The 68,259-nt window shown below is 47.6% G+C and overlaps 1 long non-coding RNA gene across 2 annotated transcripts; it reads left to right on the forward strand.

The window, feature by feature from the left end:
- The first annotated feature begins 4,968 nt into the window (after positions 1-4,968).
- LOC140652328 (uncharacterized) lies at positions 4,969-36,277 on the forward strand. 2 transcript variants are annotated; one of them, XR_012042735.1, is made up of 6 exons: positions 16,257-16,447; positions 17,020-17,080; positions 22,393-22,553; positions 33,522-33,609; positions 34,400-34,600; positions 36,198-36,277. It is a non-coding gene; the product is annotated as an uncharacterized lncRNA (long non-coding RNA). The 2 variants fall into 2 exon arrangements; XR_012042736.1 differs by lacking the exons at positions 16,257-16,447; positions 17,020-17,080 and adding an exon at positions 4,969-5,182.
- Positions 36,278-68,259: the final 31,982 nt, after the last annotated feature.

A 68,259-nucleotide genomic window follows, 5' to 3' on the forward strand; every position in this document is an offset into this window, starting at 1 on the left:
AACCCAGTTAAGGAAAGACCCTGTGTGCACCATAACGACCTGGACGCTTTCTTGCCCTGTAATGGTTCAGTTCTTCTGCAGAGATGCTCGGGCTTGCTTACAGAGAGAGACAGCAGGGAGGTGCTACGCCCCTAGGATGCCAGTCTTCCTGCATGCTTGGGACTGGCTGGCCTCGCCCCTCCAGAACAGCCCCCCCAGAAACCACGCAGAGCTGTTGCTAGCTGGAGCTGGAGCAAGCAAAGTCAGAAACAGGTCCCTTGGTTCCTTTATCCCGGCTTTACCGAGATATTTCAGGCATGCATGATATAATGACAGTATGCTGCAGCCCAAAGGTGTGGTGGAAAATCTGGTTAAGCATGCTGGCTGAGCTGCTCCGTGGATCCTCAGCTGGGACATGCTGTAAGGCACAGCTCAGCACTGTTAGCACAAGAAAGACAAGAGCTGCTTCTCTCTCACTTCAGCCTGAAGAAACCGCATTTTTCCATTTTTATTTTTTCCATCAGTTCCTCACATAAGTGTTTGTGTGTGTGTTTGTATTTCTAGCTATTAGGTGCTATCTTATATTTTTATTATGATAATCTCTTGAAGCCCCATTTGGGATCGTTATCCTCTCTCGGCTGCACGGTCTCTCTAGCATGTATTCACAGTCCTGCTCCAGGGTCTCTGGCAAATTGGAGCCCTGTGGTACTGTGAAAGCTCAGAGGGTCCGTCTGCAGGGAAATTATTGTAGGGTCAGATGTCGTGCCTGGGGTGTAACGTGAGCTGGAGACTCAGAAAACAGAGAGATGATCAAAACGATGCTAGAAAGATATGCTCTGCAGCTGTACGCTCCAAGGACTCTGCAGGCCAACTGCCTTAACATCGGAGGTCAGGATAAACAGGGATGTCCGGCTCCTTAAGGGAAAAAAAAGGTGCAGCAATTTTTGTCAACACCTGTATCAGTCCAGCCCTGTTCAGGCTTCCAGAGACTTAACACGCCATCCCGAGTTGGAGCAAACTGATGCGGCTGTCCTGGTCCGCTTGGGCTTGTGTGGAGACGTGACTTGGGAAGGATGCTTCGATAAGCAAGTCTTTCTCCCCCAAAAAATAATTGCACCATTCTTGTCCCAAATCAAGTCCAACAGCTGCTATTTATTTATTTAACATAATTTTCCAACAAACTGTAGCATGAGAAGTATGTGGGGATCCGACTCGGACTACTCCGTCTCGCTTACACCAACCTGAAATACTTCAGTGCACGTCAGATCAATATTAAGCCAGATTTTCCCACAGCAGCACATTGCTTTATGAGTGTTGCTTGCCTCCTTGTTATCCTCTCTGCACCAAGCCACATGACCACATCAGTCAAAGTACCCAAAATCATGTGTTCCCATGCTGTACCTCGCAGAGGGAGTCGGCAGTGCTCAGTGGGGGACGTTGCCCTCAAGGGTGTATTACGGCTGATGGAGTTCAAAGAGGCGGGTGAGGACGTGATCTGTTACTCAAGTAAAACAGAGTCCAGCAGGGAAATCCAGTGGCGTATTTTGCTCTGTTGGTTGAAACTTCAGAAGGGAAAAAAATCTGTTTGCTTTTCCTGGACTAATCGGCTCGTGTTTTCCTTTGAAAAATGGAAACTTGGGAATCTGCAGAAACTGCATTTGCAATAGCGACTGCAAGAAGTTCAGGATTTGAAATGTGTAAGTGCTAAGAATTTTTGAACAAAGGGTGATAAGGGAAACGGAGAGAAGCCGAACTTTACAGACCTCTTACCTTGGTGTCAGTGTGCAGTCTGACCTAGTGACGCTAATGTTTCAGTCATTTGTAATGACTGCAAGTCCAGCGGGGTTTGGTATTTGATTTGGGCTCTCCCCATTTGTTCAGAAGCAGGGAGCGAGGCCAGCTGCGCCGAGGCCGCCGTGGCAGGGCGCGATACACGCCTGCCCGTTTTCCTGCTCCTTGCCCTCCGCTGGCTGGCAGACGGGGGCTCACCCGCATAGGACGTGGCGGAGGCGCACAGCGTCCCCGCAGACAGGGCTGTCTTGGCCCTGCAGCTGCGCGAGGAGATCAGAGGGACTCGGATAAAGATCACAGATGTAGCTGGCTTCATTAACTTCGTTAGGCTTCTTCCAAAGACTGCCGGGTCTCTTTGGCTGTGTGTCTTTAGGCTGCACCATCGTCTGGGAGTGAAAAATCCAAGCATCCTCTCTCCTGGGACTTGGGAGGAGTGCTTCTTGTTCGTGCTCGTGATTTTCTGTGCACAAAACTCTTCTGGAGGAGAGGAGAGGAAATGAGACTGCCAAGCCCAGTGGCTGGCACAGGGATTGTTACTCAGGGCAGCAGGTTTCCTTTCAGCTTCCTTGTCTGCTGCCTCAATTTCCCCATCTGTAAAATAAGATTAATAATCTTTGTCCTGTAAGCTCCTTCCTGGAAGAGGAAGAGGATGAGAGTGAAGAGAGGCGTAGGTGTTGGAGCAACACGCCTGGTGTTCCTAATGCCTGTGTGCCAAGGAGGCTGTTACTCACAGAGGCTGTACTGAGAAATAGGAGCAGATCACCTGTGCTTCCAAGTGTTGGTTTCTGATCCGTAGCTGCATTTCTTACCCTTAGAGCTGCCCTTTTTGCTCTCTTGCACTGGAAAGACTGTCTTCCCCTCTGTAAACACGTGTAAGTCCTTGCACAGAGGCAGACGGTCCACATCAGCATTCCTCACTTCGTGCTCTTTCTTTTGCTAAACCTTAATATTTCTTTACCTTCATCCTCTCGAGCACTCAGGACTTTTCCCATCTGGGCACTGTGAGCTGTTGATGTAAACAGTCCCTTTATTCTGGCATGCCTTTGCTTAAGCCATCAGAATAAAAGCTTACATGGGTGACATGAAAAGAGGAATGCAACACCTAGGCCAACAAAGGAGGCTTGGAGGAGGACAAATGGCCCGGCTTGCTTTAATTCTGAATGCACACAGGCTGATCTGTGTTAGGGCAGCGTTACTTGGTACTGGGAATCGAATTTTGTTTGCATTCTCTTTGGCAGGTGGAGGACATGCACACCTAAGGCAAGCCTCGGGAAGCCGTATTTTAATCAAAGGGCTTTGGCTCAGGCCTGATTGCAGCATGTGGCAGGGGCTTAGAGCAGGAAAGGCCAAGGCCAACTGCACTGTGCACAGCCCCAAGATTTGCCTGTACTTGTACCTGGGCAGAAGTTCCTGCTAGCGTGAGCAGCAGGGAGGTGATTAGCGATACCAGCCTTTGTGGCTAGAGTTGAGTAGAACAAAAACCCAGGGTCTTCATGTGGAATATATGCAGAAGGGGACATTTTCCTTAGTTCAGGAGCTTGGAGCTAGGAATGCGCTTTTAAATCAACCTCTTGATAAATGGACCGTTCAGCAACTTCAGCTGTAGAAGCTTGGTCCACAACTCTGAAACCGTGGCAAAAATCTTAGAAATTTGCTTGTGTAATGATTAAAGGAATGGACAGACTGATGGCCATCTGCTCATGCGTATTCCCTTCTTGAAGTCACGATTCTCTGTTCGTGACAACCATTTCCATAGCAATGCATAAGTGAGAGTTAATAGATTCACGTTAAAAGGGAAGAGTATGAACACGCAGGGTTTCTTTAAAAACAAATCCTGGGAAACAAGCCCTCTGAGCAACCACCAGTAGAAAAGAAATGCAGAAGGGTGGTTTCCCATTCAGGAGGTGGAATCATAGCTTAGGAGCAAACTTTTTCAGATATATTCAGGCTTTCGTGGGTCTGCCGAGCCAGATCATTAAAGTTACTCCCTACCAAGATACTTGTTTTGCAGTGCTCATGATGTAGATGTTTCCTGCACGTGAGTTGGGCAAATTTTGAGAAAAAAATCTCATTTTGGGTGGGTTTTTTTTTAGTTGGAGTTTCACTGACGGAACAATTTCTGGGTGAGACTGCCATGGGACTCCTCCTCACTTAGCTGTTCATACGGTGCCTAGGTATGAGACAAGGGAAGACCCACTTGCTGCTTGTGACAAGAGTTTCATTGTGTTATTTACTGATGGCCAGACACAGGAACTCTTCTGTTGTTTAATTCTAAAACTTGTGTCACTGTTTCCTCTTTGTCCATAATCTCCTTTATCAGCCTTCACAATGCAGGTATTAACAGATCCTGTATCACTAAGAGGAATAGTTATTAAAATCAATCATGGAATTATTATAGCCCCAACAACATGAATTATACTTGTGCATGGAACACCAATGTAATATTTGCATACAAATGAATTTGCGTTGTTTATATTGTGTTGCTATTTACTGTGAGCGATGATAATTGCTGGGCTGGGCAGAAGCTGTATGGGTCATTTTCAGCTTAGATTCTGGAGGAGGTGAGCCTGCACGAGTACATTATCTGTCTCATCATTTGTCAGTCTCCTCTTAATAACTTTTGAAGGCATTGACTAATTTCATCTACATTTGATGCAGGGGTAGCGGGTTTTGTGGTGGGGAGATTAAGGGACAAAGGACAGAGGTACCCAGTGAACTAGGACTCATTAATTCCACTGCTCAAAGAACAGCTTGTTTGGAATTAACCTCAGGAAATGCTCTTTCAATGGGCCCAAACCTTCCTGCAATTATGTGGTGATTGTGACAATGTTTTACTTAAATCATGGGAATCATTCTGTTTCAGCTTGCTGGTCAGGGATGTTTGCATTTACCTTCCAAAACAGGTTTTCACTTACATGCTTGTTAAGTTTTGAAGAGCCAAATCTGATCAAAATTCCTGAGCTGATTCAGAGGGGAGGCACTTTCTTGTAAGTGTTATGTTCAGAGGGATTAGAGGGGGGAGATCAGGAAGAACTACTAGCCTGTTCTTTAGAATAGTGCAGCCATACATGAACATGATTTGGTCTTTAGAAACTGCTGATCCAAAGTGCTGTTAGTAGTTAGACAGAACTTGTATAGGCCCCGTCCCTCAAGATTAAATCAGATATTCCTCTTTTTCAGTTTGGAAGATGCCGGTATTCACAAAGCCATGCTGCAAACCTGTTGCCTGAAATGGCTGTCACGACTGAGAAAGAGGGGACGGAGCGGTTGAGTTACGGGATGGTGACCTTCACAATCTGCCTTCCCAGCTGAGGAGACTGCGCGTAACCATGCCTTTAGTAAGGTCCACGCCTGCGTAGAGTAGCTGTGACCACTGCATGGACAGACCAGCTGAAGTGAGATGCCTTTGAATGTGAGTAGAATAGCCAGGATATTGCGTTTCACGTAGAATAAGAGACTATTGTTATCGGGTAAGGCTTGCCGGTAGTTTGCAGCTTGTCCAAGGAGGTTCAGATCACGTTGCAGAGCAGTTTCTCATCTCAAGACGATGAAGTCGTTCATGACTGTTACCATGACAGTAGGCCATCAGGTCTCTAGGCTTTTTCCCTTTCTGCAACACTACAGATTGCCAAATAAATATGCAATACAGTTACAGTCATGAAGTGGAAACTAAAGAGAAGTAATGTGAAGTACTTGCTTTTGAATGCCAGCGTCACATGTTTGGAGTAATTTCATGAAGTTTTTATGTGAAGCCCAATTACTTGTTGTCATTGCACAAACATCAGGTCTGTATCAGCAGAGATGGCAGGAGCAGTCCACTCTGGAAAGAGCGCTGCTCGCAAAGTGACAAAAGGTTGCCGCATCCTCCCATAAGAACAACAGACTCATTTATACTCAGATGCTGCTTGTGCACAACCACTCCTCTGCCCTATCTCAAGGCCAGAGTGAAGTAAAACTTTACTTGTGATCCCAGTGTGGATGAGGAGGATCTAGGTGGTCATAGCTTGCAAGCTTGTAGCCTTTTATTTCTCACGTAAGTCAGCGTAGTCTCTTTTCCTCCTATTAGATATGGAAACTATCGTTCTACTGTAGGATCCTTTCTTTATCTCTCTGTGTCTGTGGATAAGGCAGATAAATGAGATATAGTTTTGTCCACAATAACTTTAGTAAAAAAGATAACACCTGTAACAAAAAAATACTTTTTTCAAGAAAACTTCTAGGCGTACACCTGACATAGGGCTGAATGAGTTTGTTAGAAGACTCATTGTAGTTCCACTGAATAGTTCAAAGTTGCTTTTGTGCTTTCAGATTCAAAACATAAACTCACTTGACACTTCTTCTGGATTGCTGAATGTCTTTGTCTGAATTTCCAGTATAACCAGAAGTGTTCCTAGATGGAAATAGTAGGACACCAGCAAAGATTAAAAACAAGGCCAAATTACATTAGGAGAAGAAAGCAAAAGAGGGGAAAACAATAATTGAAAAAAAAAGTGATTTTCTTTACATAAAAATATTTCAATTAAGGGCTTTTCCCCAGCACTTAGAAGATGTGAGGCAGAAAGAGGGAAGATGCATTTTAAAGGTAGAAATCATGTAAAACAGCTATTATTTATTATCTTGCTGCTGCTGCTGCTATTTTTGTAGGTTTCTCAAAGATGAGATTTGAATGAGGAAATGTAACAAAATTAAACGCTCCCAGAACTGAGCCTTTGCCTTGTACTTCTCGCTGAATATCATCAGCCTAATTCCAAGCAGCGTGAAGTCTGTTATTTGACTTCACCTTGAAGGCAAATTTTTATGCCAAATTTGAAATAAAAGGCTGCCATTTATATTTCCTACTTTTCATCAGAAACAGGGAATTTGCAAATTAAACAGAACTTCCTGTTTCCAACCTTTCAGCAAGTGCATGTTTCGGTTTGTGTTCCTCTGCCATTACAGAAGGGGGGGGGGGGGGGGGAAGAAGATGCACTTGAAAAAGGATGGATGCTTGCCTTCATATTATGTCTGCAAGAATAAGTATCAAACATGTCTGGACACGACATGATCTTAGTAAGGGCTTTGATTCACAAGTGGGAACACTTTGTATTGAGACAGCTGTTGTTATTCCTGCCCGAGCTCTCTGCTCCAGCCCTCAGAGGATACCGCCTCCGCTGCAGGGGTGTCTCGGTTGGTCATGAAGCAGCTGAACTGCCACAGTTTATAACCAAACAAGTTAAAGTAAAGCCACGCTGGTTTCACCTACCTTACAATGTGACCAGATGCACAAGAACTTCATTAGTGTCAGATCTTCAGCTCATGAATATCCCCCTAAGACATCAAATAGACACAGCTATTCCAGTTATACCAGGTGAGTATCTGGCTTGTGCTGGGTGGCCCACCTGTGAGAAGCAGCTTTAGGAACCGTGCGGAAATTAGTTGGTGTAACTCGTAATAGAAGATGAGATTGCAAAAGAGTCACTGTTCTCGGTTCTCTGCTCCTTCTCCACTCTTGAAGGGACACCATTGTGCTAGGCCTTTATTTTAGAGATGGGTTACCAGCTGAAGTTCTCTTGGGAAAAGGCAAAGTGCTTGGACACTCAAGATTTAAGCCTAGCTGCCTGGTTTTTGGAGTGCACAGAGACAGAAATATGAAACATATAATGGAGGGGACAAGTCTTGCAGCAGAAAAGCAGCACCAAACACGACCAGGCCTTGCGTTCATCACAGCTACTGGAAGTGGTGGGGGTCGGTCTACAGAGAGTGTCTTGCAGCAGCTAGGGATCAGCAGTGGCGCTTGGTGCTTGTCTTTCCGGAGGAGCCATAGGTGACATGCTGCCTCTTGGTTATATCTACTGTTGTCGTCATCTTTTGACACAATCCTAAACTGCAGAATTTCTGAGGTGAAGTGGCCAAGCTCTCTGGTGTACCTGCCTAGCACTAGCCTTTGTGGCACGTGAAGTATCGCCACATGGTGGATCATGCCACAGCACGTCCCGTGGCGCTCCCGTCCTCCGCATAGCACTAGAGCAGGCACGGCAGAGGCCGCCAGGCCTAGGACGCCCGCCGCTGCTCCGTGCCCTTTCCAAACTGCGCTGTAGTGCCTGCGCTGCCCAGCCAGCGCCGGGAGAGAACTTCCCTGTCAGGCTGTGCGTTTTGGTGCAGCGATCAGCAGTAATATGGCTAATAGGCTGGTGTTTTAATGGCTGTAATTAGGCTTCAAAGTAACCATTATGATGAAAGGGGGAAATCTCACATTCCTCTCCACACTATCATTTCAAGGTGTCTGGCAGCATCCCAGAAAGACAAAACTGCATCCCTTGATACCAGCAGAGCTACCTGTTTGCAAGGAATGTCTCACCTTTGGTTTATAAAGACCTTTTTTTCCAGGGAAAAAAAGGATCCATGCACTTTTGAATTAAGTATTCTGTTCTCTCCATTCCTGTGGGTTGTTATCTACCCAGCATGTAAGCATTTTGCAAATATTTGACTGGAAATGACAAGAGATAAGGACAGGTGATAATCTGCTAGTGCTGCAGCAGGCATGCCCCTACCAAGCTGCACGGTAACTGCAAGGATATTTTTCAGCTTATCATATCCTAGAATGAGTATGGTCTTTACTGAGAGCCTGCCTCTTGTATTTACTCATTTATCCACTGCAAATTTCATTTGAATATCTGAAATGCTGACATTTATTTATTGCACTAGTCCTCTTTGTCCCCCACTCCGTGTTTCAGACAAACTGGGTTGCGTAGCAAGGAGGAATGATAAGGGTGATGCTGCTACTGTTAAATGCTGGTACTGGCTTAGCACTGGCTTATTCTGGAAAAGGACCTCTTTCTGAGCCTCTCCCGTTTGGGAGGAGAGCAGGCCGGGGAATCTCCTCTCAAGTGCAGTCCTCTGTGCTGTGCTGTTTGTTCCAACTCTGTTTTGAAGGATATTAGCAGTTTCCATCCTCCTCCTAATTCCACTGCCATAAAACATCCTTCTTACTCATGAAGCAGAATACCTAGATCCACCTTCTTGCCTCCTGGCTAATTACTGTCATTATCTGGCTAGACAAACTTGTCATGAGATTAGAATCTCCTCACAAAACAGGGTCATCTCAGGAAGTTCTTGCTATCCGGTTTTGTGTAAATCAGTCACCTCTGTAGCTAAAAGGCAGCTCAGATTCTTGAGAATTCACACGCTCCCAGGAGGGGAGCAGAAGAGCATTTCCACATCGGAGCTGCTTCTAAAGGCACTGGGCGTTCCCACTGACATCAGTGGGGCAAAGACTACGCCCACTCGCTTGCACCTGCTCAAGGAGTTGTCCTTTACAGATACTGAAAAGTACTAACCGCTTGCATCAATTTCATTGCCTGGATGTATCACTAGTGCAATAAAGTCGTTATATTCTTCTTACTGTATCCTTCACCCCTGTGCTTTTGCAGTTTACCTCAGCGTAACTCTGCGGCAAGCTTAGACGTGCAGGGAGTAAAGGCAGAAGCCACTACCCAGGCTGGTCATTTTTTTGTGTTTTTTAAGGCTTCAGGTAATTCCAGCTTAAGATCCCGAACTAAAAAAAAAATTCAAAACCCCATTTAAAACAGAAGCTTAGCTTTGTGCTTTTGCGCTGTAGGCACTGGGTGGTTCGCCCTTAGCTCTACGGGGCTTTTACACAGTCTCTCTTGGGGCTGGTTGTTTCACTGTGTTGAGAATGTAGGTCTCCTCGTGCTTAGGCAACTGAAGAGTCAAGCACCTCTTACCTAATTCCCTTCCTAAGTAGGTGAGCAGAAGGAATCCTTCCTCCCATAAACCTTTGGTGACACTTCACTTTGCACACTAGCCCACATACAGCCTGCCATGCCAAACAGCAGTATGTCGCTAATGCACTAAATAACTGTATTGCGTTTTAACAGGCCTGTGGCATCAAGGAAATTTATATTACCCTACGAATGCTCCAAAAGAGAAGTGCGTGCAGTTGAAGGCTACTGTAACCATAGCTACAGCTAAACAGAACACTCCCTCAGCTATTGTAGCGACCTAACTTATGGATGGTTCTGGCTGTCCTGTACATCTGCGATGCTTCAGTGACTCTGCTTGGGCTCAGAGACCTGCCTTAAAAAGATGAGTGTCTTCCCAGCTGTCTGCTCAACGTTGTCTCTGTGCAAGAGTGGATCATCCAGAACACAAATTCTGGAGGCAGAAAGTTTCCTCATTAGTTTACCTGGGAACAGACAGCCACAGAGAAATGGGCTCTCCTGGAGAAGCCTGGTGAGGTTGAACAGAGACAAAAGTGACTGGGAACAAGAGATCTGAAAGAGAGCATGGTAATAGTGACTGCGGGGTGAAAGAGCGAAGGAAAGATGTGCTGTGAGAGCTGGAAACCCTGCAGCCAGGCTTGAGAGAAGGGGGCATCAGTCCCCAGGGTCTGGAGTATAATGAGACCATCCAGACCTATTGGATGCCAATTTTGCATTTTGTTAATTGACTTTCACCTCCCTATGACCTAGTTTCCAGATCAGTAAAGCGAGGATAACAGGCATCTCCTTTGCAGAGTGCGTTGAGATCTCCTGATGGAAAAACGCTAGATTAAAACATGGGTGGTTTTTATACACCCCTGTGCCAGATCCTGGAAGCAGCTTCTCATTCTCTAAGGAGAGAGACACAACTGTAGTGGAAGAAGGGTGCTATGAGCCAGCATTTGGTGTAAGTTCTCTCATTTTGCATGTGAGCGTATCTCTAGGCCCTGCCGCAATCCACTATTCAAATTGTACCTTGCAGACCAGACCAATTACATTCTCCTTGAGCTTTTCTATGCCCTTCATCCCTCTGATACCTATGTATTTCGCAAGTCTCTTGTTGAAAAACCCAGAGACGTTGGACCCCGTTGTACAGACTGAACTGAGGCTGGTAAACACTAAGCTTAAAGAAAGCAAGTTCTTTCCTTTCGGTGACAGAGTTTCCTGCATTTCTGCAGGACCAGTGCAAGGCAATGCAGATGAGCATTCAGCAAAGGGGTGCGTGCACACATACTTAGTGAGCAACCCTGAAAAATTCCGGTTCGTTACTTTGCTCAGCAGGGGCAGGATAGTTGCCAAGTCCTCAGGGCAGCAATTGGCTGCCCTGATCCTTTCTCTTCCTACAGTTCCCTGCTTCACTTACACATTATTGTCCAAATTCAGCAGATGTTGAAGTTGGGATGCTACAGACAATAGTCTTCTCCTCTGATTCATCCTTAGAGCAGGCCCTGTCCTGTGTAGGAAAGGAGGCAAAACTAAAATATTACCTGTGTGTGTAATGAGGCTGTTCATAATGCATACACACAAGACAGCCAAATGAGGGTTGTACAGACATGCTATTTCCAAAGGTACCCAAATAAATGAAGCTTCCTACTTCCTTTATAATGGCCCTATTTGGACAGATTTGTGACCTAACCAGCTCTGGGGTGAATCCTACTGCTTGGCAGTCTGTACAGCTCGGGAGTGAGTATGGTGGATGAGGGTGATTGTCTCGGACCGCTGAGCCATTCCTCAAGTAGTCACACTTCAGCACCTTTGTATAGCGGTGCTGTGACTTGTCCCAGAGGGAAAGGAGAGGGTCAGAACTGAAAAAGCCGTGGACACGAGTCAAAAGGTCTGTCAGCTCAGCTTGGCTGATCGTGGCAGAGGCTTCTTCCAAACCACTGGTTCTTAAATCTAGTTTGTGTAGCAGTAAATCATAGCAGCTGTAGCAGAGGATCTTCCTCTGGGTTCTGCGCTACAACTGAGCCCGCTTTGCTGTACAGTGCAGGCTGCTCCTAGAGTTCAGTCTTGGACCTCAGCATCCCAAACAATTGAAAGACCGCTGGCCCACTTCGATGCTACAAAGGTAGATGTGCTTTGCCTTTGGAGCGTGAGGAGTTAGGCCAAAACAGGAGAGCTACAAGAGAACATGAAAAAAATGCAGTTACCCCACGTGTATGTTCCTGTGATAACTAAGGTTGTCAGGGACGTAGGAGATGCAGGTTCCGTCTATCTAAAGACCTTTGCAACCAGTAGTATTGGTGGCTTACACTTCTGCCAGTGTGCTGCTTCTGATGCCTCCAAAGCAGTTAATCTCACTTTTTTCATTCTATTGTAACTGGTCTCCATTGCACTAGCGAGTAAGTATGCTGGTACAGCCGAGAGGGAGCGGCATACTCTAGGGAACAGCTGGTAGCTGCAAGGATTGCCGGGCAGCCTTCAAGAAAATGTTCTTAGTGATGTGCAGACTAAGGCTTGAACTAGCTCTCATTCGCGCTGAGAACATGTTTATCAGCAGGCTGTTAACCCAGAGGGAGCCACTTCTTATTCTCCAGTTGAAGTGCTTCTACTTTGGTTTCATCAGCTCTTTGTAAGATCTGAGAGATGCTCAGGGTCACTCCCTAGGGTAATAGCTGCGCCATGTTCCCTCAAACCAGGGCCACACACATCTGAATTCTTACCCTCAGCTCAACTTCTTGATATTAGTGGAGAGGAACAGTTAGACCAGAAGATGCTACTCTGAGAGTGCCACATTTCTAAAAGGAGCAGGTTGTTCCTGTCTTCTAGTGAGCAAGGACTGTGCTGGCTGTGACGGCAGTCTGGCTCCTGACAGCTCTGTCGGACTGTGGAGTCAGAAAGGTAAATAGACCACTAAACACCTAATGGTGAAGGGCACCTCCATCAGAAAAGTCTGAGGGAGAGAGAAAAAGCCCCAATTTACAGCCCATTGGTCTAGGTGCCAGACTGAGATAAAGCACTGCTTCAAGTCCTGTTCTGCTCGTTTTGGATCTCAAGTGATTCATTTCTCCCAGAGCCATCTCTCAGAGTGATGGAGCTGCTGACCTCCCAGGTCGTGGTCCCCCTTCCTCCATATCACCTCCAGCTCTTCTGTTTGGTGCAACAATACCATCAGGGGAGCGAGGGCTTCAGTGCTGGCTTCTGAGACATGTTGCAACTCTCAGCACTTGTAGGGTGTTGAGGCAGCAAGAGCAGGTATTTCTCTTTGTCCTGACAGGGAGGGAGAGGCCCTCGAACAGTGCGCTGAGAGGGGTAATTGCTGCAGCGTGTTTTCACCTGGGGAATGATTAAGCAAAGATTTGTAATCTTTGCTTAGTCATGAGGGGAGACAGAACCTAGAACTTTAGTCTCCCATCCTCCTTTAGACTTCTGCTAGCAACATCTCTTTTGTCTCCGTTGTAGCTGAAGAGGGTGAGAGAGGTAGGATAAGCGCCTGGTGCATTGGTCAGGCTGTTGGGCCGAAAAGAATGCAGAAAAGCAGGCCAGCTGCCTGCAGAGCAGCATCAGCCTTGCTACCTCCTGCAAGCCACACAAGCCCCCTACTACTAGAGCTTATTCCTCTGGATGGGATAGGAAGAAGGATTTCTTGGTTGCTACTTCTCTTGACTCAGGTACAGCTCTGTGTGAGTTGGTCTTACAAGCTGGAAAAATGGGACAAGGCTAGCTGAAATTTGCTCTTGCAGTCTTTACCCTACAGGCATTCCTCAAGGGCCGGTTTCTCTCTATTGCTTCTGAAGTGCTTTAACGTCCACAAGTTGAAGGGATTTCGCTGTTTGAAACCATTTTAATATGAACCGTTTGTTGTTCAAATGTGCTCCAAGCCAGGATTTCACAAGTTCCAGCCAATGACCCTGTGCAATTATTTGTTAACCATCCATTTGTACCAGAGTGTTGCCCAGAAATCTTTTCTGATGAAGAGCAGGAAGATAAGGCCTGGACCTCGATGCCAGGAAATTGTCTCAAGCCCCAAACCGTTTAGAAACTCTGAGTGAGTTTGTTGCTGCTAATCCAACTTTAACTTTTACTTCAGTCATTTCAAAGCACACATTCCACCATCATGTTCCACAGAAAGTAAGTCTTGGCTGTGTTACAAGTCAGGGAAAGTGGCTCTTTCTCACCAGGGAGCAATTGCTGTGCAGCGTGGCAGGGCTCTGAAACTCTTACGTTTGGGCTGGTGGAAAGCGTCAGAGGGCTGTGTTGAGTTTTGTTCTTACACAGACACACCATCCTGCCACCTGGCGCAAAGGGATCTCGCATCTCTGTCAGTGAGACAGAGCAAGTTAAATTTTGAGCTCTGTCTCAGGACTCTCGAGTCAAACAAGATGCTTCAGAGCTACCTTCTGTATCAGCAACCTCTAACTTGTTCAGCAGTCTCCATATTCTCTGTATTGTATTACTGGCGATGCACAGAGCTCCGTAACCATTTGGGAAGTCTGGCAGAGCATAAACAAAATACATTGACACACATAGCAACCCAAAACCAAGTTACCTGCCAGCTCAACGTGTAGGTTTCGCATTGAAGATGCAGAATAAATTAGACATCAAGCCACTGGTGGTGGACGCACAGCACCCAGATTATCTGTGAAACTTCCTAGATATCCACCATGATCTCATCTGTGACTTGGAAATGAAGAGAACATGAGATCAGTTTGTATTCTGGCATTACTTAGCGTATGCTTGTTTGTGGAAAATTGTCTATGGCCTTCTGATGAAAACGAAGTGGTTTCTTGCGTCTGCAGACCTGAGCGCTCACATTCTGTGGAGAAATGAATAATTTTAGGGTTTGCTGGTTTGTTTGATTGTTCATTAAATGCAAAGTAAAAGCTCTCTCTAATCCCCTCCCATCATTCTGGCTAAACAGGCTCACCCTCAGTTCAGAGGCATGAGGTCTTGACAGGAAGGTTGCACCCCTCGGCTGGCTTTCCTTCTCCATTGACTGTTGCGGAGGGATCGCCACCTTTTGCGAGGACCATTTGGATTTATGCTGGGAAGCAGCGCCCCAGCACAGACAGTCTGGTACTGCATCCCCTTCTTTTCCTCCTTCTGGCTTGTGTTAAGGCACCTGCCTCCCAGGAAAAAAACGTATCTGAACGTTTTCTCTTCAGACTGTAGGACCTCCTTGCCACAGTAGAAAACTGTGCTTAGTGCTGCAGGGCTGCAGTCACCCTCAGTTACCCTTAAGGCCACAGCAGAAACCTCTTGCACATGCTCTGAATGTAGACTTGTCTTTCAGCGTCTGAGTGAAACTGCATCGAGTGCATTCTCTCACTGATGAGGCTTGTCCGCTACATCGAGCTATTCAGGCAGAACAGGCAAGTATATTATTAAGGCATTGCAACCGGTCCTTCACAAATCACCTGCATATGATTTGTGGCAGAGAGCTCTTCCCCTCACCCCAATTTCTCTTTCTGCTATGGAAAAGAACAGCATTATTTTCCAACAGTGCCTCGGACAAAACACTTGAGGGTCTTACAAGGTTTTCTTGTTTTCTGGCATGCTACTTCCTTCTCCTGCCTGGAGGATTTAGAGTTTTGCTCTGGGGCAGCCGACCTCCCCGTGCCCTCTCCTCACTCTCTTGTCACTTACTAAAGCCAGTCCCATCTTGGCAAACCCATGGGACAGTGATGGGGAGCGAGGGATAGAGAAGAGTTAATGTCACTGATGTAAAACCGCAGTGTATTTGAGTGTTTGTTGAGCACTTCATAAACTATAAACCACTCTGGGGGGGGTGCTGGAAATAGAGATAAATGAATCTGAGTAACTTCACAGACCAGCATTGTTGGTTTTGGTGGGTCTATGGAAGTCCTCTTCCCCACTGGAAGCCATGTCACCACACAGTAGATACCAGCTCTCCCCTGGGCTGGACACTAGTGTCTTGTGTCCTGGACCATTTTTGGTAATGACCACGTCAGTGCAGAGGCGATGGCCAAATGTTTATTAGTTTATGAGTCCAGGACCAAATGTGTTACGGTGACGTGGTCACATGCCTTCCTAGCGATCAGCAATACTTGAAATCCAAGTTACGGTGACGCACTAAGTTGGAAAATAAGGAAGGATCCACTGAACGAAAACTTGCAACACTCAGGAAACACTTCTGGGGCTGAGCCCATCTTTTGGGGACAATACATTCCCTCTACTTGCTGACAGTGCACGGTTCTGCCAAACTTTCTGGTACCTTGAAATCTACTTTCTGCAGAAAGACATCTCATCACATCCTAACACCTCATTGTTGGCTCTTAACTATTGTGAAACGTAATTGCGCCCTGTGGCTGAAAGGCAAACAAAAGAAACCATCTCTTCAAGCCCAGAAGTAATACTGAAAACTTACGTGTCACAGCAAATGGGATATACGTTGAAGAAAGGGAAAGGGGAAGTCAGGAAAAGAATGAGGAAAAAAAGAAAATAGGAACAATAACATAACATTTGCACCATTATATTCACTAGATTTTGATGATCCCTCTTTGAATTCTTTTAGGTAATTGTTGAACCAGTTTATACTTTTGACTTTCACTTCAGGCTGTGGCAAGGAGTTCCACAGGTAAATGGTGCACAAAAAAAGTGAAGAAGAATGATGGCCCCAGTGAGCCCATTCAGGCAGCAGCCTTGGAGCAAATCGCTGTGTGGAAAAGCTCTTCTATTTCAGAACTGCAATCTAATAACACAATTATTTTTGCCTACTTCTTGTGTTACAGGAAGAAGTGAAAAATCATTCCCTGATCACATTCTCTGCATCACTCTGGAGCTCCAGCATGTTGCCCTTCAGCCGCCTTCTTTTCAAGCAAGAGAGGCCTAATCTGTTTCTTCTCTCCTGCTGCTGAAGCCATTTTATGTCCCTCATCAACAGGGTCACCTTAGACTTTTCTGAAGAAAAAAGAGGGCATGGCAACGTGATGACTAAGACTGCGAGTGGATTCAAGGTGTTACTGCATTATTAAAGTATACCATGGCACAACTGTATTTTCTTAACACCTTCTAACATCCTCTGGGCTTTTTTGGCTCCTGCAGGGCACTGTGTAGGAGGAGGAAGACTCGTGCTGCATCCAGGCTGGACAATTTTAGGAAGGTCTTTGAGTTTTACTGGCACAGTCTGATGAGACTGTAAAGAAAGAATAGGCAAAGCTTTTGGCAGCTTGGAGGACAGCGATGTCTAGGGGTGGAGAGGATTCTGCTCTAGGAAGACATCTGAGTGAAGTTCACGAAGGGAAGGAGGAAAAAACTAAACAAAGCCTCTTTGGTTTGGGCTAAGGTAGTGCTGAACCCAAGAGCTAGAATATTAATTAAAAGCTTGAGTCTACCTCAGGCTCCTCTGGAGGCCTTAAGTAAAGCTGCCATCCCGAATTGTCCTGTCTAGACTACTACTGCCAGAGCACGGCTTGGGCCAAAGAGCACTGTGGGATCTGGGACTGCCGGCACATCTCTGCTTGTTGGATCCGCACTATGGCATGTCCTGGAGGGACCTGACACATACATGTTGTCTCCTTTCCTGCAGCTTTAGGAACATGGGGAAGACGATCCATCTCACACCACTTGATGCGGCTCCCTGCAGGGAGGTCAGTGCAAACATTTTTTCCAAACACTTAAAATACATGAAGCCTGATATTTCTGTTGCTAGAGGATTAGATAAGCTTAAGTAAATTGTCATGACCACCTTTTCTCCCCAGGCCTGCAGTGTCTTTGAGATGCTCTTTTCAGAGCGGTGATGTCCTCTGAAATGGGCAGCCTGAGCAGAGTAGCTGCTGCTGTGCTGCTTTCACTACAAGAGTTGTCATTGCTTCGAATGTGCTGAATTCCTTTTGGCCTAAATCCTGGAGAGCTAAGAGAAAAAGGAGTGGCTCCCTTCCTGTTAAGAGCTTCTTTTCCTTCCCCCACAAAGTTTCTATTGAACTGCCCTCGTGCAAATGCCTCCTGAAAGTCAGTAATTAAAGTCCGTGGTGTTGCATGGGGATAAGGGAAGGCAGTTTCTGATTAGTCTGCATTACAGAATGCACAAAGGGCACAGACACGGTCGAGAGTCTCAAATCGCAAGTTACATTTGCATTTCTCTGTTTGTAAATTAAGTATATTTGATACAGAATTGCTAGGACAACGAGCATGGCACTCTTGCCTGCTGTTATCCAGCACAGTGTAACTAAACCCTTCATACTCAGAAATCACAAAAAACCTTCAAACAAGGAGCCCTCAAAAAACTTTTAAGGTTGGTGTAAACTTGATGAGACACGGTCTTTTAGCCTACATATTTTGAATTGCATTTGCTAATCATCTTTCAGAATTCAGGGGTCAAGCATTTTAGTATCTTTCTGTAACCATGTGGGCTGGAAAGGTAGTTCTTTTTCCTTTCTTTCTTTAAAATCAAAGGTGGGAATCTTGTGTAATTGCAGGAGTGGCAGCTGTAGAAGGGAAGGATTGCTCTGAGATGAGGAGCGCTGTCACCATAGCTGGTGATACTACAGATTATTTTCTGGGAAGTGCTGGTCCAGGCCCCTCCTCAGCCTTCTGGGAAACCCAAATTGTTGATTCCTCTTTCCAGTTTAGTTTCACGCAACTTCTCTTTTCTGGTTGAAGCCTGGGTTTGCCACCCCTGAAACGGATGACAATGTCAACCTGAGATCAGGGGGAGCAGCAATAGGCTGGTAAGCTGGTAAGCAGACATGCCATTATACAGTGCCTCAATCTGCATTCATTAGCTCTGGCTGTCCTCTCTGTCAGCAACGATGTATTTTTTCCTGAGGACCCGGCGTCCCTTTAAGCTGCAACACTTGACATACTTTAAACAAGTGTCATTGCTGTCATTTTGATATGACCCTTCAGCCAAATACCCAGGGCAACCATCACTCTGTCGAGGGCTCCTGCTCTGGAATAAATGAAGCTGTGGCTCCATCTCCATCCCAGGACTTCACCCTCTGGGAAGGACAGCTAAAACTTTCCTAGTCATTCAGATAGCTTTCCTCCTACTCCTTACCCCTCCCCAGCTCCACAATATGAAGAGCCCGTTTTCAGTTCCTCTCTGCAGCAGCTGGATTTATTATAAGCTCAGGGTGGAATGAATTCTGTTGTTATCACACCTGCTCAACACACTCTACGAACGGGCAGACTGAGAAACTCAGAACAAAAAAAAGAGCCTGAGCTAGTTTCTGTTCAGACAGACGGCCAGACCTGCAGTCTTGCAGAACAAAACCTTCTTCCCCGTCCTCTCAGTCAAACCCAAGCTTCCTCACTCAGCTCAAACCTTTTCTTTTGTACAGTCAGAGTGACCTCTCACCTGGGGCTTGCCTGCCCAATTTGTAAGCCCTTTAATAATGATAATCCACTATCCTACTTTACACATCAAAACGCACACAAGCTCCTCCCAAGCAAGAGAACTTGGCAGATGAGCCGTGGGTAAAAAGCACAATCGTTTATACAAATGATGCTGTTCAAGGGTATCATTTGTCTTTCTCCTCAGCAGAAGGAAAAGATTTCTTCCCCTCCAAATCTTACATAAGTAATGTTTATAATTAATCACTGCAGTATTAGGTGTATCCAGCACAAGATCACTCTGCTGTGGATGTACCATGTACTAAGGATGCAGCTGGCAAAGCCTTATCACATCCCAGTGTCTCTCCAAGACCACTTCAGAGACAGCCTGGAGAGAGGGACTAGATCAGGCTTTCCCTTGCTGCAACATTGCGTCTGGGTCTCTGCGCTCTGTCGTAGCCCTTTATAACTGTCCTAGTTTTTGTCCGTCTCTAAAGGTAGCTCGTGCTTTATGTGATTGGGGAGCATCTAACACAAGAAGTCTCTAATATGAGCTGAGCATTAGCTAAGTGTCTGTGGCAAATTCTTTGTGGAGGAAACAAAATAATCACAATGTGTTCCAGCTTCTCTTAGAGACGACAGCTTCTGGTATCATTTTGGAGTGGCCGGTAGGAAATGACAGTGAATCTGTACACACCACAGTCCCTCATAAGCCACAAATAATGTATATTAGAGCTCCTTCGCGTCCTGGGACTGGAAGAGGGGGGTCCGCCCTGATGCAGACAGCGCATGCAGCGGACATGCCATACTCTGCCAAGGGGTGGAAAGGATTGTCACTGCAAATATGTGGGCCGTTCTGCATGGTCCTTCTGCATTACATCGTGCCACTTCAGTTGACACAGCTCGTCATACTTGCCATAGCGAACCTGTTAGCATCTTTTAGATCTATGTAAATTCTGGTGTTGATGAATTCAGCAGCTTCCTCTTGAAAACCTTTATTGGGTGACTTTCACACTGCCCCCACAGAGCCCCGTTCCTTGAAGTCAATGGGAGATATGGGTGTGGTGAAAAGTCAAGATCAGACCTGTAAATCAGATGATAAAGAGAAGTGAAGCAGTAGGAAATGCTCTTGGGGAACAACATATTCCTCTCTCATCAATTAAAAGCACAGGGAATGGCTCAGGAATAGCTTCCCTCCGACACGTAAGATACTGTATTTGAACAGCATAACGCTCTAATAGAGCTTTCTGATAGGCTGAGGACATAAAAGCATGCTTGTGCTAAATAAATTGTTCGGGCCATCTAATAAAATCAATTTCTGAAGAAGGATATGCAAATTTGTGTGGTTGCTCTAAGGAAGTTTTCAGACCTCTTGTATAGTATTAGCATATCCTGTGGCAGAGCCCAGTCCCCAGCAAATTGACATGCTGTGTGCTATGCCCCAAAAATGTTTGATGTGGCTATTCAGGCTTCAGGTGCACAGCCCTAGGGAACATACTCTGCTGTGTCCAGATCTCTTACGTTCTCTGAAAGCCTCCCTTATTCACTGGCTCCTCCCGAAATACCCGTGGCAGGTCACTGTGGAAATTGCGTGCCACTTCTGTCCTTTTGTTTGCTGAGTTTATTTAATTAATGTTATTCCAGCTTTCTTCCTGACTTTCTTCTCTCTTCGTTGTTTCAAAAGCCAGTGGTACTTAGCTTGCTGTGGGTCATAAGTCATCAAAAGGTTGCCCGTGACATCACTGCAAATAAAATAAAAATGCATAAAAACATGCCCATGCATGCAGAGAACCAAAGCGGAGAGACGGAAATAGCAAATGAATGTGCAAGTTTTCACTGACAGCAGTCGCAACGTTCCTGGTACTGTTTGCTCATGTGAGCTGCGCTGGCACAGGTCGATTCTTGGACTTTGTCCCCAGAAGATGAGGTGGCCTTCCATTAAAAGACAGATTGAGAAACGCCGTTGCCAGCGCTGGATGTCACCGCTCACATTGCCTGTGCTTGTAGCGTTTCCCATGCTCCTCCCTTGCCCTGTTACCACGGCTCTGCTTCTGCCACCACCCCATCTTGGGACTTTCTGTATTGCTTATGGGGCAGTGTTTGTGGAGCCGAGTGCCTTTTCATGAGCTGTTTCATCATGTTGCTTGAATCATGAACAACAGCAGGGCTAATAAAAGAACCTTTGAATGCTCTGCAGATGGAAGATGTCATACTGGGAAAATCAATCCACAGATCTGCTCTTTGATGGAATCTAGCTGCAGGCAGATGCTTTCATGTACGGCAGCATCTTCCCAGACAGATTATTTCCTTGCTCACATTGTGTACAGTCGTGCAAGTCCTGGGATAAGCAGCTTCGCACTGCAGCACTTTTATAAACACAGCTAGAGTTCCTTTCTCATCAAGGCTGCTTCCCTTTGGCGGTGTTTTGGTATGGATGAGAGAGAAAACTGACTGGCAGTGACCATCTGACTCGGTAAATCTAGTCCGAGGGTTAACAAGTAGTGATTCAACAGGGGATTGCAGGAGCGACCCATTCAGTGCGTGTGAGCTGCAGTCGCGTCTCCACGCAGCCCCCAGCACAATACACGCTGAGGTAAATGAGACACACAGCCCCCAGCACAATACACGCTGAGGTAAATGAGATGATAGAGCAAATATCTAGCATGTCCAGTTGCTCAGAAGAAAAGGCAGGAAGTTGTTTTGTCAGCATTTCCATCTAGTTTCCTCAACATTTTTAAAGCTAAAAAAAAAAAAAAGTACAGCCATCTCCATTGCTAGGAGTGAAACGATAAGGATCAGGTAGGAGCTCTGTTCAGACAGCTGTGCAGAAATGGTCTGGAGTTCTCATCAGAAGACGAGACACATTGAAACATGTTGTGATACTTTCTTCTATTACTCATTATCACATTTGCACCTAGAAACAGCATGAAACTTCCAACAGGCCAAGTGTTACACATGCCAACCTCCAAAGAACCTCCATAAACGGAGAAAAGGGCATCCCTTGGCACATGCAGATCTCATATCGCACACTGAAACAATAATAAACCCAACCTGTGAGCTTGTTACATTTTATGAGCCTACATCTTGGGTAGGAGTTTCTTTTTAGTGAGATTTTGCTTGGTATCCATTGCCAACAGCTAAAACTAAAAATAGTAAATTACCACCTAATCTAATCTAGCCTGACTCAGCTACTTTCTTCCAGGTTTATTTGGTTTTATCTCAATGTCAGCTATTGAATATTAACAGCCTTCCACAAGAGAACTTCTAGACAGTGCCAGTCCAGGGGAAACACGGGAAAATACAGTGTAGTGTGAGGGTTTGTGAGCTTTGTTAATGAGGACTGAGTCTTGCAGCGGAGTTGCCTCCCAGAGCACCTTCCCACCCCTTTGCCTTTGTAACCCCCTCCCTTCCACCCGTAGTTGTCCTGAACACACCTTGTGGCAACATGAAAAGGTATTTATTTACACGAAAAAGCAACATTGGGATAGTGCCGGTGTGCTCTGTCTTTGGTATGAAAAGCAAGCGGGTTTTGTCCTTTAAAAAAAAAAGTTGTTTCCTTTGTTTTTAGCTTTTCTTTCTTACTGTACTTCTCATCATATGTTTTTTCTCCCTGTTTTGCTGCCCACAGCCCTGGAAGCTGGTTTCCACCAGGAGGTGCCACTGTGCATTACCCGTAGACGGAGCGGTTGGCTCTGCGCCACATCACGCATGAGAGGGACTGTTACAGAAGAACGGGCAGAGTGAAATTCCACCCAAGGCATTTTCCTTCAGCCATCCCCAAATTCTGACGTAAGTATTGCTAAAATTTAAACCGGGTATTACTATTTGGCAACTCCAGCTGTGGGGCACAGCGCTATATAAATATAATAGTCTGTCCATCTTTCCTACACAGCACTTCAGTGACTTCCTGGTAACAGTTTGGTCTCTTTATTGTTTTGCTGTTTGTTCTTCCAAAGTGCAGAAAGGTTATTTCACTTCAGATCTCAGAGTTAATGGCAGGCAAAAGGAAGTGGGTGTGAAGTAGCTTGTATGCGCACTGTGAAAACCCGGTGCCCTTTCTATTTATAGCTCTACTTGAACTTTCATTCATTGAGTTGCTATTTTGGTATGGCAAACGTTCCATCTCCCAGGGAAAGTATGTTAGCAGTGCAGGTGAGCAGGAGGGAGAACACATCGGTCATGCAGATAAATATTTAATGGCCTAGAAACCATTGCCGTTCCCAGAAAGCATATGTAACCAAAGCGATACTAAAGTGAAGGTTCCCTTGCACAGTCATTCAGCTAATAAGCAGAGCAATGTTTTGAGGTAAACCCAAACCTTTTTACTGACTTCTTATCTTTTATTAAATTTTAAATCAAAGGAATTTTTAATATTTCTCTTGTCAGTGGAATAGGTTTGTCTGATAAAATGAATACCCTTGGTCACTTGTCCCATGCTCTGCCTTCTGGGCAGAGAGCTGGCTAACAAGCATTAAAAAGCTACAGGTGGGCTTTTTAGTCCTGGCCAAGGGGATTTCCTTAGCTGTTCAGTGTCTCACATCTTTCTGTTATAGTGCAGCCAGGGTCAGCCCAGAGTCCACATCACTGGGCAAGTCCATGGTGATCAGGCAGGAAGGAGGCCTGCAGGTTGGGGTCGGCACCCAGGCCAGTGAAGATTGTTACTTTACTTCTAACATGGCTAAACTGAGGTGGAACAAGTTTAATTCCCATGGGTAGCACGAAGCAGAAACGCATGGGTTTCCAGGGGCCCATAGCCTCCTCCCAAGAGAGAGACCTGAACAGCTTCATGCCTGGATGGTCTTACCAGATTGGGCCAGGAGCACACACGAGCATGAGCTGGCTATCTCCAAGTGCCCCTGAGTGCTCAGCCCAAATGACCAGGCAGCCATCTGCATCTGTTTGAAATAAGAGTAGTGTTTGTCTTGAAACAAACCTCTGAGTCATTGTTACCCAGACCTACGCTCTAGTAGCCTCTGTGACACTTCTAAAAGTGAGGGCTTGTCCCAGTACTGCTTGCTGGCAATGGTGGGACTCCGAAAGAAGGGGATGTTTGGAAGCGGGTACTCCAGAGATAAGCTGTCAGCTGTAACTAGATGTCAACTGCATTGCCATCATGTGTGTTGCAGAAGATGTGAGAAACTCTGTGAACCCCCTTTGCCAGCAGGTGTGAAATGATCTGAGTTAGAAGCGCTGGTAAAAGGGGTTCAGTCTGTGTGAGCTAGGCAAGGCAGGTGTCACTCTGGCACAAGCTAGAGCCGTAGCCATACTGCATATGGCAGGGTGGTTGCGATGTAAAAGGGAAGGTCAGCATTTCGCAGCAGATGGGCTGGTATGAGTCTGTTCTCAGCCCAGTATCCTGTGGGCTACTTCATTAACCGGTGGAAATCCGTCTCTGCGCGCCTATGATTTTCTCTGGCCAGAGCTCTAGCATCTTTCAGAGGCTAAAATCTGTTGAAGTCCGGCTCATTTCTTCAAAGAGAAGACAGATAATTTCAGGTGAAGGCCAAGTCCTGCCTTTGCACTTTTGCTGTGTACAGTGATTAATGATGATGCTGTCCCTGGAGTAGGTGGAGACTTTGCTTGCTGGATCCACTATGCTTAAGGATCTGTCTGACTACGTTGGGACTCCCTGGCCGTACTACAGCCATACTTGCAATTAACACCTTTCTCCACATTGTCATTATTTAGCCATCATAATCATAATGTCTTAGATCATTCCTTTACTCACTCACCAGCTTGGCTAATTGATAGATGATATTTGAAAGGAACCCCAACTGTTTGTTCCCACCTCCTTTTCCCTTTTTTATCCAGTAATAGTTGTACCCACCAATGCAGACCTTGCATACTCAGATGCCCTCTCACTGAAAACCTTTGTGGACTTCACCAATGTTTACTGGCTGAACAGGCAGGGCTCCCTTCAGAGAAAGTCTGGGCCATTGGCTTCAATCGAAGCGAATTCATGAAAGAAAATTCTGGACGTGGTCTGGTGTAGCCCATACTTCAAGGCTTTATGTGAAGCACATACGTGATCAGGCAGAATGAAGGTTCATTATGAATTTTGAGCGCTTGGCTTGACAAACTCAATAATACTGCAGAGCAAGCTGGAAGAGGGAACTGCACACGTGTCATCTTACTGGGGCTTGAGGCAAGTGTTCCCAGAGAACCGTTTGCTAGTCTATACCGGGCCAGTCTGAACCCCCACTGAATTTAGTGAGAAACCAAGAGACTTGGCATGTGTCACTTACTGCAAGACAAGTTACAGATATCTTTAGGATGAGGACATTAGACAGCCAGGTCCAGATACTCAAAGATCCTTTTCTTCCAGCAAGAATTAAGGTCTTACTATCTTTGAGGATCTGGCCCTTCTCCCACAGTTTGGAGGCACCCAGGCGTGTTCTAATATAACCTCACGTCGCAAGACGCAGGAGGCTCCCATGTATTTTTTGCATGTCAGTTATTATGGAGCTGTTAGAAAGGCTAAAAAGAAAAGAAAAGAAAAGAAAAGAAAAGAAAAGAAAAGAAAAGAAAAGGAAAGAAAAGAAAAGAAAAGAAAAGAAAAAAAAGGAAAGAGGAGTAGAGGACTGCTTTCCTAATTCATCACCTTTACTGTCTCTCCCATGGAGCTCAGAGAAGTCAGTAGAAAAACATGTGCCTTAGGAATTTCCTGGATCGGGAATGAAGGGTTTGATTCATTGCTAATAAAGAAAACCAGGAGTTGCAAGCCAGCTTACCGATTGAAGGACTCCTTTAGGGCTTTTGGGACGGGTACTAGCATCTGTCACAAGCATCTTCCCTTCCTATGGGAGAGGCACCGCTTGCCGCTTTTTTCTCTCATCTAATCCTGCCTACTCATACTCACAGGTCTTTGTTTACCAAAGCTGCCTTTACGGGGTTAGATTAATCACTTAATCAATGTTGTAGCCAGGTTAGGAACCTGGTTGTAACACAAGGCGCGCTGACTGCTGCTGAAGGTCTCCCTCTAGCTCAGGGCAAAACATTTACTTGAAATGTGAGCACCCACCCTGCATCCATCTAGCTGTGGTCTTTGTTTCAACTCAGGGGTTTGCAGGACACGTGCTGGGCCTGTTGTAACCAACCAGACTGCTTGGTTTCGTACTCCATCCAGAACTTCCCCGGGTGTCACTGGAGATTTAGGTGCCCCCTTCACCCAGCACCTATCCCCAACTTCTACCCACCATCTGTTGTCCTTGCAACTCACTCTTGCAAAATCGTCTCTGCACCTCAGCTGGGTCAAGGAGGAATTCACGTCAAGCAACTCCCCTCACCCCCTCACCCCTCTACCTAACCCATGAGTTTGGGCTACAGCTTCCAAAATCTGCTAGACAGTGAATTAATTGACTGCTCTTGATACACATCTTTTCTTCTGGTTATGGATGCAAAGTAAGAATTCTTGGCCCGTTCCTGATAGATACTGAGGACACAGATGCAAAATGCCATTTGCTTCAAGCTGTTTGTTGCATTATAAAAAGAAGTTGAATACATTCAGTGATTTTATGACCAAGAGGAGCCTCTTTCTATTTAATACAGGGAGGGTCACCCAGTCATTATATAGGAGGTAATATAGCGGAGCCACTAGTCTCAGTTTGAAGTAAATGGAGAACCCATTATTTGGACCTCCCTCTAATTGCATGTGACTTTATCTGAAGAGGTGGAAGGTCTTCCACTAGATGGAATAATAGAGAATTTCATTAATCCTTTTCTGCAGTCGGTTTGCAGAAGTGAACCACTTTGCAAGCGCGTTGTTCAGCAAGCTTCGCACTTTCTCTCCATTCTGGGGTTAAGATCTGAGGGCAGAAGCAAACATTGAGAAGAGAGCTGTCCTGTGACTATAAAGGAAGATGTGTGTATTGATACTGACATCTCCTATGGCTTGAGCAATCCTGGACGTGGGGCGAGGTCATTCACACTTTCATGTGCTAGCCAGTGAGTTGAATTCTCACACCCTTATCTATTATACTGGCTAAGGCGTCGCTCTGTTTTCTCTTCTATCTACATAACCAGGTGTTGAGCAACTGGAATGTCATTCCAGAAATTCTGACTGGCTTGGGTGTGTGCTCCTCGCAGGAATTACTTCTGGGAATCGCTCAGGAGGGCCAAACAATATGGTTTCCAAAAATTATGTTACTGTACAGCATGCATTTAAATTAATTGCATAATTTAGACAAACATGATCCCTCTGTTGTAGAGTAGCAGACTCCTCTGCCTGCTATTTCGGAAGGTGATCCAGCTTCTAGGAGCTGTGTCCTATTTACATAGTTATGTTTATTTATAGTGCATAGATGTGCCAGCAGGGAATTAGGGTTTATTTAATATTTTCCGTTGTTTCAAAGTTGCAGCAGCACTTTTCATCCTCCCACAGCCCCGTGTCTTCATAATTCAGCCCCATCATTCATTTCATTCACAGGACACATTCCCAAATGGAAGTGACAATGCAGCAGGCACAGACATTGGGAGGGAGCAACCTTCAACACAGTTAAACGCTACCTTCTGTGGCTCGGGGCAAAACCCTGGCATCTAGAGCAAAAGACTGCCTCATGGTGAGCAGTGGGCACAGTACACAGGAAAGATTGGCGAGCCAGGGAGCTGCCTTCCTGCTGAGCCCTGATCTCTCTGGGTACACATGTGGGGGAATCTGCCACCAAGGGCTGCCACAGGGCAGCCCCCGGCCAGAGACAGAGGGCAGAATGAACCAGCCATCCCTCCCGGGCACCACAGCGGCATCAGCAGCCCCCCAGACTGGCCCAAACAGGCGGAAGGTTAGGAGCAGCCTTGAACGGCCAAGTCTGTCATCTGTGTTGTTGCTACATGACACGGAGTTGCTCTGGCTTTGCCTACACCGCATCAGTGTCTGAAGGCTACATCTCACTCACTCGTCATCTGTACTGTTTACAAGCTGGCTGGCACTTTGGCTTTCACCTGAAGCAAATCAGCTCACTCTCCAGGGAGGAAAACTCACTCCCCAGAGTGGGAGCTGGTCATAGAGAAGCTCCACCCTTGCTGGCAGTCCTGGCTGTTGGAGCAGCAAAGCCCAGAGTGAGAACAGCTGCCAGAAGGCACATGGATGTAGCTCAGAAAAACATAAGGAAGAATTCTGTCCTTTTTCTTCGCTTGATGGCTTCCCTTTTTAAGCTTTTTATTCTGGTACTTTAGGGGAAGCCAGGGGATCTGTCAAAGCAGCCAAGATAAGTGGGACTCAAAGGAAAGCAAAGCTGAAAACTCTTTGGGCACCACATTGCAAGGATCCGTCTGAGCCCTGGCAGCTCAAGGGTGAGGACACAGAGAAGTGTATCCTGAGGGGATTACCCTGCACACTTTTGCTGGCAGGGAGCAGGCAGTAGAGAGCTGTTTGCTATGCAACACAACATAGAAACTAAGGGCTCAGTCTAGCTTGTACATACAGAGCTCCATCGGATTTATCTGATGGCCCTAGGATACAGCTGGCCTTATATTTTAAATATGATCCAAAGCTTGTTTATCTAAAGACAATCAAGAGCATTTAAATGAGGCTATGACAAAAGGAGAGAAACAGGGCCTTGAAGAGGGCATAGTTAACGTTCTTTTAGCAAGCCAACGGGATGAGACAGCTGCACTGAGTCAGGAGAACTGACCAAATCTGCAGAATATGAAAGAAATTCATTCTGCACTTGTGTGCAACACACCAGGCTTTAGCAATTTTTGTAAAGGTTGAGATTTCCATTTTGTTAGCATGGTTGTGCTTACGCTCGTTGCCAGGGCTAACATAAGCGAGTGACTGTGCAGCTGCCTAACCTCAGTGGCTGGTCACTGCTTGCGTGGCTTCAGAGGCTCCCTCTGAATTGCTAGTCACGTCATTGGACCTAGATCTCCCTTCACTCTCTCCCGCTTTGAATCTCGCTGCTCAGGGCTCCTTGAGGGTTAAAGGACAACGTGCCATCTTTGATGCTTGAGCTCCCTGTCGGTCAGATGCAATGGGTGAGCAAGGCCCTTCTGGAGGTCTCCGGAGGTTTTGCTCCTGAGGTTTTGCACAGGGAGAGCAATGACGACATGAGCTCATACCTCCTTCCAGACCGTGGCCAAGCGTGCAGCATTTAAGCAGAGGATTATGCCAGAGTTATTGGCATGACTTTGTGATACCTTGAAACGTGGGCCCCTTCAGAACATTTACAATGAAAGATAAATTCAGCTGTAATGGTAAGGAAAGCTACTCATTTAAAAATTTTGACTGGCAATCGTACCTCATATGGTTGGGATACGTTCTTAGCTTACTGTACAACCACATTTCAGCGGTGTGTTATGCAACTGCTATTAGCATTAATGAGTTACAAGGCTAACATACTGATACTGTTCCTAGAAACAGTCTGCCCAGGAATGCACTCTTTTGGACTAGTTAGGGGAGTTAGATGGAGCAGAGGGGACCCGTGTACTTTGATGCTTTATGGGATACCTGGATCCAAACCCAGATGTGGGTCTGGTCTTCAGCCATGAATTTCAAAAGTAAAAAAAAAAAAAAAAAGCTACCTCTGGATTCTGGTTTGGAATAATGTCTCCCAAATGCTGATGAGTTTGATATCCAACCTGATGTGGATGTAGGGGACAAATTTAAAAGCAACTATTTAAAACCTACTAACTAAAGAGCAAAATAAAATTCAGCCCCAGACCATCATGAAGATAGCCTGCTGTGGAAATCTCATTTAATCCTTATTTTGAGTAAGATGAAAATAACTGCCAAATGTTAACATGTCTAATACCAGTATACAGAAATTACACTTAGAAGAAGCCTCCTGCCTTAAAAGGAAGATCTACAAGGGCCGTGAGTGTAGCTTCACCCATCTCTAATAGATCACTAATGTCAAGAAGCTGGCATTGGTTTCTAGTGACCGGACTTCTTACTTGCTTTTGGACTAGCAAAGTAAACCCCAGTTTTCTGGGGCTGGCAGACATGAAATTGAGGTCTCAGATTTGTATTGTCTCTCCAAAGGCTGCACTTGCTCTCACCACGGACTATTTGCATGTCCAGACTAGGCAGTGGTGCAGCTGTGTACTTAGCTGCACAAACTGATACTGATTTTGCTTGTGCAAAATGCAAACACCCTCAATTACCTGTAGAAAATCCTCGCCAAGGCTTGAGATTTCTGATCGGCTTGGATGTGGCACTTCCTGTCATGTGCCCTGGCAGCTGCGCAGGTCTGCATTTGGAGGAGAGCCTGGAGGGAGACAAGGGAGAAGTTGGTAGTTTCAGTTGAAAGGCAGATGGATCAAAGGCGGGTGATTAGCATCAGAGCCTCTCATCAGGACAGGGTGTCTGAGTGCAGCCTTCCCCTGTATCGCACCCCGAGAGACGGGTCACTCCTTTGTTTGCGTGAAAGCATCTCGGGTAAGGGGCAGCCTGTGCATGGGTCACATATCAGACAAGCGCAGGCAGGAGCCCAGACCAGCCATGTGGCTGGGACCAGCAAGATGCGACTGGAGATTCCCGGGACGCTCTCGGCCAAACACGAGACCAGAAAGACTGGTGGGAGGCGGCCAGGTAACCAGAGAATAAAAGCTGGGGTTCTTGAGCACGTAAACAATAGAAACCACGGAACAACCACACTTGCTCTGGAAAATGGCACCGCGCTTTCGGGGCCAAACAGCTGGCCAGATGCTCAGGCTTGAAAGGCAGTGACTCAAACCCAATACCAGCCTCCGATTCACTGCCTCACACCTGAAAGCCATGACATCCTCATAGCTGTCGCAGAGGGGTGTTGAGGAGAAAATTGCCCCGTCGTATCTCTGTTGTCTGCTTTCATGTTGGAGATACTGCATGACAGGCCGCAGTGCTGAGACTAATGCTGATCTATGGATATAGATCAGGAAGAGCTTGGCTAAAGTAAACAATTATTCCAGAGTAAATTGGGAACAAGGAAGAAGTCTGCAGACTTCATTCACACGTTCTCACGCTGCTTTGCAAGCCTGAGCAATCCTGTTTTCCGTAGCCAGACTGCAGAAGCGCATTTAGCCGTCTACACATGACTTGGCCTGTGGCACACAAGGACCCTGTGCTACTTTGGGATGTTTATAGAGATTTAAGGGCTAAGAGCTAGCTGGGGGATTTTCTGAAGCACCAGAGCAGGTTAGGCACTCAGGCCTTAATGAAGGGCTGTCTGCCACATCAGTGCTGTAGTAGGTGGTGCTTAGAGGAGATTCCCTGAGTATATCCACCGCTTCTTGCCTATACCCTTTGGGTTAGGGGAAACGTCTTCAAAAAGCTGTGCCTTAAGCATGTCACCCCAGGCCTGCCTCTCTCTAATTACCTCCTTTAGGCCCCACAGGGATTATAACCTTTTCCAGGCAGAAATTTAGCTGTTATTATAAACATGTAGACAGGGTGCTCTGGTGTTAGCCAAATTTTGCCACCATTGGTGTCACTGACAGCTCCGCTTTAGGGGGATCAGAGCTGGACCGCTGGGAGCGTGGAGGGAACCCTGCCCTTCATCAGCGTCTTTCCACCTACCCCCCGTGCTTTCCTGGGGTGCAGGGCCGGGGATCAGGCCACCCTTTCAGCCATTAGCTCTGCCAGTCTGTATATATTAGTGTAGTCTCCGTAGCTTCGTAGCACACACTTGGTACCCTAGCGTTATCCGTCAGAAGAGGAGACATCGGGTCTCCCCTGGTTGTCTGCTGTCAGGGTCACCCAGAGGGCAGTTCATTGCCCTGTGTCAGATAACTACTCGAGGACGGTAGTCTGAACTCTGGGAAGATGAATCTCCCCAAAAGAGAGATTGCTGTGTACACAGAGGAGGCTGTGGACTTTCCACAAGTACTGTTTTCCCGAGATGTGTAGCATACACAGTTTTACAAGGTACTCATTGTTCACAAGTGTTTATAGTTTGGAAATACTCTTGTACTTGAATATTGCAAGGGAAAAAATGAGAGAGGACACTAAAAATGGAGGAAAGTCTTCTGTAGGGCTGGGCATCTACCTTTAGCTCCCATTTTGAATCTCCGCAGCCCTCCATGCCGGGTATGGCTATGGGAAATATTCCCAGGTCTGTATACATATGCACAGTCAGCGTATACAGAATTACACGTATATGCCCAGCTCCCATTGTCAGCAAAAAGAAGGTATGCTCAATGTCTTGGGATAGACGTGCTCCGAGGCACATGTCTTTGGACTGAAGTAAGCTACCTCTCCACAAAAACCTGTCAAAGGAGACTTTGACTTGTATGTCCCACAGAAAAACCTCTGTGTTCAGATGGTTTCATACACCCATATAGTTACTGTTCAAAGGTCTGGGAAAACCTTTGCTGTTTCCTGTTCTAAATTTTAGAGGAATATGATCTATTCATTATGGAAGTGCTAGTAAATAATGGCTTATTGGTGGCAACCTCCAAACTTCTTAAAGCTATGCAGCTCATAATTGCAGGATATTTTTGTAAAATGCTAGGTGCAAAACCAGGTACCCAAAATATAAACTCAGCTCAAACCTTACTAAAAGCAACACGTTCCACACAAAAATTTAAAAAGATAAAGCCAGACCCTAGGTCTTTCCTTGGGCCGTGGACAAACTACATTCTAGAAGGTTCTACCTTGCGTGGCCTTCACCAGCCGTCCCAGGTCCCTGTCTGTCGAAGCTTGCAGCCCCACTGGTTCTGATACCAAAGAGGGAAAGGCCTGTCTCCACTTGGGTGCCTTTGCAACCCCTGTGACCAAAAATGTCGAGAATAATCAATACAGGGGGATTATCACGGTCGCTACCATGCTGCCACACATCCGTAAAATCGTGGAACAGGTTGCGTATTCCCCACAGGATACTCTGATAAAAAGGTTGTGCGCTCTTCTGGGTCCACCGATGCCCAGAGTTGACTGCAACTGGCAGGGTTTTGCTTGTCTCAGATGGTACCGTTTTATGTTTTCAGGCAAGCAGGATGCGGTTTGAAGTCTAGATGTAGGACGGGAAAGCAGTCCACATGTTTGTCTATTGCCATCTCGTTTTCAAGCCACTTTTATGACAAGTCAGGCTCATGGGTTTGTACGTCTGTGATCCAGCCCTGTTCACACTAGTGGAGACATCACAAAAATTTAACTGATGATTGCCCCATGAAAGTCTTCTTTCAGCAGGAAAGTCTTCTTTCATGGCAAGGACACAGAAATGGTGCCCAGGTCCTTTGTCATTTAGATGCCTGTGTGATTTAGGTGCGTCTGGCCCAACTGAGTCAAGCACAAAGTAAGATGCCAATCTCTTCACAATAAAACAACCTGATCCCACTCCTTCACGTTCTGTTTTCCTGGTGTCTCCAGGGGCACTTGACCAAACAAGACACGATGCCGTATGGAAAGACCTGTGCCAAACCTAGACTGCTGCCTGCCTCTCGAAATACATGTCCACTGAAAATGCCCCATCTGGCACCTGAGAAAGATACACTCCAGGAACTTACTTCTCTCTCCGTTCTCTCAGAAAGAGTATATTTGCAGGAGTGCTGTGCAACAGCTTACAACAAGGGGCATCCCTGCTCAAATGATCTCTCAGCCCAAGGCTACAGGGACAAGCAGATGCAGGGGACGGGGAGAGAAGCAGCAGGCAGTCTGTACGTGTCAGGGAGTTTGAGCGGAAGCAGCATGGTTACTTACCGTCCTCCTGCCCTGTTCCATTCCCCGGTATCCCTCATATTCAGAGATACATTAGGTTCCAGAAGAGTTTACCTCAGTCAGCAATTTTTTTTTAAAAAAAGTCTGACCTTGCAAAAATACATACATGCGCTGTCTATATATTCCAGCTCCCGCCTGCCAAGAAGTGCATCGTTCCCTTGTGCAGAATGGAGTGTGCTTTTTATAGTGGGACCAAGACCAGCCCAGAAAGAGCAGGTAGGGTCACGGGCATGTCTTTTGTAAGTCATAGAAAGCGTGTGTGATTCTCGAACGAGGTGCCTGCCCTTAAAACGCATATGCTCACACAACAGGAGGATGCTCCCTGCAGCCTCAAACCGCCCCTAAAACCACGGCTCTTCAGCCATCTCGGGGCTGGAGGCGGGAGCCCCTAACAGAGCGATGGGGCTGGTGGCTGCCACAGATGCGATGGGAGTTGGCGTGGGCAAAGCAGGCTCTGCTCTGCCTTGCAGACCGTGCCACCGCTGTGTGCACAGATGGCTCCCTTTCCAAGTCGTCTTTGCTTGCTCCGACTGGTCTTCTTCTCATGTGGTACAGACAGACTCAGTATGGTATTTCCCAATCCCAGCAGCAGCAAGTAAATCCACTACGATGGTGTGTGTCATATATGCAGAGGAAAGAAGAAGTCACTGGGAGCAGAAAGGGGGAGAGGGATTCTCCTAAGTCGGGATGTTTGGTGTTAACACAGTTGCTTTCTTCATGCCCAGCTAGAACCTGATGCTATGTACTCTTTTCCATGCCAGTTTTACATTCTTGGATGCAGCCTAAAAGTAACTTCAGAAGGAATTATTAGGTTTTTTTTTTCTCGAAGGCACAGATGAAGCTTAAAAAATGCTTCCTATGACTGGTTGCCAGACAATCACAGAACAAAACCACTCCCAAACTTACAGGGGAAATAGACGGCTTTAGCAGAAAGTAAACCTCTCTTGGGTTCTGCCCATCTCTGGTGATAAGCCACTGGCATGCTTTTCTGTCATTCCTTCTGCAGATTGGCTGCTGATGCTCTACTCTCTAGTAAGGCCCACTCCAGCTTTGTGGACGAGGTGAGAGCCTGCATGTGCAAAACATGTACCCAACAAACGTGCGTCTGCTGTACTGCCATGTTCCAGTCCAGAAAGACAGTGTTCGCCTGCACGCCTCTGTGTTCTTCGTGGAGCTCCTAGGATATAAAAGCGACTCTCTCTGCCAAGTAAGATGCTGCAAATGAAATGTGGTTAGCTGCGGGAGTTGGTTACTGGGAAATTCAGCGTACAGGTCCAAGGCATTCAAAGAAGGGCCCGCACTGTGCATCAGGCCACATTATCTGGCTGATAATTGCTCTGCTCTGCTACACAGTCACTGCATTGGTGGCAGTCAGGCGCCTTTTCTCAGACAAAATTTCTCAAAATACTAACATTTCCCGACCTTGACACACCAAACAAGGAACCCTTACTATGTGACCAGGTTAGCTGCCCTGACCAGCATGGGACATGCCCAACATTTGCACAGTTATCAGTATGGATAACAAAACCCCCCTATGCCTGCGCAGGAAGGGTGTAAAGCTACATTATCTTAGCTGAGGAAGGCCATGGCCAAGCTTTAAATGCAGCAGCTGCTTGGCCATCCGAGCGCCCTGTTTGCATGCCATATGAAATCCTTGCACAGCTCCAGACACCGACGACTTTACCAATAATTAACAATGGAAATTTCATTCCCACATGCCCTTGGATAACAGGGCAATTTAAAGGAGGTGTTTTCATTAGCCTGTCAAATACCTGGCAGGGTGTTGTAAAGCTGGTTAATTTGTATGGGTGCTGTGCTTGGGATGTTACCTACAACAGAGGGAGTAGCCCTCTGTTCCTCTGTCATAGGCCTCTGTGGGACTTTGCATCCACCTTGCTTGAGTACAGTTTTTAAAGGCTCCTACATGATTTAGGATTTCTTCACACATTTCAGTGGCCAGGCCCTGTAGTGTGGATGCTCTCAGGGCTCAGAGATGCAGAGAGCCAATATACCTCACTGAGCCGACCAGCCTCTGAAAGCAATTCCAAGCATCCATGATCTTCAGGAGAAATCCTTCCAGATAACCCTCAAAAACTGCCACTCAGTCCCCGCTCTGTACTAGTGCCTAGCTCAGTCCCCATAGGGGAAAGTCCATTTTGTTGGCCGTGTTGCAGGATTAAGCTAGCCCTCCCTGTGGTGCCTGGCTATGCATTGTGTCCAGACTGGTGCGGACAGGAGCTGGATGGCAGGCATGCTGGTGTCACAGAGAAGGAGCATGAGGAAAGGCAGAAATAAGACCTTTGTGTGTGAGGCCTTTTGTGGGTGGTGCGTGCACCGATATCTTAGTGTTATCCACGAGGTAGGCAAAAGGATGGCATAGTGCTTCTGGGTGGGGCCCGGCACTGAAAAAGCAAAGGTTCTCTTTTTTCAATCAGCTTCTCTTCAGAAAGCCTTGAGATACACAGGTGGTGGGGCTTTGGCCCAGGGATCCAACTGCATATAAAGGGTGTGCAAGGGCCTTCTGTACGAACCACTTCAACCCAGATCTGCTCCTATCACGCCATGCTCGGTGCTAGCATCAACAGAGCCAGTCTGAATTGTACATGGCTGCACCCAGACGAGCACGCTGGGGCTGTAAGGTGTGTGTTTCCTCAGGCAGTGGGTGATCAAGGAAACACCTGGGTTGTGAGAAAGTGTGCAAGAGCAGGTCTGTGGATTCTCCAGACCAGCAATCGCTGAAGAAGGAAACAAGCTAGAGGGATTAGCTCTGACATTCGTGTTTTAACTGTACCTTCTCCTCCCAGGGCAAACAACTGACACAGACATGAAAACAGTGTCATTGTGGATGGAGCGGGCCGTGGAAGATGAAAGAGGACAGTGAAGGCAAGTCCCCACTTTTATCAAATCTCCGCTAGTAGTCCTCACCTGGCTGGCTTTGGAATAACTGCACTAACAGGACCCTTCCTCTTTGTACGGGGGAACGGCAGCGAGACTCAGAGCAGCGGTTCCCAGATCGGGGGATGTCAGCTTGAAGCAGGCTGTCTTTGTGGTTGTTTCAGGTGGGAGTCTGATAACGAAGGAGCAGGAGAGTCTGCCAGAAAGTGCAAGGGCCTTATAGAGCTTGTAGGAGCTGGTTGAGAACGCTTGGGAACTGTCACATCTGACATCAGTCCTGTTATTAGTCCTCTTCTGTGGAACTGGGCAGGCCACTTCACCTCTTTGCAGACAAAGTGGGTAGAGTAAAAGTCTCAGCTTCTGGTCTTCTCTTACAAAGCTAGTCACCAATGCATTCAGTGAACACCCAATGATTTCCATACCTAACGCTCACCCTGCAGAGCCTATTCTGAGCTGCAGCTTTGAATTTTGCAATCTATGGTGGCAATGCGGTGGTCCCAGGAAAGTCCTGCCAACCTCCTTACCTCAGGCAGCTTTTCACAGAAGTCCTTCCCCAAACATTATCCATACCTAAATTTATAGTCTAGCAGTATCACCACTTTGGGGCCTCAGCAAAGGCCCTTGCATAAATAGCAAATCCCCTGTGACTAAGCAATCAGCTGCAATTTTAGAGTGAAGGTGTTTTAAAGATTAGGACGTGTTTGATTGCGTGGAACAAAAACCAATGTCGCCTCACCATGGACTTAGCATTTATAGATCTGCATGTGGCAAGTTCTTTTGCTTTGTGTCTCTTGTTTTCTCTTTCATGGTAATAGCTGGGCATGAGTTTGTGGGCTTCCTTGTTTGTTTTTAAAGGCAGTGGATGGAGATGGAGAAGGTTTTCTGTGCAGGAGGTGTGAGCCTATTGGTTTAGCTCTGAATAAGGGGATTATAGAGTCAGAAACGTGGGGAAACCCTGTTCTGGTAGGTCCTGTACACATTCCTTCAAACTGCTTTGGCGTCTCTCCAAAAACAATGGTGATTTATGTAAGGTATTGTGAGCGAATGACAGGAGCGTGAGTAGAAATCTGCCTCTCGGTAAGAAGAGAAAATATGCTTGCTATTTCATTCAAGCTTGTTCAGGGGTAGAGAGAAGGGTAGGCAGGCATAATGCTGAGTAGTAAGGTAGGCGTTGCCAGTATCCACTGAGGAAACCAGGATGGTTTCTCACATTAGTAATGGTTCCTTCTCTCATTTTCAGGTGAACAGTTCAAAAAAATTCAGCTTGGCAGTACCTGAAACTTTTAAGAGCTTTGGAAAAGGGGTCCGGTATCGTAGTTCAAATCAAAACTACAATGCTTAGGAACACCTTGGGTTTGAAAGGATGCAAAGGCCAAGGCTGGGGTTAGCTAGGCCATTCTAGCTGCAGCTGAACCGCGTAAAGAGGCTTCTGCCCCTGTCGCTCAGCACTGTCCCGCCCAGGTGCAGGACGTTGCACGGTGAAAGCATTCCCCTCTTCAAGGGCACGTGAGTTACGTCCCACATAAAGCTCTGCTAGGTTCTGTTTACTCCCCAAACTGTCCCTTTCCCAAAACACAGCTCTCATGGGCTCCATTTTCTTCCCTGTAGCAAATTTCCCCCAAAAAAACTAGGGAAAAACTATACTGCTCCTTCTTCCTGCTTATCATATGCATGAGCAGTGATTCTGCTGATCCAAACCTCTTCCAAAGTGCCAAACTCATTCAGTTTGTCTTTTTAATTGCCTTGGTTGTACATAAAGATCCTTTGGAGCGTACTGGAGTCAGAGATGCTGGCAGTACCTCCTGGGCTGTAAATCTCAGCCGACCCACAGGGCCGCTTATTGTCCAGGAGGTCACTTTGCCGTGGGCCTCTTCAGGCTCCGGGGTGAAGTCTCACAGCTGGCTTTGTCCAGGCTCCGCACTTTGTGCCAGGAGGGGGATGCCTTTGTCCCCAGTGTTCAGTGATCCCCCAACAACTTCCACAGGGTGACAACTCCTTGCAAAGCCAAGGTGAAGGCTGCCACCTGCTGAGTCACCAGAGCTGCCTCTAGTGACACCTGAGCGTGCCTTGGAGGTTTCCAAGCAGGCAGGCAGGCGCACCGTGGCACGGTGCTGTAGGGAAGGATCTCAGTCAGTGCAGGATTCAGCAGGACCCTTGGGTCTGAATTTTTCATAAGCAGCATCAATCTCTTGCACTGTGTTTATATTTAGACACATTTTGTTCGGATAGAAGGACTTTGGTACGAGTTTGCTCGATGCAGTCTTGCTTTTTAAGGAAGAATCATCTTCAGAACCACCCCAAGGATGTTACTCTGTGTTACTTGTTCATAACACGGGGCTCCCCCAGGAGCTATTGAAAACTGCTGCTGAGAGTCATGCCCCAGATGAAGTACTGGGGAAGCCAACCGCAGAGTAAATCGGGTAAACACTCCTGAGCTTTAAATGCTGATGTTCTGACTAAAGTGATGCTTGACAATTTGAAAGGATCAGAAAAGAAGGGCTCTTTTCCCCCCTCTCAAAATCTTGAGATTAAAAGCATTTGGTCCCCAGGAACTCTCATTGATCCCTGTCGGTACACACACGTACACAGACGTAGAGTGATTCCTGTGTCTCCAGCTATCCCAAATAAGTTTTTAACTCTGTGAGGAAGTCATTCTACTTGGAAAGTGCCTCCTCAGAGCTGCATGCTGCCTGGTCTGGTCATGCAGATCATTAATTGCCTGGCTGCTGAAATTTGCAGATTTCTGTTTCTGTCCCATGCATGTTCACAGAACTCTATACCAGTCAGGCAAATGATACTGATCTCCCCACTCGGAGACTTTTTCCCCAGCGTTAGGAGGAGGCATCAGTCCCCTTGCACTTCTCACATCAGATCTTATGCTGAAGAAACCTTCTGTTCATTCTCATACTTGGGTCTAAGGTGGGGAGCACCTTTATTGTAGCCAAATTCAGTAGTCTATAAGTTAAGCATCTCATGCCTATCCTCCTTTATAGCCAGTAGAAAGAAACATCTCCAGTGGATGATTCGTCTGGATTATTTTGGGTACCTCATTTTAAATTAATTTCCCTATAGAAATGCCTTCTCCTTCATTATCTCAAAACAGCTGACTTAAGTTTGGTACCTATCCACTCAGTGGGTAAATAAGGGGTGGGTGAACACAGCATTAGTTTCTACAGATAATTCAATACTTTAGAGCCCACTGAAGTAAAAAAAGACCACGAGGGATAGACTGACTGTGTATAGCAGCGGAGATTTAGCAACTGAAGCCTTTAACGTGAGTGGTACCAGAGGCCAGATTTACTAGAATCATATTCTTAAGGCAATTAAGATCCGATTGTATAATGAATGAATTGGAGATCACCACAAAGCTATGAGTTTCCCACCCTTGTTTCAAGTTGCAAAGACCTGGGATCATCTCATTTAAGTATCTGTTGCAAGTACAATTTATTGTGCTGTTGCTAGGAGGATTATGATAAGGGAACAAAGCTGCAGAGTTAATTAATTAATGGAAGTCAGCGGTGGGTGGGGAGCACTGCGAGGCTACAGGGTTCTCTGTACCTTTCGCAGGGCTCTCGTTACCCTGGAATGCGCTCGTGGCTGCTGCCGTGAGGTGGGATCGACTTTGATCTGCAGACAGTCACAGGCCTGCTTACAGCCAGTGGGTGTGTTAGTGCTCTTCTGTCAGGCTTGATGGAAGGAGCAATTAAAGCCCGTTTATGTAGGAGATAGCCTCGAAACAAGAGAAGCCAACACCCCAAAAATCAGATGACATGGCATGCGCAAAGCTAGGCTGTATGGGTGGCTGGAAGGGTCTTGCCCTTCAGCTTACATTCACTGGGGGAGAACATACTGTTGCAGTTTATATTAAGCAAACTTGTTCAGGAAAAGATTGTTTTCCTTGTTTTTTCCAATGCCTGTTTTTAATCAATAATCGAGTAAGCTCCGATGGGTTTTAGGTTTAGTTGAATGGAACTCTAGTCTGACTACCTGCTGACAGAGGCAAGGCTGAAGAGCTCTGAGTGACAGCACTGAAAAGGGAATGATAGCAAGGTACTGCCCTCAGAAACTTCAAACACATCACTTTATCAAAGCATGATTCAAGACATTGCTCAGCAAGTTGCTACAGACGTAAGCTGTCATCTGAATATCAAGCACATTCCAATAACTGCCTCTGAAATGAGGAGAGTACATTTCTTACTCAATATTGGTCAATATTACATCCTTCCCCTTTTGGACAGATGTGAGAAGCACTTTTTTTCCTCTCCTTTCCTCTCCTCTCCCTGCAAGAGCAGTCTCCCCAGATTCAAACCTGAACTGACCAGAGAGGGAACCGGGGGCTGGAAGTGCCCTTTGTTTCTCTGCATGGATTATTGTGCAGTGAGTCACAGTGCGAGGAGAAAGCAGCTGTCAAGGGCACAAGGGACGGACAGCCTGCCAGAGGCACAGCTCAATCCTGACCTACACTGCCCTGCACTCTGGCCGCTGCTGACAGGGGACGTGATCATGAAGACCACCCGTACACACCTTCCTCCCCTCTTCAGAGAGAAAGCTGCCTAAAGCTCATGTGCCAAAGTGCTTTGCGGTACAGAAACCTCCTGTAACTCAGTTAAGCCACAGAAGGCCCGCCACAATCCTGCATCACAGCGCAGTATCTTTAGCTTATTTTCCTAAGGAAATTAGTCTTAGCTATTGTGCAACACGTGTCTCTCTTAGTCCCCCTCTAACAACAGGCCAAGTTCAGGCACACATCAGGGATCTCCAGGATATGATGTTCGTGTCTGTGTCATGAATACAGCTCACTGGAGAAAGAACAAAATCCCCCCAGTGCCTCCACTAAGTAGAAACTGGCAGTGCGAGTTCACCTCAAAGAGCCCGCAGGCTCCAGCTCTAGATACCAATCCGGAGGAAACCTGGGATCATCAGTCCCTGGGGAGCAAGTCCTTTAAACAGGCAGCGCAGGGACAGACAGAGGAGTGAAGATAAGAAAACTGTAGGAAAAAGCCTTTCTAAAGCTCAAGCCCATCCTTCCTTCATTCTTGCTCTGATCACGGTGTTTATGCAAATAATTTGATAAGCCTTAAGAAGTTGAACTGGTTGGCTGTTGACTTAAGCAGTTGTCAGCTCACTGGCTGAGGGCACCCACTGGTCTGGCAGGATGAAAGGTCAGTGTGAAACTATGGTCTGGTTTAACACTCCTGACCTGTGTCGTCAACACAAACCAGAAAGTCAGTAGAAGTTTTCCCATCACCTTTCTCTGTGACACCAAGCCACTGTTTTATTTACAAGGCTCAGGCAGCTCATCTCCTCAGCCGCAAAGCGCAGTTGAAAGTGATCAAAAGAGCATTCAACTACAGCTATACGTTATGGACCACATCAAGCATGTAAAAAATAAATGACTGGGCCTCGTAACCTTGATACTGCATAGCAACTGTATTATTCTCACAAAAATATGTATAACAGACACTTTCTTATTTGCCAACTGATTTCTCGGCTCGTTGGATGCACTGAAATCATGTTTTCAATTTTTTTGTCCACAGCCCTGAGGGAACGAACCCTGTTCTAAGGAAAAAAACAGAGCTTCCTGTCTCATTCAGAAATCCCCATCTTCTGGGGTCTTAAGGAGCACTCAGAATAATGCCAAACTGGCAAGAGCTGGCAATTCTTAGTCTAATACGTCAGAGAAATTTGCATGGATTTTGCATACATATAGTTATGTTTTGCCAAGCATTTTGTCTCCTGGCCTGCTTTAAACTTACTGATGCCTAGAATACAGTTGTCTGCTCATCTCAGAGAAGCAGCTCAGATCAGGAGGGGATGCCTTTTGGGCTCTGATCCTTGTGATGGTCACAGAAATCTGTGAGACAACATGTCTTAGGAGACTGACGCCCTGGGATCAGTAGAGTTGTGTGAACACTACTTTTCTCTTTGTTGTTGGATCCTGCTAGAGACTTAGATACTGCGCTGGATTCAAGGTAGTGCAAGCAACACACAGAGCCAGCAGTAACCTGAAGTGAGCTGAACTCCGGGCGAGTGGCCCGTGTGGCGGGGGAACTCGTTCACTCGATTCACAAGCAAAGAGCAGGGACAATGTCTGAGCTGCAAGGGTCCTGGAGGGTTGTTTAAAGAATACATTTTAGTCAATCCTGTTAAACCTGGCAGCCTTACTTATCTCACCAGCAGTCTTCTCCCTCCTCCACCCAGGGTCCAGTTGCCTTTAAACAGCAGACAAGATTCAAAATCAGATGCGTAGGAAAAGCATACCCCTACTTTCACTCAATGTGCTAAATGGGACTCTGCGGAGAGGTCACAGATCCAACTGTGCATCCTTTGAAGACCTTCTCTACAGGAGATAGATACATTTTCTGGATCAGGGCTCTGTCCTCCTCCTAATTTATGAATAGCAGAAAGCAACAGCATCCTAGCTATCCATTTGGTGGGCGTAAAAGAATGACTCATTAGCTTAATGGAGAGTTATCTGGGCAATAAATGCATGAATAAGAATATGTGACAGTGAGTCACCGTTTGATTGTATGCCTGGGTGGAACAGATGCAGGTACCATTTTGCTAGGGATTGGTGTAGGGCAGAGTTCGAGATGGGTTCAGGGCAGATAGGATGCTTTTTTTATAGCTTAACTAAAGACATTTAACTGTAAGATACAGTTGCCAAGCTTCCCTGGATTCACTTCATTAGCAGTATCACCCAAATAGGGTCAGTCTTGCTGAACGGAAAGGTCTCAGAGCTACTTAGCTAGGTTTCCCCTGCAGGAACTCTCAGCAGGGTCTCACAAAGAAAGCCCAGTCTTGTCCAAAGCGTGTCCAAAACAGGAACCAGCTCTGAGGATCAGCAGGCTGATTGGGTGCAAGTTGTGCTGAAGTACTGAACCACCGAGCAGTCCTGCGCAAGCCGTGCATGTTGCTGCGCTCAGATCACCTTAGGCTGAGCGGCAAACCCACCCCGGGGCCGCTGAGGCTGTAGGCTGGAGGTGGCAGGCTGCCGTGCAGTGTGGCTGCAGGCCCCTGTGTACAACCCAACACGCTGGGGAGGTGACCGTTGTGCCCCTACACCATGGCAGACTCTCCAGTTCGCTCGTGGCCTCCATTGCACTTGCACTCGGGATTGCCAGCTGGCAAACATGCACCGAGCTTGTCCTTGCCGGTTTGCTGACAGTCCTACTTAGTCCCCTGAGCCCTACTGACGGTCTCCTGAAACAAAGGTAAATACAGAGTCCTCCCAGTCCTTCCCTCCTTACCCAACAGGCAGCAGCAGTTCAGCTAATGCTTGCCAGTGGCCCGCAGCATACAGAACAGCCGCGTGACGCTAGAAGGGAGATAAGCTAATAGGAAACACCACGACTGGACTCACCCCTCGGGGGCAAGGAGCCACGCTTGTCAAAGCAGACCCCACAAACCCGACTCAGTAGGCAGGCCAGTGCCAGCGTGGCACAGCAGGCGCCTTCCGGGCGTCCCATTGCTACGCTGGTTTTGATGAAGCACAGCGTGGGGCAGGACTGCTTTGAGGAAGGCGTTTTGAGGGGACACCTGGCACCTCCCTGTGAGCTAAGTCTGGAAGAAGCTGCAAGAGGAGCATAGGCTTGTACAACTTTCATCAGACCCTCTGTGTTCGACCCTGCCCTGTGTCCATGTCCCCCCTGACATTTTGGCCAGCTGGTTGCGTGAGCTTGAGAGCCTGACACGAGGCTGAAAGCAGTCATGTTTTGGTGTTGCCATAAGCCTGTCAGCACTGCCCGGGCTTTGGCCTCTGCCAATGCTGGCAGGTGGCCTTGGGTGTTCCTAAGCTGTGCCCCTCGTGCCTGTGGCACTGCTGCGCCTAAAACTTGTATGCGGTCCCATAGCTGAGGGAAGGATGTGTGAGCTCCCTGAAATCCTGGGCAGGGATCTTCATCTGGGGGCTTAGAGCTGACATTTTGGTTCAGAAGGAGCTTTTGTGACTCACCTTGGGCAAGTGTTAGCTCCACGTCACAAGCTAGCGCTTTTGGAGCGACCCGTAGTTTTGATGCCTTAACAGGCAGGAGGAGGTTTGGGGAGGGGGATTGTGCATGCCTGCCAAGTTACCTCAATCTAAGTGTTCAGCAGTCATGAGATCCTAAGTCACTAGTTGCCTTTTAAAGCTCTGGCCTGGAATTTCTGGTGGATGGTAGATGCCAGAAAGTGAAATTACTCTTGTGATCAAGTGAATCCTCCCAGCATGTGAGGGAGTTCCAAAACTTCATTGGCACCATTACACAAGAAACAATTGCAGCTGGTTTTGGGAGAGTAGTCTCCACCCTAAAGTATGGTCCGCACCACTGCTCCGCTCACGTTTTTCCAGGGACTGAACTGGATTTGCAGGTGCTGGTAAAGTTGCTTTATGCGAGGCCGTACAGTAGGCAGGGGCTGCAGCTGACCTGGTTGAGTTGGTGGGCCTTCTGAAAACCATGAAAAGAGGGTAGCCAGACCTAGTGATGCAAATGTGGATGTAGGACTTCACTTCTGTATGGTTACGTGATGTTTCTTGCCTCAGGCTTAAAGCTGACTTCTACGAACTCATGTGTGGCCAGTACCAGTGGGGCTGGGGTGTTATCTACAGTGGTGGTGTTAGTCCAGAATCACTGTGCTCCCCACATTAACCCCATATCGTTTATGGAGATCCTTCCCATCGTTCTCACCAGTGCAGCGACATCTTCTTAGAGGATCATCTTCCCCCAGCAAGCTGAGCCCAAACCCCCGGCCTACCTGAATCCCAGCAGGGACTAAACAGGCAGCACAATCCACATGCGACTCTGAGCGCCAGTGTTTGATGTGGCTCGCTTCCCCAGGGCCAGCGAAATTCCCGCCTGCCACGGCACTCGGGGTAACAGGACAAACAAGCAGTACCGACATGGCAGCGCTGCCAGCTGTTTTGACACTAAGAGCTTGGGGGAGTTCACAGCGGAATAACAAACAGCACCGATGGAAAAAATACTTTCCCCCTCTGTCTAACAACTCTGCAAAAGCCAACAGACAATCAATCCAAAGTGCCCCACGCATATTAGGACTTGGTAATTGAATGAAATCATACGGCCTCATGATAACAGGGCATAGAAGTCTATAGGGCATATTGCTCAACCCTCTTAGCGTCTCTCTACATCTGGAGTGGCTACTCTTCTAGGGGAGAACTGCCAAGGGCATCTAGCAAGGAAATGGCCAAACTAATATGGCTTGTTGGAGCAAATACCTTCAATCAAACCTCAAAATTTAGGTCAACATTTACATACATCAATGCTGTGTGTGTAAATTGTGGTGTTAGTGTAAATATATAATGAGTAGACTTTAAATACAGACAGTCTGATTTTTTTCCCCCCTGTGCCACATCTGTGCAACATCCAGTGAGGTCAGGGAGCACTTTTATTTAGATGACTTAATATGTGTTTTAGGCTTTGTGTAGGAATACAGGACTGGAAAGTCATTCCTAGTGCATCAAGTCCAGCCACTGGCATGGCAAACAAACACATTATATAATCCTGTTAATTCATTTATCACGCTCCAGTTTAAACCCATTTAGTTTTCCTGCCCCAGCTTCCCTTACTGAAGGGCTGCGGCAGGACGGCAGCGTGCATCCCTGCTGAGTGTCCACACACTTCTTTCTTGCTCTCCGTTCAACTGGTTTTAGGCACAAGTTTGGTCTTTAACACATGTTCCACTTCCACCTTGCTGATTTATTACGGACTCAGAAACTCACAGGTTTGATGAATCTGAGTTTAAGAGTTTGGAAATCCCTTCCGAAAAAAAACCAGGCCACAACAGCCTGTAAAATTTGACACTCCTGCTTATCAGAGACTCAGACCTAGTTCTTCGTGCTGGTTTTGTATTAGCCTTATAACTAAAAGAAAAATACTCATAGCAAAAATGCAAATACTTCATTTCTACAAAGCCAACAGTCAGTGGAGGTGAAACAATTACTGGCTGTTCCAGTGCTTTCCATATGCAGTGCTATAAACAGCATTTAGGCTCTGGATGAAAGCAGCCACCGATAAGAAACTCAGAAGTAACAATATCAATGCATTTAAAATAAGCTTTTCATTGTTCCCTGGAATTGTATGCTGCAAAGCTTAGTAAATGTGGTTCTGATTTAGACGTTTATGTATAAGGTAATGATTCATTTTAAATGGCGCAGTTCTCCTCTCTAGGCTTGATTTTCTAGCTATTTTATGTCTGCGTTCCATGGTGGACCCTAGTCCCCTTTGTTTGGCAGATCATGAGCAAATTGTCTGTAAGGTGCTTGGTCCGTGAAAAACAAAAGGGACGTGAAATGCCCTTGGGTTTTTTTAATTATTTGGGAAGGTTTCTTTTTTTTTCACTTGTCTTTATGTACCACAACAAACGTTGCGGTTTGTCATTGTAGGATCTTGTTTCTTCTAACTACTCAAAGAAACGGTGATAACATCAGTAGACTGCTAGGGAGCAACATCATTTGATGTCTGCCACTGGGCTGGTTTGTGTGTCAGGGTACAGTCTAGCTCTCCTGAAGTCAATACAGAAATTCCTACTCATCTCCGTGAGGGTCAGACCAGTATTGCTAAAGAGAGCTTTTTGTGTTTTTTTTTTAAAAGACCAGGACCCAGGAGCGTTTAATGTGAAGCACCGTCAGTGCATGCGCAAGTCATTTGTTTGCGCACACAACAGCAAACGAGACATGATGGTTGTGGTAATTATGGGTTCAAATCCAGTTGCCATTAGAGTGGGTATTTTCCACTCAGCCTAAGACTTTCCATGTGATCCAACGTGAGTCCAGCAGACAGAGTCCCGTCCACAAGCCCATTTCATTCACCTCTCTGCCTTTTCTCATGTGCCACAGAGAAGCCAGGAGTAAACTACTGGGGCAATGCATGTCTACCAAAAAGCTGAATAACTTCTCTGGCGCCTGTGAACAGGGGCACTGCAGCCGAAAGCCGTTAATGCTGCCCCTGGGGGAAAAAGGATGTGCGCCTAGACGGGCAATTCATGCAGTTGCTAGTGCAGCGAGGAGCAAGGCGGAGACCCACGTGCCACCAGCATCCATTCGAAGGAGAAAAGGGAGACCAGAAGGACTGAGGAGCGTACTGTCACCCCAGCTGTGAGCTGGCACGTCTCTCAGGGAGCTGACCTTCGTTGCCAAGGGCTCGAGCTTGCCACAGGCCACCATTGCCTGTGCCCTGAGACGAGAGGGGAGGAGAGGAGAGGGGAGGAGAGAGGAGGAGAGAGGAGGAGAGAGGAGGAGAGGAGAGGAGAGGAGAGGAGAGGAGAGGAGAGGAGAGGAGAGGAGAGGAGAGGAGAGGAGAGGAGAGGAGAGGAGAGGAGAGGAGAGGAGAGGAGAGGAGAGGAGAGGAGAGGAGAGAGGGGGAGGCTGCTGCTTGTGCCGGGAGCATGTCCCAAAACCTGCAGCCGACCCCAGTAACTTGTGGCTTCTCCGGGCGTCAGTCAGGCTCCTCTCCAATGAGGTGGGTGGGCACTCATCAGCCCTGCAGCAGCGGACGTAAAACAAAAATCAGGGCCCAAGCCTGAGGATCAGGGCCCTTTCCAGAGAAAAAAAAGAAAGAGCTCCTCTCCCAGTGCTACGCCTTTCCTTTCCAACCTCTCCCCTAAATCCAGGTTACCCAATTCCAACATAATTTAGCTCACAGGTGCCACTTTGAAATGCTTTCCTCCTGTCACCCTTGTCTGCCCTTCGCTATTTCTTAACCGCTCTGTCAGGTGCCTTGCATCTCATGACTTAATCGTTTGAGACTTTGGACTCGATTTACATATATAAACAAATAAAAAGATACACACCTGCAGTTGCTTTGGCCAGCTGGCAACTGCCTGAGCAGTAGCTGCATTCCTGGATCATGACATTTAGCAGGGCAACAGCTGTGACTTACATGAAGTGCTCCTTGTTGATAGCCATTGGCAGCAACCAGTGCCTTTGCTCCCCTTGGCCCTTCTCCCATGACGATGAGGTACAGCGAGAGGAAGGCCCAGAGCACCAAATCCAGCCATCTCTGCTCCTTTTTGTGCAAGCACCTTGCATCTGCTCCAGCACACAGCCCAGGAAATTCAACCAGTACTGCAGGAGTGGTTGGAAGTCTCCATGCAGGAATTGAGAGGCAGCTGTATCCCGGTCGTACACCCAGGTAGCAAAGACAGGACACGTTCCTAAAAACCTCACTGTCTCCATCCGATGGCTTGCAGTGGGAAAGGAGAACTGGAAGGGTGGGATGAGAGAACAGACACACTGATGTCAAACCCCACTTCCTTTAAATAATTAGCAAACCTCCCTTTGCCTTCTGCATATGGGCAACAAACTCAGCTATGTTGTCTTTATAATCTGAGCCACATGGCAGTCATGGCCCAGGGTACCCCCTTTGTCCCTACCCCATAAGCTGTTTGAGCATTTCATCTCAGCTGTAAGCTTATATACAGCTTGACAAAAGCATGCTACCACCAAGGGCCACCGTCAAAGCGTCCTGATATTTAAGTTCAGTGTGCAAATGTCAAAGCTTGGGTCCTGTCTTGAAAATTTTGACAAAAATGGTTTCAGATATTACAGACCCCAACTGAATGTGGCTCAGAGGCAAACAAAAATCTATGGAAAGCTATTGCACTGACAAAATCCAGACATTTCTTCCTGCAAGACTTCAGGAAAAGACATAGTTAAAGCCCTGCTTAGTTTCAAGGGCACATTAAGTGCTCACCACTTTCTGATGAGGGATTTTGAGTAGGACATGTGAGGAACTGAGGTTAATAAATGATCAAACAAGTTTTTAATAGTTAACATTTCTTGGCATTGTGTGAAAAGCATTGGTAGCACCTGTGGCAGGCATGCAAGTGCCCACATGTTTTAAGTCAGGCGTGTGTTTAAACGCTTGAGTCAATTAAAACTCTAGGGCAGTGCAAGTGTCATTAATTAATAATCCAGTGTTTCACCACAGGATACTATAATTGTTCCTCATCAGGCAGATGTGATCCCAGGGACAGAAAGATTAAGCTTTTAAGAAGCTCAAATGATAACATTCAAAGCACTACCCTAAATTATAATGAATTGCCTGTTCATCTTGTAGACTTTGATGATAGCAACCAAAACACATGTGCATGCTGGGCAGCTGGTTTTGGGGACAGACTTCCCCTGGATTACAGCAAATGGCTGGATAGCAACCTATCGCCATTTAAGGAGACCCAGTACGTCGTGATACTTTGCTCTTCCAGTTCAATTTTCATAAGACCCTTGGGAGCTTTGCAACCCAATAATTAAGCTTTTCTACTCTACTGAGAAATAAGCATGTAGGAGCAACACAGCATCTCAGCATAAGCAATGAAAAATCTAGACGGTTGATGTGATTTGGGAAATCCTGTGTATAGGTGGCATCGGTCCCTAGTCCCAGGTGGCAACTCTAAACTTTACCCAGCGTGGTCATCCTTGCCATGTGGTAACTGTGCTGAAGGCACTGGCTATGGAGACGCCTTTGGAATTAAAACAGCAAATGAAAGCAACAGAGGTCACCAAGAGAGATCAAGACTGTCTCAGGGACATCTGGGGAACGTTTTCCAAGTCAGGATTTGTTCTCTCCCCCTAACCCCTAGCCACCCTGGCCTTCTCTCTGCACTCTGCTGCTTGTGACTCAAACACCTTTAGCCAGGAACCGTGCAGGAAAGATGTCTGGAGCCAGCGCGCAGCCACATGAGAGACCAGTGTGTGGAGTAACTTCTCTCCCTTTGTTTCTCACATTTAGAAGATCTCTCCCTGCCTCATTTCCTCTAACCTCTGTTGGGGAGCTGCAGCATGAGGTGAGGCGGGTGAATATCATTGACACAAGCGACAAAGCAAATCGAATCACTGATCATCACAATCCCTTCTCACCGTGGCCCTAGAAGGCATTTACTCCTGTTCCCTGCAGGGCAGCTCAGGCAAGTGACATTTGGGACAAGCTCCTGGTGGTCGGCCTCTGAGGGGACACAGGCAAGGACAGCTAAGGTTCTCGTTAGCACTCTCACCCAGCAAGTTACTCCTCTGGCAGGATTTTATCCTGTGTTGTGTTTTAAGCTAACACCAAGAATTCTCCTGCTCCTCGTGTGCAGAGGGTTGTAGGCAAAAGCCATGTTATAAAGAAGAAGAAGGAAAAAAAAAGTATTTTATTGCAGTAGCGCAAATGAAAGGGAACTGAAAGCAAGGCTGTGAAACAGCTGGGAACTAGACTAACGAGCAGGAGAGTTGCAGTGCATTCAAGGGCTTGGAAAGATCTCCCCAGACGTGTGTGGTGCTGTCCAGAGTACGTTGTGCGGACAGGAGACATCCCAATAGGGCGCTTGGCACAAAGAGATGGTTCCTTGGCAAAAGGATCGATGGCACAAAGAGAACACCTGGTGTGGGTAACGACTGGAGCTTAGCATCATGGGCAAAGTAATTAACTAATTAGAAAATACAGGATAAACACATGATAGAAGCTGATAGGAGGATACGTGACAGAAAGAAGATGAAACAGATTCAGCCTAGATGAAGGGCAATCACAGGATATATTCAGAGGGCTGGGCAAATGGTACCCTCTCCACGTGCTGGTCAGCCACCGGCTGTCACCTGTGTCACCCTGAATCAAGGGGCCTTCCTGTCAAACCCTCTTTGGAGTCTAGCCTTATGGCTGGGCAAGGCCGGGAGAAGTTGGATCAGAAACCGTCTCTGGAACACTTGGGCTATGGCCAGCAGAGGAGCAGCTGCCCGCTGGAGTGCTGATAATGGGAGGGGCAGACCCTGGAAGTAGCAAGCACCGGCAGCACCTCGGCATGTCAGCACAAAGCACCCAGGCACCTGGCTCTATTGACTCACTGTGACAGCAACGTGCCCTCCTACGTTGAGAGAAACTCTGGGGATCAGGCCCCAAAGACAAGCGGCTGCTGTCCCCACGGCTGCCGCGCGAGCCAGCAGCAGCCATACTGTGCGTGAGGCAAGGAGGTGAGCGTGGAGGAAGCCAGGCGGCTCTCGGGGGTCTGTCCAGACCAGCTGCAGCAGTGGAAGCTGAGATGTTTTCCCAGGGCAGGTTAAAGCCGGACAGAAGTCAGCATTAAAGACAGATCCAGAGATGAAAAAGCTCAAATTTACATAGATTTACTCCGCCACATCATTCACAAATACACTTTGATCTTGAGTCATCTGTTGCTATAATTACTGAAAGGTGGTTGATGCAAACACACTTCCCACTGTGGCTGGGTCACTGCAGCAGGGACTTGCTTGCTCTAGCACTGACCCAAGCCTGCGTCCCCATTCCGTTCTCTGTTGAGAGGGCTTCACGCTGAGGGTTATCCGACAAGTGACTCTTCTTTGGATATCATACCTTCTTGACGGGCAGTCAGGTAGCCCTTTACCATGTGTATGAAGCAGTCGCCATGGAAGGAGGCTCTGGTGTAAGGGAGAGCTGTAGAGAGAGCTCATCACAGGCAGACAAACTACTAAGCCATGCCTGGGGGTAGCTCAGGATCAGACAGTTCGGGTGCGTATCTGCGGATGATCGCTGCACCTTTTGATGTTCCCCTGCTGCTGTTTGGACAAGCCCGTTCAGGAGCTGTTCCAGAAAAGCCACTCCACTTTACGGTTTTAGCAGAGTAAGACAGGATCCGATCCTCGATGTAAACACGCCTTCGATAAAACAGGTGCATTTATCTTCTGCAGCTCCCTACCGCGCAGCCTGCCTCCGCCAGCGAGGTCAGTCCTGCGTGCCTCCTGCTGCTCCCTCTGCCTGCGGATGGCATTCCTACGGGACAGGCCACAGCTTGCCGTCGTTTTCTTTGAAGCTGCCTGCAGGCTGCAGAGGATGTGCCGATGCGGGGAAGAAATTGCTGCTTCATGAAAAAGGGAGAAGGGAAATCATTGGGAGTAAGGATGACAACAGAAGAAGCCTCTAACCTCTCGGGGACGAGAGAGGAAGGAGGTACTTTAGAAATGCTGTCTCCCTTGAACCGGCATGCAACCATTACTCGAGGGGCTGGAGTTTAGTCTTAATTAAAACCAGTTGTGGACTCCAAAGCATCTTCATAGAGGATGCAGCACTGTCAGTTTTTATCTTGAGATATGGCTGGTGCACAGTGGGTACCGACACAGCCCTTGGAAACAGCCAGCATTAGGAGAAATCATCTGCACAAGCACAGTGGCATGGGCTGCTGAGGGGCAGGTTTGCATCTGTGGAGAGTCTGCAGGGCTGGTGCTGAGACACAGGCCCATGTGTCCCTAAAGGCCACCTGAAACAGAGATAGCATTGCTCATTCCAGAGACAGGACCAGAACGAGATGCAAACATCTCCGGGTGCAGCAGGGAAGAGACAAAGGCCTGCGGACACACCACTCACACATACGGCCTTCCTTTAATAACCACTTGAATGTTAAAATACGTCCAGCAAAATATTCCTCTCCGTCTCGGGCTGGATACCTCCCTGTCTCGGTGCAAAGGTCTTTCACCTTCTACTAAGCGTGATGGAGCCTCACAGAGAGACTGTGCAGAGCATGGCGGCTGCTCGTACCCATGGTGGAGAAGAGGATTTGGCCCCGGTTGTTTTTGGTGGGGAGGGAGGAGGAGTTCAATGAGGAGGGGGTCAGGGAGACCAGATGCCGCTGCCTTCCTAGAGCCTGGTGTGCGACATCCCACCCATTTTATGTTAGAAATTGCCTTGGTCCTATCTGAACTCGCTGCTCTTTCTCTCTTTTCAGGCCAACAGCAGGAATGACATCAGAGGCACTGAGTCATGAGCAGAAGTGCCTTAGACTTTGCCACGTTAGCCCAAGCGCTGTGCCCTCTGGTCTTTTAAAAAAAGCCTTCCTAAACCAGGTCTCTGTCACCCATGTTAAAGGCCAGTTTACCAATGTAGTCCATTGCCAATCAGGAAAGGGGAGGGCTTTTTATTGGTTTTATCAGTTTGCGCATTGCCATATCAGTGGTTTCCGTTTCCACTTACTTGTCCTTCTCGTCCATGCAGCTTTACTTGCTCCTAGGGCAGTTACAGTCAGATTATGTATGTTAGCAGTTGCCACATGGTGATTTGACTTAAACAAATAACGTAACAAATAGCACACAGGAAATGAGAGGAGAAAATATTTATGGGAAGTGTCATTTTGGAGAAACAGGGCACTTAGTGAAGTTTGTTTCAGATGCTCTGCTTGGAGGCTCTTTTGCTTGTATGTCGCACAGTTTCCTAGGCAGGAGAAGGGGGGATTCCCCTGTATATGTAACTGTAAGGTTTTTGTGATAAAATTACAGAAGAGGCTCAAATGGGAATACAGACTTTGAAAGGCCAGGATTTCACAAGCAGAATATCCATGCTGAAAGTTCCAGGTTAATCCTCACTGTTGCAGTGGCGATACAATCTCTAAGAAGAGCCTTTTCTGGGTTTCTTTTGCCTTGGATCAAGACGTGACTAGCTCGTTCCAGTAAGTCACGGTCCACAATGCCTGCAGCTTGTCCCAGGCCTCGATACATCTTTGACATCCTCAAACCTGAGCAACAAAGCCTCGTGTATGTGTGATCTAGAGCTGGATGTGAGTTGCTCCCCTTCCACCCATGGCTTGAGGGTAAGGGCTCCCTAAATCGTTCCGGTGTTGCAGTCTATCCGCCCCAGTGAGGAGGCGAAGGGGAAGTAAGGGGAGTTGTCAGCAGTCATCATGAGCAAATCCACAGGGATATCAATTGAGCAACACCATTCACTGCTCCAGCTGCTTGAAACCTGAGTCCTGCTTCGCTCCCACACCACCCGAGGCAGCTCTGCCCACTAGAAATCAAAACTAGTCCTGTAGAAAATCTCAGGAGTGAGGTCCTGAGGGAAGGACTCGACGTAGCACTGGCCCTTCACTGCTTCCTGCTCCTCTCCTGTTTCACGTCTGTAGATCTTCAGCTTTCTTAGGGCATCCCCACTCCTCTTCTGCCTGTTTTCCTGCTCCCATTGTAACAAGACAAGAGGGTTCTCTTACAGGCCCTGCCTGCTGCCTCCTGAGACAGCCCTTCCAGCAGAGCAGTTCGCCAGTCCCATCACTCCCCCGACTCTCACCAGCTCTGTTGCCACGCACAGGAGTCAAGCCCTTGCTCCTAGGAAGCAAGCTCTAGCTTGTCTTCTGGATAGAAAAGAAAAAAATGGCATTTTCTATTCTGGTCTTTACCCCTTGAGATGCACACACACTTCCTCAAGGCAAAATGTTTTCTTGGGGCAGGAAGGTGAGACATAGGCTGCAGTCTGGGATCAAGACTCAACCCAGGAGCATGCTCGTCTTTCCTGTCATGGTGCATGTGTGCACCAGCGGTGACCAGGACGAGCGCATCTGCTCATCGGCCAGGCTCTTGGCTTCCCAACCACTCTCTTGCGCGAGGTATGCTTCCTCTTTCTTCTCTTCAGGTTTCCTTTTCATAGGGACTGCTCCCCTTCCCTCATCCTACCTCCGAAGACTGCCATTTTCATGAATTTCTTTGTGTTACAATTTGCTTTTCACAGTTACGTTTAATACTGTTTCAGATCTTAAATGTGGTATATCATTACTACATTTGACAGACAAATATTTTCACCATTGTCAAAATGAAACACAGTGATGTTATGGCAACAAAGAAATCGCATTGTCAAAACAGAAAGTTCATGTTCTTTAGGATTACTGTTCTGTGGGAAATTGCCAGCTCTGGAGTTTTGCTCCTGTCTGACCATGGGAAATGCTAGAAAGTCACTGCTGAATGAAAAGAGGCTCCACAGACTTTAACCCTCATGTTTTTCAGACATCTCCAGTGACTATTAACACCAATTGTTGAATATGTATTATCTAGGTCCATTCCAATTCGACTGCACGTGCTTTCTGGAAGGAAGGAACATCTGAGATCTCTCATACCTGAAAATAACTCACTCTGCATTAGCATCACCAAACCGCTGAGGTATTCCAAGCCAAATCTGACCTCTGGCTCTGCAAGGGTCAGCCTCACTAAAGCTCATACATGTCGTAAGAGCCTGGTTACCAGCTCCCTGGTAGGAAAGCAAGTGGAAAAGTACTGCCAAGACGGACTTCCCTCACCCCCTCATCAAGGGCCGATGACACAACATAGCATGCCTGGTATCCTCCGTTTCTCAAGCATCCTCTGCGCTAGGGAGGGACCTCTTCGAACCCTGCAATAGATGGAGCTGATAAAGTGTGCCCACAGCAGCTATGAGGAGTTGGTAGGTCACATGAGGCATAGCTCAAGGTGGCAGCATCAAGAATTATGTCACGTTTGATCCACGTTGATCCACGTATCACCGTCTCAATTGCAGAAAGGATCAAAGCATCTATAAATAGCTTAAGTAACCTGTACCCTTGTGAAGGACTGTAAAGAATACTGGTTTTTAGGTCGCAAAACAAGCAATTATGTGCCAAGAGGAAATTGCCCAAGTATTTGCAATGCGCTATTGTTTTTCTTAATTTCACCTTCATAGTGTGTCAGTTCCAAAGGGTCAATTATGTTTCCAAAAGATACATGTTTCCGTAATTATACTGGGTCTACAGTTAAACTAAGATGTGCCCTGCAATCTGACACTTGACTATGGGAAACACTGTGGGTATGGGTAAGGCAGGCCAGGTAACCCTTGAGCATCCTCACGTAATGACTGCCTTTCATTTCATCTAATTGCTGGCCTGCCTTGAGAAGCACCACAGCGTTCTCAGGCTACCAAAGAGCCAAGCTTTCTGCTTCTGCTCCCTGCCTTGATCATTTCCCAAAGCCCATCAGGGACCCCAGTTTCTGGGGGTGGTGACAGGAGGCAGTGGAGAAACACGGTGGTGTCCTGAGCCAGGAGTGAAGTTCACTGGGAGAAGAAGGGAGCATTTTAAATATCCATAGTCCCAGAAAGAAGGCAAATCGGATCTTATAACTGACACAAGGCATCTCACCTAAAGAGGTGCAGTTCCTTTACTTTTGATTCTCAATTTTTAGTTCACTGGATTTGAATTAGTTTGGGAAAGTAAAGGTATGTGATGCGAAAGAAAGCTTGGCCCAAGTTTCACACCGAAGGTTTTCCTGGCTCACCCTGGCAGCATTCAGAGAAAACAGCTGTCACATAGGAAGCCGCAGGTCACATTTTCCATCTTGTGTGTGGAAAGGGATGCCTGAAGCGTGGCATCGCCCTCCAATGTCAGCATCTGAGCAGCGAGGAGGTACTGAGCCACTGAGCTGCTCTCCGGGCGGCGGGGGGCTGACAGTACGCTCCGCTCCTGGGGCCAGAAAGCCGGTGGGGTGGCAGAGCGAGAGTCCTTTCCCGCTTGTTTCTGCTCTGCCTGTTTAGCCTGTATCTGGCCAGACGTGCACCCGACGCGCTGGCCTCATCGGACGTGAGTAGTCCTGCTTCTGAAACGAGTAACGCTAACTGGGAGAGAGGTGATAAACAGCGGCCCACTCCGTGAAACTGTTTACTCATGGCATCGGGCTTGGGAGTTGTGTAACTCTTCCAGCCTCTGCTTTGAGGCCTGCTGCTCCAGCCTCTTTTTTCAATATTTGGGTTTTTTCCTAGAGCTTTCTCATCATTCATGAGGCTATTCTGCTAGGAAACACAGGCCAGAGAAGCCCACCTGTGGGGAGAGCCCTGACAGCAGGAAGGAAATGATTAGCAGGTGGCATTCAGAGCTCCCACTTGTAGCCAGCCCTTCCCTACCAACAGGAAGTGCTCCTGCTTTAAAGTTTATTTGGAAAGCTTTAAAAATACTTACTAATTGCCTTGCATAGACCCATTGATATGCGAGGAACACATTGCAATGTAAATATGCTCCTTTGGTACACTGAGAATTAGATAACAAGACCAAGCTCCTACGTCTTGTAGGAACATAGGTAGTCACCACCGCAGCCTCTGTCTCCAGAGGCCTTGAGTTATTCTTTTCCCTTGATTCATAGTGAGTGGTCTCTGCCGAAAAAATGACATGTGAAAATGCGTACACTTGGTGCCTCTCTGATCGGTTTTATGTTCCATCTGTAGCACAAGCCAGAGAACGCTGAAGATCACCCCGCCCCGTCCATCTTTGTCAGCAGACAGTTAAAATGAGTTCCCATTTCCCAGCAAAAGCATACCTGGAAAGCGAAAGGAGTAACTGGCCATTGTAGAGACACAGTCCTTCCCCGTTCTGTTGCAGGGCCTGACCCGTGGCCGTTGGCACTGATGCACGGAGCTGGGAGCCATAGCAGAGTCTCCAGGAAGACAGGGAGGTCACGTAATGCAACAAACTGTAATGGAGCCAGGTGCCAGATGGGAGTACGTCCATAAACCAGAAAACGTAAGTGATTGATTGTTTCTGCAAGGTAAATACACATAGAGTTAGCTGGAGCCAGTCTGAACTAACAAGGGCATGCTGGGGCAGGGGAGGTGCGTGAATAGGGAAATGAAAAATGGACTACTAGGAAGAGTGGGTGGATTTCAGAAAAGATGTGTTACTCTAGCAAAGATTCGGGCCAGGTGAAATGGGATGCCAGAGAGAAAAGTATGAGACTGTTGTCCCAGACAGCTTCCTCCTTGTGAGTATTGGCCATGTTTACGACTGTTTTGCCTTATCCGTAAAATATGCGCCTCTATCTGTTGCCCTGCAGTCTTTGTCGGCTTTTGGATGTCTGTGACGGAATAGTAAAGATGGGAGCAAAGACATTTCATGTAAGCAGCAATCCTTGAAACATCACAGCCCGCTTCTACCAAGAAATTTACCCTTCCTTGCTAGCAGCTCATGGACATAATTCCCTTTCCTCATCCCTCAGCCAGCCCTGAATGCCCTGAGACTGTGACCCAGCTGTATAGAGAGGTACTGGCTGGCAGAAGTGCTCCTTTGACACCTGCATCATGATGAGGTGCCATTGGCTCAAGGAGATCAGGACCAGGTCTTCAGAGAGGAGAGAGCCTCCCAATTAGAGGAGACTGGTCAAGGGAGATAGCAAGGGCTGATTTTTCACTCATTTGATAACATTTGGTAGAATTAAGGGAATGAACGTCACTCACATTCAGTCATTTGCAAATAATCGACCTAAAGTAAACCATCCCCAGTTACTTGTCCTTCAGGTGTAGAAAACTTCCAGGTCCTGGCTGGGTGGGGGGTTTCCTGTCTGCATTTAGTTTGTACCTCTTCCAAGGCTTGCGGTTTGCCTGGTGGTTCGTGCCTTCCATTAACACCTGCTGGATGTTTAACTCATTTTTAATTTTACGACTGGGGGAGTGAGTCCTGACTTCTGCAGCTGGCAGAATTCATCCTGGCAGCTGAGTCTGTGCCGCCGCCTTCTGTCTGCTGTGAGCCAGAGGGTTTGTTCAGTTTTGTTTCACTGAAAATTACCTTGATAGTAGAGAAATGGAAACCAAATAGAAAGAAAGGGAGCAACGCAGGAGCATAGCTTCCAAGTCATCTTTGTTCATTTGCCAACAGTCTATGCAAAGCCTTGCATTCTTGCTGCGGACTCTAAAAGGCACCCTCCATCCTCCCAAGCAGAAAGTAAAACTCATGAAATCTTCCCAATCTACACATGAAGCCGCCTCAAATGAGGCTGGATCAGTGGCGCACTGGGAAAGCTTTTCCTGAGCACAATGAAGGAACCAAAATCTTCCATTTTCCTGAACACCTGTGAGCTGCCAGTACTTAACCAGTACACATAGTCAGTGTGTATTCTGAATTAATAGGGAGCCAGCTTAACCCTCTTTTTACCCAACTCCAAATCATACAAGATAACAAGATCAGCTACAGCAGCCTTTTCATTGGAGCAAACACGCCACAGAAACTCAAGGGCTTTCAGATGCGACTGCTTCACTGAGCAGAACGGGCACCTGGTCTCGGTCCGCTTTCGGTGGAGCAGCATTTGCGCCTTGTAGTCTGCCGGAGCTGCGTCAGCTTGGAAGTGCTGCTTTTATTTCTCAGTTTCTGCTTCACAGCCTCACAGGCTGTGAATAGATATATTTAAAATATATCTGCTGTGAGTAGATACATTAAAAAAGCTAGGTTGAGAGGGTCATTTTTGTTAAGGAGGAACAAAAAAAAAAAGTCAAAGAAAATACTGTCTTTTACATCAACCTGAAAGCATGTTTTTAACAGAGTGAAAGGAAGGCTCATAAAAACTTTGATTGGTGTTGACCAAAACATTTCCTTTTTTCAGCATCTAATCCTAGCTATTTTCACCACGAGCACATTTAAAAAGGAAACAATCCAAAGAGTTTCCTTAAAAAGAAATGAAATTATATGAAAACAAAATTAAACAAAAATGAAAAATGTCAGCCCCTCCTAGTCCTTGACTCAGCCAAATGTATTTGCCCAATCCAAGCTATAATCCTTGTTTCCTGAAAGTGTATTTCTTTGAGTGTATAAACAGTGCACCAGATAAAAATAATATTAATGCATCCAGTGGTAGTATTTAAATATATTCTTGCCATAGTTTCTTTTCAAGTTTCACACCACAATAAAGATCTTTACAGTTGTGACAAATATTAAGCCACAGGCTTTTCAGGTCAATGGGAACTTCTCATCAGAAGCTGTGGGTGTTGCTGTGGCCCCGACATACTGGTGCCCTGGGGATGTCCGGGGTGCAGTGAACCCCAGCACTCTCTTTCCAGATAGATACTGAAGAGTAGACGCCCTCAGTACGGAGTTTCTGAAATACCAGGGAGGTGCCCCCCACCCCGCTGATGCTAGCTAAGACCTTAGCATGGAAGGATCTTTGAGGCACTTGGAGGTATTTCATTTGACCTGCAGCCATGGCAATAAATTTTCACTAGAGTCCTAGGCAGTTTAAAGGTACAGTCATGGATGTGTGTATCCGTAGTCATGCAAAACCCATCTCTGAGGTGCAGTGTTTCCATCACATGCCATAAATCCATCTCCAGGATACATTTCAGTCCTGTATCATAAATATGCAGTTGGCATGAATTCAAACGAGGTGCTGTTTAAGCACCACCTTTTCTTAAGCCCCATTCAAAACTTCACGTGACAATAATGATAATAAAATGCTTCTACGAGGCCCCTCTTGTAATGAATTTTCTAATAGCACAGAGAGGAACTGGAAAGCAGTAGCTGACAGCATCCTAGCTACGTAAGTCAAAGCTGCCACATCTGATTTGCTTTTGCTAAATCCAGAGCAGGCTCACTTTGGCTAACCTGCGGCTTTTCAGCAGGATAAGCAAGTGTGTATATATGTATATGTACACACAAACATATATCTCTATTATAATATAATATATATGCAATTGTTTCTGTTGGTTTTTGGAAAACTGTGAAGTCAGGTTTGGGAAAATATGCTCATTTAAGTTTCCTCACTGATACCAGCTATGACTCTGAAGTTCTGGCATTTTGGTGTTAACAGCCCTCCCCACAGCAGAGCACGGCCCAGATACAAAGAAACTCCTCAGCATGGACCCAGGAATCCCCAGGGACCAGAAGCACACCAGAGCTGCAGTTGCCCCCTGTGCCATCATGGTCTTTAGAGCTGTCAGCTCTGCAACTCCCAGGAGTCTTGGTGCTTTGAGGAAAACAAAAGCCAGGATACAGGAAGGTCAAACTTCTTCTTGTACTCTTACTTATAGAGTAAGTAAGTACTCTTCTGTCAGCTCGGGGTGTGCAGGACATTAGTATGAAGCCATATTACCTGTAAGCCTTTATTCTGCAGTGGCTGAAAGTTTCTAAAGAAATCCTCCACCCTTTAGGGCTGGGGCAATGGGAGCACGGTTGAGTCAAAGACCAGCTCTCGGCGCTGAGGTCTGCGTGGCGTGTGAAGGATGTCTGGGTGGCTGTACGTGCTCTGCTCATGAAAAGGCAGTGGGAAGGCTGGGATCTGTCCGAGCAGCCCAGGATTCCCGAGTGCCTTTGTTCACGTAAACCAAGCAGCTCCCCCCTGCCGATGGCGATGGGACAAAACCCAGCTCCACACAAAACAAACACCACAGCGGAAGCTGTGATTTTACAGAATACCTCCCGCTGCCAAGATCTCACAGGAGATTGCTCGCCGTTTAGTCAGTAGACAGAGCTTGTCTTTGCCCGCTTGGTCTTCTGCCAGGCACACTCAGGCACTGGCTGCTGCCCGTTGCTCCGACATGCTGACTGTCTTCCGAGGCGTTACAAGAAGCCGGCTCGCATGGGGCCAGCTCCTTCCTCCCCAGTTTGCCTTCCGCTCTGATCCAGAAAACACTGAGCAGGCAGAACCTCTCCTGTTGTCCTCTTGTCTGGCTGAGCTATTGGAGGGGCTGGGCAGCAAGGGGCCATGCACAGGTGTCATGAATGACATTGCCTTTAGGCCACAACTGCAAGGTGGTCCCCATTTCTCTGCCCATTAGGGTGGCTTTTCCACCACACCAGGAACCCTCTCGCTCTTGCTCTCTCTTGTTCTTTGGACAAAGAACGGAGAGACAAAGGGTTGAAATGGTGTTGCTCTGCGCTCACCTGTGTCCGAGGGAACTGGACATAAGGGGCCGCTGTGGAAAGCATACATGTGGCACATGCATGGTTTGAGACCTTTTAAGAGAGAGGCCATTTGAAATGGGGATTTCCCTCCCTCTGTTTCTTTCCCGAGGAGTCTAGGACTCAGCTGTTTCTTTGGGGCCTAGATGGATGCAAGACATAAACACACACCTGGAGATCTGCCTGGAAAACCACAGACAGAGATGCAGGGAGAAACTGAGCATGGGCTTCACGCTGCAAGAGGGCTCTTCCCTCCGAGCATGCGCCTTCCTTCCAGGCAGCACCACGGCCTCTAGCAGGTATAGGTCACGGGCACCATATGTGAGCAGACAGTTGAGGCAGGCCCCCAGAGCTTCAGTCAGCTCATGCACATTGCTGAATGCTGGGCACAACAGGCACTTAGAAGCACATCTTTGTCAGCATCCTCCAAGGAAAGGGGTACTGCTTTCCCGTGCTGGCAGAGGACTGGATGTAAGGAGTGGCTTTGGCAGAAAGCAGGGATCCTCTGTGCAGTTCCTGGTCTCACATCATTGACTTATAGCTGCTGTCAGTCCTGTCATCTTCTCAGAGATGGAAGGATGTGCTGCATCATCAGTCCTGTTGTCCTGACGCTCCATTTGGGAGATTCTTCAGGGAAATAGAGCAACAAATCTACAAGTAATAGATATTTGTAGATAGGTCATTCCTGAAACGGCAGGTACCTGGAAGCAACTGTTTTGACTAATGTCCTGTTGCATACCATGGAGCAACAGGGAAGAAAGAATAACAGTCACATTATCTGCTCAATCAGAAGTCGGCACAAACCTCTGATGAGGACCTGGGAGTGTCACCAGGAACATTCAAACAGGAGTTGAAGGCTGAAGAAAAATACTGTATAGCCAGCCCCATTGTAAAAGCTACATTTCAAGGGTAAAAGCAGAAATGGGGGGGAATTTCTCGCTTGGTATTTTCTGCTGTCTGCTGAAGTCAAAGCAGGGGGTTTCCAGAGCAAAGGGCAGACGTGACTCAAGCGTACATGAAACTTCACCAGGAAATTGTCTCAAGTCCCACAGTAATCACATCAGAGCACTTCACCCACAGCACTGGGCCCAGCTCAGACACTCACACACTCTCCGTGCGCATAGGAGGAGCACTTGTCTTTAGATGGCCAAGTCAGTGATTTGTACGGATGGTGCAACCAGCCTAAGAGCGCACATCTAGAGCATAGCTTTGGGTAAAGGGCATCTTCTCGAAGTTGTCAGGTATCTGACATAGCTGCCGTAAGTCCAGCTGCTTCTGTGGACTTGCAAAGCACACAATAAACAAGTGCAAGTTGTGACACTTCTTGTCGTTGGGGTAGCCTTTCGAAGCCACCGACTCAGCCATAGCCAGAAAAACGTAGCAGTGCTGGCAGGACCGTTCGGTAGCATCTGTCATTCAGGGAACAGTAATGCAGAGTCCTCGAGGCTGCACAGAGATGTGAAGCAAGGCCACGTGCGCAGCGGCACAGCCATGTCTTTGAGCCCACGCAGTTGGCCGGCGCAGGCCTGACAACCTGCGGAAATGGGACCTCACCGCCACAACAGCGCAGTGGTGGCACGTGGCTGCAGCTGATGTACTCTGGCTTCAGCAGCAGAAGGGTCGGGCTAGGGGTGGCACATGATGGCACGGTGATATGTCACTCTTCAGCATCCCGGCTTTATTTTAAAAGCAAGCCAAACAGTAGATGGCTATACTGCATCCAGCTACAGTGGTTGTGGTGGAAACAACACACAGGTGACCAGGGCAAAGCGTGATCTGCCAGGAGCTGGGAATGACAGCTCTGAGGGGCCTCCTTTACCCCATTCCCCTTTGGACATGCACTCACGTGTGTGGGAAATAGGCAGCCGCACGGGCTGGATATCCCAGAGAAAAGATGCCTCTAGGTCTGGTCTTGGATAAAGAATAACATGTTGAAAATATCGTTGGGAATGAAGGTATAATCTCCCTGCTGAAAGCTTCCAGCCTGTAGATGCAAGGTACCTGTTATCCTTCTCGTACAACAGAGCAGAAAATGGGGGCAGAAGCAGCAGTTGCTCTCGGTCCCTAGGGCTTGCAGGAGGACGGCAGAGCTGCTCGGGCTGCCCGGAAGGTGGCAAAACTCCCAGCAATTCAAGCCCCTCAGACTCGAGTCCAAGCCCCATTAGTTCTGGCATGGCAGCCAATCCTGTGGCCTGCAGCTACACATGTGTTTAGAAATATTTTGAAAAGCATAGACTGGGCCCTGCCAGGAAGAGGAGTGAGTAAGCGGCTACCTGCAGCTGAGGCTGCTCACAGTGGAAGCCTTGTATCCGTTGCCCAACTATCACCCCCTTCCTTCCCATTGAAGTGCATAGCGTGCAAGATAAAATCGGTTCCAGACAGCTTATGACAAAAAGTTGAGTGTAGGTGTCTGAGAGATTAAAAAAAAATAATAGAGAAAGTTTGTTCTTATCCAGGCGGATTTCCTGGAGTGATGAGTGAGCCTGGCATGTTTCTACTCTACCTTTGGCATGTGCCTGTACATCTGGGCGGACTGACACAACCTCATCCACTTCTGCTAAGAAAGGAGCAGTTAGTTACCCTTACAAGTACTCTGTTAGAGCCTGCTCTGTCCTCGCCTCTGCTGCAGCAGCCGCAGCACCGGCCCTTGTGCGCCTTCGCTGTGCACCCTCGGGGGCGGCTACGCTGGAGGCAGCAGGGCAGAACTAACCTGCATGGAGAGCACCTTGCTGCTGTCGCCGTGGGGTGCCATACCTGCCGTCTTTGCTTGCTGCTCTGCGCCAAAACCGACTGCCTTGTACCACAAGCAGCTCCAGTAAATCAGAGCCATGGCGGCCTCCCGCATTCCTGTACTTGCTCGTGGCCATGACGGGCCGGAGAAGCCCTTTGCTCATTCACCAGGCATTCTAACAGATGGTCTCTCTTCCAGCCACCTGGGAAAATGTTTTTCCCACCAGCAGATGTTTGGGAAAACAGCTCCCCCAAAAAGAAAGCAAAAAACAACCCTCCCAACAAATAAACAACTTTCTGCATTTAAACCTTTCAGGCAGTCTATTCCGGTTCGTGGTGTTTGTGTGAGCAGAGAGAGACAATGACACATTTTGCAATGAAAAATGTGGAAGAGTTAGCACTGGGTTTATTACAGATTTTTTTTTCCATTTTGTGCTTTAAAACAGCTTAGAAACCTTTAACAAGATACCTCAAACACTTTCACCTGCCACTCACACCCTGTGTGATCTCAAGCATGCCAATATTTCCAGTCAGATAAAGCTTTCCATTCAACCTGGGTGATTTTTTACTAACTCTTTGATTTACTGAGACATAAGTAAACAAGCAGCCCTGCAGTCACCTTGCAGTGACCTCGGGAGCAGCAATTTAACAAAAAGGAGCCAGTGAGAGGGGAGCGGAGAGGATGGGAGAGCAGCACAACGCCCGAGCTTGTCCTCAGACTGGGAGCTAGCTGCGCCTGCCTTCTCCCCTGCCTTTCCCCGGAGCCCCACAGCCACAGATGTTGGCTCCATATCCACATACAGCACAACATACATCACTGAAGGCTGCAAAAGCCTAGGAGAGAAAGTTGTGTGGAGGCTGAGGCAAATCAAGCCACTCATCTGCGGAGGTCACACAGTGGATCATTAGCAAAACAGGCCTTTTAACTTGGTCCAGCACTCTCCCTCTTGGACTCTGTTGCTTCTCCATCGAAGCGTGGAAAGATGGGCCTCCAGGTTTCCACGTGTGTCACCGCAATGCTGAATGGGAGTTTGGAAGGTTTAAACCCAACTCGACACAGCGCTGGCTTCAGCCTGACCCCTGGAGCATAAACAGTTTTCTTTCTGTTCCACCTAAGGAGTAGGGACAAGGGGACCAACCACCTTGCAATTGCCAGGCACGTCCGTCTTTACTGGGGAATTCCGCAGAAGAGCCTTGTTTGCTGCTTAGCAAGTACGCAACAGAAATCCCAGGATTTCGGAGGCTACCGGCCGGGAGCACACTAACAGGGAACCACTGCGGCATGCAAAGGAGATGCACTGGAGCACGGAGCCCACCCTGGCCGTGCCCTCCTGCCGGTACAGGCTCACCGTGTGCATCCCCAGAGCCAGCCCAGCTCTTCCCGCAGAGCCCGGCCCTGGCTGCGGGGAGCCCAGCCTGTGCCGCTGGGGGTGCGGCGCAGGACAGCTCCACTGGCTGCTCTGCCTCAGGAGGGCAACGCGGTCTCTGCAGCTGAAGTCCAAACCCAACTTCCATTATGAGCTCTTGTTTCAAATAAACTTAGGTCCTCAAACCGTGCCGGCTGCTGAAACTATTCTAGGTTGAGAATTACTAGACTTAGGTAGCAGGAGAGTAAGTTCTATTATAGCTGTTTGCCCTACAGCTCTGTTTGAAACCAAAAGCAACCGCCTAGTTAGCTTGGCAGCCCTTCCACTCGTGTCACCGCTGCAGCTGCAACGCGTGGGTTTGCAGCCTGCAGCCCAGGGCTGCTCGGCCGGGATTCCCTGCCGAGCGCGTGAACACCGTGACCTCTGGTGGCCACGCTGGAGCTCGGCGAGCGTCAGGGCGTCTGGGAGCAAGGCGCTCCCCGGGTCGCTGTGGTAGGCCCAGATGGCTACAGAGACATGCCTAAGGGTAAACAAGGTCTAACTAATGACCTCGGCAGCTTTTTCCCTCCCAGCCACACGCACACCCTCCCGAGCCACCGGGAGAAGAATGCAGCCTGCAGCAAACCCGCTGTCCCTTGCAACATCAGTTTTCGGGGCTGGAAGCATGCAGATGGGGGCCTGGGGTCCCCCAGCAGGGCAGGTGGAGACACAGCTTGCAACTTTGTGCTGTCATTATCCAACTTGCTCGTGTCGTGGGAGATGACATGAAGGCAGAATTTGGCTGTCCTTTGCTCTCAGTTTAGACTGAATCTCTTTGTGAGTGTTCAGCAGCGAGAATCTGTCACCAAACGAGGTGCAGGAAGGCTTGTACTAATAGCTTAAACCAGAACCTGTCTTAGGACTCCCCTAATTAGTGGGGAAGCCCCGTTTCTCTTTTGCCTTTGGACTATATGTGTGCCCAGGAGCTAAGCTCTTTACCCAGTGAAATATCCAAATCCGTGACGGATTTACTGGTGTAAGTACACACCACAGAGGGAGCCTGTAGAGTTAGAGATGTGAGCATGCAGCAACCTGGCCCTTCCTCCACTGAGGCGGCAGAGATCTTTCCATTTTGCACCTATTTTGTGTGTGAAGCTGCAAATAGCAGCTATGCAGACCCTTTGTTCCACGCTGCACCTTGTTCTGAAAGAGGAGGTATGAATAGACAGGACAGGCTAAAACTTGGGCTAAGTCAGACACATAACGAATAAGAAAGGTCTTTCAGATAACATCCCTGGAAATATGTTAAAATACAGGCAACAAATCTGTCTGCAGGGGAGGAGCAGGTGACTGGGAGTTCAAGAATCAAATTTAGAGTCGTGCAAGTGCTGGCAAACTTCGCCTTAGACTTGTACGCTTCCGCAAGTTGGCTCCTGCTCCGTTGGAAATCCGGGGCCAGCACAATTGAGAAACGCATAAGCACCAGCTCTGTCTTTGGCCCCAACGTGGCCCAAATGGAGAGCCCAGAAGCCGAAGAGCAAGCTGGTTTCCTATTGCGGATGCAGAACTCGCCTTCCTCGGGGTCACCACGTGGCACCACAGGGTGTTTAGGAAGCCCTGCCCTGCCAAGAGCCCTGGCTGCACCGGCAGCTCAGCAGCCATCGGGGAAGCTCTGGGAACCCCGCATTGGTGGTGACACTTAGGTGAAAACTTTCTCGCTCTCTGGATGTGGGGTGACGTCCTCCCGTGCTGACTGTCTTAGATGAGGGAAGAGACTGCAGAGCCAGGCACCTCTCCGTACTGCCCACTGATTTTCTTGGTGATGCTTCCAGGCACAGCCAGGGACTTGCAGAAAAGTCAGACTGTTCTTCCCTTGTCTAAATGGAGACACAGCAACAGAAGAGTCAGAAATGGCTCATTCCTGTAGCGTGGGCCTGATTTCGCGACCTGCGTGCTCCGTGTCAGCCCCGTGAGCTGGGAAGCACCTCTCCCACCCAGTCTGTCACGTAGCCTCGGCACCCCGGGTCAGTAAGGAGATACTGATCTGGCTGCAACGGCTGCGTCTGCTGACATGGCCGGGGAGTCTCAGCTGTCCTGCGCCTCAGCTCTCACGGACGATCGGGGCGAATTCATTTTTCTTGGTGCTGAGCTCATCTGTCGCTTGCTGTCACGGGGGGTCGGTCTGAGACCCCTCTGTAACACTAACCCCAGAGCACATGCTTTCTCAAGCATCTTCCCACGTGGAAACGCACCGGCCTGCAGAGCAACAGCTCTTCTTGAGTAGTGGCACTAGTATCTCCCTCCAATCAAGCAGGCTGTCTGCCCTGTGATTTATTATACTGCTGCTAGTGAAACACGTGCTGCCTGCGAGCGACCGTTAACAACCACTGACTGCCCCCTCTTTGCCCAGCAGTGAAATTTTCAGCTTCAAGGCGCAACACTATGCACCGGTGGTATTTTCAGCCTTGGCCTGACCTTCACATTAGCCTCAGGATCCGAGTCCATTGCATCACAGTTC

Source organism: Ciconia boyciana, chromosome 5, assembly GCF_034638445.1.
Source record: "Ciconia boyciana chromosome 5, ASM3463844v1, whole genome shotgun sequence".
NCBI classification, from domain to species: domain Eukaryota; kingdom Metazoa; phylum Chordata; class Aves; order Ciconiiformes; family Ciconiidae; genus Ciconia; species Ciconia boyciana.